Source organism: Lactuca saligna, chromosome 2 (genome assembly GCF_052625555.1).
Source record: "Lactuca saligna cultivar CGN05327 chromosome 2, ASM5262555v1, whole genome shotgun sequence".
Taxonomy (NCBI): domain Eukaryota; kingdom Viridiplantae; phylum Streptophyta; class Magnoliopsida; order Asterales; family Asteraceae; genus Lactuca; species Lactuca saligna.
Genome location: NC_136418.1, coordinates 47,540,407 through 47,612,495, shown reverse-complemented (window position 1 = coordinate 47,612,495; position 72,089 = coordinate 47,540,407).

Here is a 72,089-nt window from a genome sequence, read left to right as displayed (position 1 = left end):
CTAGGCATGATTTTAGCTAAGTTGGCTCATGTTTATAATCTCTAAACTTCTGGGTGTTCTTGTTTCCTACTAAAAGTTAACACAAATAAATCACATATTATTTTAAAACAAAATGATGGATCTTGGAAAGAGATATTTGTGTGTGAAACGTGAATCCATCACCGAATAACCTGCAAAAAAAGTGGGTTAGAAAGGCTAGGATTATATTTTATTTCATTGAGGATCTAAAATTCACACTTCCTTGTTTTATTTGTTTTAATGCAACTTTCTGGTTCGAGGATCCTGTCCTCCTGCTGAAGACATCGAACAGAAGATTGGTAGTTTCCTTTCTTTGCCCAAGACTGAAAGATCCTTCGTTTTTCAATAACCCAACTTTCAGGAGAGTTTATCCACTACTGCTCCTTGTCGATAGATAGAGATCTTTTGTCTATCGATTTTTTGTATTTCATGAAGGATCCTGAACTTATGTAATTCCTTTTTTATGTTCAGGATCAAAGGTTACACACTCTAGTGCTTGGTTAACCCTTGTTGAAATCAACTCCGCCATGTCTAGTGGTTAGCTTGTGATCAAGAAGGAGAATACCTGATCTTCTCTTCCTCAAAAGAGAACCTCGATAGATCTGACCGTCAGAACTCTAGAATCCTAGAAGAGGAAGTGAGCTGAGACCTTGGATTTGGAGAACCTTAGAGTGGAGGCGGTGTTGACGAAGCTGATCCCATTCTTGCAATCTGTAAGTATCTTTGTGCCTTTTCCGGTTTGACTTCAATTTACTTATCATAGTCTTTATAGGTTGTTGATCACGTTTCTTGATCCACCGAAGATCTGAAGGTTAGGCTTCGTCGGGTGGAACATGTGTGGGATAAACAGGGAACTTTTACATAGGGTTTAGAAACTGAGCAAGGAGAAAGTTGAGAAAGAAGATGAGCATGGTTGGAGAATGATGAGGTGATTACGGATGTGAAGAGCAATGCTTTTGAGGCCATTTTGGAGGCAAAGATTGCAAATGTTGGAACATGGCAAGTCTGCATGAAACCCTAGCTAAGCTGACAGGAAAGCTTGCAAATGTTGGTCAGTATCCTGCAGAGTAGAAGAAACGAAACAAACATAGTATATCCCAACTAGAGGTGATCAAAAATTGAATCAAGTTTGATAAAAATTAAATTTTTTTTGATTTTTAGTTGTGTAAAACAATATTTTTCTTTTTTGTTAGGTAGGAGGGTAACGTCTCTTAATATTAATACTTTGGTTTATCAATTTTCTTCCGTGGTTGATTTGGTTCTAGAAATAGGGTTAAAACAAGTTTTTCTAAGGGTTCTCAAATGATCAATGTCCTAATGATTTAGAATTTACAAAGACTTTTTAGGATCCTTAAATTTGGGATAAAAAGTTACTTGATTAAGATCTTGAAATAGTCAGGAGTCTGAGGTTTTAGAAGAGATAAGTTTTGGTTTGAAAAGTAGGGAAACCTTTAGAGGAAAAGTATATATATATATATATATATATATATATATATATATATATATATATATATATATATATATATATATAGATTGATAGATTTCCATTAGACTTTTAATTGTCTCTTTGAACTTCTCTTTACGACTCCGATCTTATCATCTTGAAGATATTTGTTCTAAATATGCTCTTGGGAGATGATCCTAACTTTAGAATTTATTGGGAAAAGTGGCAATTCAAGTAATATTGAGAAATATCCCACGTAGGAATTCAATGGGAATGTCCCAATTTATAGTTTTACGAGGAAGAGTCCCTACTTCAGAGATCTTGGAGAACATCCCAACTGAAGAAAAATTGGGGAAGATCCCAAGTTAAGAAATACTGGAGAAGATCCCAACTTAAGAAATAGTGGAGATTATTCGACTTTAGATAATAACTAGGCAAAATCGTAACTTTAGATAATAACTGGGGAAAATCCCAACTTCAAATAATAACTCTGAAAAATCCCAACTTCAGATAATAAATGGGGAAAACCCCAGCTTCTAATAATAACTGGGGAAAATCTAAACTTTATATAATAACTAGGTAAAATCCCATTCGTAAGATAATATGATAATGTTATAAACCTTATAAATTCACTAGGGAGGATCCCAACTTAGGATAACATGATAAAGTTATAAACCGTAAAAATTTACTTTAGGATCTGAACATATGTTTAGAAACGTGAGGTTTTCCAATTCACTAAAGCATGAAATTATCCCCTTATTCACATGCGATAGTTAGATATTGTTAGTGCTAGGATCCTTAAATATCCAAGATCCTCGGCTAGCTCAGAATTCTGGCTAATTACTGTTATTATTTTTATTAATATTTATACCAGTCATATTTTTCTATAACTAAGACGCGCGTAGAAGTAGGTATGGGAAAACCAATTCTCAACGAAGAATCATCTCGCATATGCTAAAGACCTGAAATACTTGGTCCAATAACATTCATAAAGTTGGGTATAGAGGATCCCAGAAATAACAGACATCTTGTTGGCTAGTTTAGACTATAAAATAACACTTGTATTTTGCACACAACACACTATTCTCTAGTCTAAGGTTACTCTACGAAATTGTTCACTTATTCTTACTAATAATTCATTGAAATCATCATTCTATATCAATAAAATAATAAAGGAAGGTGACCACTATCACCTCTCAAGGATTTATGCCGGAGATCCTAGCAAGGATCAAGGCTTTCCTTGTAAACCATTATGTCACTTTCATTTGTCATTAGCCAATACACTAATCTGGAAATCACAACCTCTCATTCAAATTGGTTGATTAATACTTGTGTAGTTTTTGAAAACAAAAACAATATCGAGCCCACAGTGGGGCCGTGGTGTTCAAAACCCTCGAAAAAATCATGTCTACACAACCTATGATTTCTTCATCCTCTACTCCTTCCATTCCAACTAAAACCCTACCAACTCCTCCGAGTGGGCCCCATACTAAATGGAAAAAACTTGACGCTTACAAGAAAACACCCCTGTGATCACTAATCAAGGATGTTTAGGATCCTTAGGACTCCAAGATCCGACTAACTCGGTTACCACTGTACAAATCTTCGCCATGATGACGAAAATGACGTAACAGGTGACCCAATAGAAGGAGGAGAATAGAGTGCTACCCAAAGAATTGGAGAGGATGAAGTTGGAATTCCAGAAATCCCACAGAACTACGACCATAGTTATACAAGCAAGGATCCTGAACTTTGGTGATGTTTGATCCTCAAAAAATCATCAAAAGAACACAGTTCCTGCCACTGTGGGGTCACCCTGGGGGAAAACTATGGATAACCAAGCATCTATGACCAACAATCTCAATGAACCTTTCAATACACCTAAAACCTCGATTCTAGTAACTTCTTAAACATCAATACTATTAATACTAAATATACTAACATTGATGCATGAATAAATCCAAACATGGTCAAGGAACTTCAACAACTAAGGATATACGAAAAGCGTCTCCAACAAGTCACATGATCTCGAGATTTCCTTTGGTGATAGTCGATACCGACGTTCCTAAGCACTTCCAAACTCCCAACGTGAAGCTATACGATGGAACTACAGATCCTGAAGAGCATATAGCCCAATACAGAGAAAGGATGTTGATCATTCCCATCCCAGGAAACTTGAAGGAATCTTGCCTATGCAAAGGTTTTGTTTTGACCCTTACAGGATCATCCATCAAATGGCTGCTAAATGTTCCCCCTATACTCTATTACTTTATTTGCACACTTTTTCAATATCTTCATCAACCAGTTTTCTTGCAGCACAACCTTCGAGAAGATCACTAGTGATCTATAGCGGGTGGTTCAAGATCCAAAGGAAAAACCTTGGGACTTTATTAACAGGTTTAGTGGAAAGTTTTGACCATCCCCAACATCGACATGGCCACCATTGTAGAGGCCTTCAAAATGGGACTAAGAAAGGAGTCACCCTTCTATGAAGACCTTTTAATGGCCCCTTGCAAAAGATTGATGAAGTTAGTTTCCGAGCGTTGAGGTTCATAAGGCTCGAAGAGGATAGAGAAATCCCGAAGAGAAGAAACTCTTTGATTTAATATGAGAATCTCAATAGATAGGCCAAATCCTCAACATGAAGATCCTACAAGTCAAAGCCCTATTCTAAACTAGATCATCAGAGGGTTAATTCCTTCGAGGATGAGGGAGAAGAAGAAGAACTTCCTAAGATTATTGACTATTTTTTTCTGTGGACGTTTCAGGTGTAATTCATGCTATGCAAGATCTCGGAGACAAAACAAGATAGCCAAAGAGAGGCAATAAGTCCACCACTTGGAAAGATAAGTCTAAATGGTGTGCTTACCATGAAGAGGTTGGCCACAAAATGGAGGACTGCATAGCCCTAAGAAAAGAAATCGACTACCTCCTTAGTAAGGGATACCTCATATAGATTCTCGGCATGAAAAGAGAAAAAACTAGGGGGGACGACCAGGATCGTCATTGGATCCCAGAGAAACCAGGATCTCCACCCTCTGATGGTAAGATAATTAACATTATCTCAGGTAGATCTAACATCTATGCTACCTCATATTCTCATGCTAAAAGACATGCCAAGGTCTCTAAAACAGAAAAGGAACATAGACCATAGAAGAATACCATGGTTAGCAGTGAGAAGGAGATCACGTTTGACGAGACGAACATAGAAGGAATTCATGATACACACCATGAGGGGCGCCTGATAACATTGTACATGGCCAACCGTTTCATAAAAAGGATCCTTTTTGATGGAGGATCCTTGGTCAACATTGTACTCCTAGATGCACTAAAAAGGATGAATCCAGAAGTTGAAATAATCAAGAGATTCTCGTTCCTCATAGGATTTAGCGGGGAAATGAAAGACATGATTGGAGAAATAAAGCTACTAATATACGTAGATGGGATAGACTATATACAATTTTTTTTGTTATTGACACCTTATCTTCTTATAATGTGATACTAGGTAGATTGTGGATCCACAAGATGAAAGCAGTCCTGTCATCCTATCATCTATGTGTAAAATTGCATACTCCATGAGGAACACTAAAGATCATAGGAGATCATAAAGAATCGAAAGAATGTTATAAGACCTCCATCAAATCTACGACCAAACCTCAACAAGTATAACAATTAAGCCAAGAGGCACAACACGTCCTGTTAACGAAGGAACAAGATGTGAAGAAAGTGCCCCTAGGCATCAAGGATCATCAAGCTAAAGTCCTCATAGGATCCTCAATGCCTGAACCGCTCGAGTTAGATCTATTGAATTACCTAAGAACCAGAAGCAAGACATTCGCATGGAAACACGAATATATGACAGGTATAGATAAGAGTATTATCACTCACTAACTTAATATTAATCCTTCTTTTAGACCAATACATCAAAAGACAAGGAACGTTTGCACGCAAAAGGAATCAGATTAACCATGAAAAAGAAGAGAAGCTCCTGAAGACAGGAATGATGAAGGAAGTAGAGTTCCAAAGATGGCGAGCTAACATGGTTATCGTCCAAGAGAAAAACCAGAAATGGCGAGTATATGTAGACTAAACGAATCTTAATAACAATTATCCTAAGAATCCTTTCCCTCTAATACACATTAAATATAAGATAGATGCAATAACTGGCCCCAAACTCTTAAGCATCATGGAGGCTTCAACAAAATTTCAACAAATACATATGGAGCCATGCGATCAAGAAGATACAACATTCATAGCACCAACAGGTATATATTGTTACACTGTAATGCATTTCAGTCTTAAAAATGTAGGAGAAAAACAACGAAGACTGGTGAATCGAATGTTTAAAAACAAGATGGGGGACACCATGGAAGTCTACATTGACGACATGGTAGTAAAGTCCATGAAAGCTGAAGATCTGCTCAAGGAACTTAAAGAAGCATTTGACATCCTAGAAAAGTACAACATGAAGTTAAATCCACTCAAATGCCATTTTGGAATGAAGTCGGGAAAATTCCTTGGATATATGGCAACCAAGACAGGAATCGGAGTAGGCCTTGAATAGATCAAAGCAATCATTGAGCTGAAATCTCCATCTTCAACTAAAGACATCCAAAGGCTAACTGGAAGGGTAGTAGCACTCAACCGGTTTGTTTCAAGATCCTCAGAAAGATGTAAACCCTTCTACGCCATCTTGAAGAAAAAAAAGGTTTGAATGGACGGAAGATCACAAAAAGCCTTTTTAGAGCTCAAAAAATACTTTAGTTCCGCGTCTTAATGGTAAAGCAACATCTCCTACTCTACCTCTCAGTATCCTCAAATTCAGTAAGTAATGTCTTGGCCATGAATCTTAACGAAGACCAACATTCTATCTACTATGTAAGTAAGAGTTTACTGGATCCTGAAACCAGGTACTCTCACCTCGAAAAATTAATTATTGTCTTAGTAACTGCCTATACTAAGTAAGAAATTATTTCAAAACACACACTATACATGTAAAAACCAATTATCCTACTAAGAATGTCATGAGAAAACAAGAAATGTCAGGAAAGACGGAAAACTGGTCGGTGAAGTTAAGCACATTTGACATCAGATATGAACCAAGATTCGGCATAAAGTCACATACATTAGAAGACTTTGTGGCTGACTTTAGTGATGATCTACAAAATGAAGTAGACATCGAAGCTAAGGAACTCCTAGAATATGAACGCCTAGGAAAATGGACACTATTCACAGATGGAGCTTCAAATCGAAAAGGAACTAGGCTAGGGATCATAATAAAGTCTCCACAGGGGGACATCCAACCCCAAACATGCAGTTCTGAATTCAACACTATCAACAATGATGCAGAATATGAAGCACTCATCATTGGACTACAATTCACTAAGGATCTTCAAATCAGGAATCTTCAGGAATTTGTTGATTCTTTATTATTAACCAGTCACTTCAATGGATCTTATGCAGTGAAAGGTGAAAGACTAGTATCATATCAAGAGACCCTAAAATAATAGCTTCTGATTTCGAAAACTTTAGCCTAACCCAATTTCCTAGAGAAGAAAACATAATAGAAAAAGTATTAACCAATTTAGGATCCTTACGTAGAATCCCAACAGAAGCAAAGATTCCTATAACCCATATAATAACCCCTTCCGTAGAAACCATCTCCGACAAATCAAACGACCCTAAACATCCGAAAAGCGTAGCAGCTATTGAAGATCCTGATCCTAGGATCCTTCCTCAAGGGGACCCCGACGGACAGGATCCTCGAGGAAGTCCATGATCATGGACCCAACCCATTATGGAGTATCTCCAAAATGGAACGATCCTGATAGAAGAAAAGAGCAAAAGAGCATTCAGGATGAGAGTCTCAAGATTCATGTTAATCCAAGGTAAACTTTATGGTAGGTGTATACCCTAGATGCTTGGAAGATCCTGAAGCCGCATAACTCTTAAAGGATATACATGAAGGAGATTGTGGCAATAACATTGGGGGAAGATCCTTATTCTCCACGATACTAAGAACAAGATACTACTGGCCAACCATGAAGAAATATTCCATTCTACATGCCTAAAACTGAGATAGTTGCCAAAGACAAAACAACATCCTACATCAACCTGCAGAGCCTCTACTTCTTATTATCTCCCCATCGCCATTCATGAAATGGGGGATGTACATAGTAGGAAAATTACCAATGGCCCCAATAGGAAAATTCTTCATGTTCATGATGACTGATTACTTCTCCAAATGGATCGAAGCTGAAGCCTTCATTCCGGTAAGAGACAAAGAGGTAGTATCATTTATTAAATGTAATATCTTGACCAGGTTCTGGATCCCGATTGAAATGATATGTGACAATAGATACCAATTTATACTAAAAGGACAAGAGACTTTTGCATAAGCTGGGGAATCAAAATGATAATGTCAACTCTTGTTCATCCCCAAGCTAATGGTCAAGCACAGTCTAACAGCAAAATCATAGTTAACAATTTGAAGAAATAGCTGGACAAAAAAGAAGGGAACATGGGCGAAAGAGCTTCCTTTCATTTTGTGGCTAGATAGGACCACTTCCAAAATGTCCATAGGTCAGACCCCCTATTATTTGGTGTTTGGGACAGAAGCAGTAATCCCTACTGAAGTAGTGATCCCGACGACAGGATACATACTGCAAGACCAAGAGAATAACGACAGGATCCTAGGACATGATCTTGACACTATTGAAGAACTCATAGATCCTGCCAAAATATGCATGGTTGCGCATCAACAAAGGATCAGCATGGCTTCTAATAAAAACTTAAGAGCGAAAAGGTGTCAAATAAGGGACGTGGTATTGATAAAAACATTCCAAAACACCAACGATCCCAGTGTAGGTAAACTGGCTCCAAAATGCGAAGGACCGTATCTTATAGATGTTGAAGTAGGGAAATGAGCATATTGGCTAGCAACACTCGAAAGAGGCATTCTACCGAGATCCTGGAATTCTATAAACCTCAAAGCATACTACATGTAAGTAGGGTCTACAGATCCACAACAAAGCCAATGTACACATGTTCTCTAACTTAAAATTTTCATTGTTACTTATTTTCTCCTCGAATACATTACTAACTGAAGCATCAGAGGGGCATTAGCCAGACTAACCCCCACCCCTAGTTAATGTTTTCCATGCAGAACAAGACAAACCTAAGGATATATGTAAGCTATGATCCAGAAACATAAATAAAACGACCCAACTTTCACAAAGAAATTTTTCATTTCAATTAATGAAACTAACCTCATAAACCATAGATTCCCAAAACATTTGTTTTCCAAATCACATTTATTACATCATTGTTTTTCCTTTTGAAAACATCATACGGTCCTAAACATAATAAAAAGAGAAATAGAGTCCACGCCACGTCATCATGCCTTTCTCTTGCCATTGGACTCAGAAGTACCTGAAACAAATCAACAACATGTAAGCGAAATGCTTAGTGAGCTTCCCAGAGGATACCGCACACAATGACATACACATATCCTGATAGCAGATAAAGCTATAAACATACCACCGAAACCATGTAATACAATTCAACAACAATGCCATGGGCTACCGCACATGGTCTTTACCTAGGACTACCATGGGCTACCCCACATGGTCTTATATCGAATGTCATGGGCTACCCCACATGGTCTTTACCAAGGAATGCCATGGGCTACCCCACATGGTCTTATATCCAATGCCACAGGATCCCCCTGGGGTCTTTCAATTAATAAAAGAATAGCACACACATAACATGTTCACATAATGGGCTGGCCTTGGTTCCTTAGACCCATTGGTATGGTTAGAAGACTCACCTGACATGAATGTGGAACTGACACTTTGTGACCAAATATGCCCCACGTGGTGCTCCAACTCAACTACCTAAAAGTGTCATACCATAACTAGTCATTACCCCCTCCCTCTCCAAAGTCAACCCTGTTCAACTTTAGTCAGGGTCAAGTCAATAGTCCATGTGGACCCTAACTCAACGAGTACATCTAGTGACTCACCGAGTTTCTCGGGACATAGCCCACTCGCCAAGTCACCGTGGTGGTTCGTCGAGTTCCTAAGGTTTGATCGATCTTCTAAGGCCAACAGTCGGGTTTTCCCCTCTTGCAACTCGACAAGATCACATGCATCAACAGCTGGGGAAAACCTTAACCGACTCGCCGAGTTGTTCCTTCTACTCGTCGTGTCTACAACACTCTTCATCGGACTCGGCGAGTTATTCATCAAACTTGTCGTATCCAGTCCTATCTTCATATGACTCACCTAGTCAACCTTGCGAATCGCCGAGTCCCTATAGTCCTTAAGCCATTCAGATTCTTTTAAGCCATGCAATGGCTCCAAATTATAGATCCAAGCTTCTATGGCCTGCTTTTCACGTAAACTTTCAAACTTTACGTGCAAGCGTGGCTAAAAAGGCTCTAAATGTCAAATCCAAACTCACAATGGGGTTGCACTCTCAAGGAACGCTTCATTCAAGGCGAAGCTTAGAGCTTTATGACTCTAGAACCCAAGGAGGGTCTAGATCTGAAGTTACAACTTCAGATCTAGCTCATATCCCACGTAAACCTCTTAATCAAGCCATAAAAACCCTAAATATCAACCAAAAGTGGTCTAGAAGTAAAAATGAAGTGAGGGTGGTGACTTAATACTTTCAATAATGCTAATATGAGGTAAAGTTCTGATTCCTTGCTCCTATCCTCTTGCCCTCTAAGCTCTTCTCCTCAACGATCCACTCACCAATGCTTAAAACACATAATGAAGACGCACCACACGTATTAGGGTTTTCTTAGACTCTCAAAGGACTGAAAAAAAGCCAAGGGAGGCTTATTATTCCTTAAATAGGGTGCACAACCCTAGCATTTAGGGTTTCATCTGCCAACTCCTACTCGACGAGTCCAGTCTTGGACTCGGTGAGTAGGTCATTAAACTTCACAGACCAACCCACTACTACTCGATGAGTAAGGAGACCAACTCATCGAGTAGATCAAAAACTAAAGGGATTCAATATTATTAATACCTGAGAATCGAGATCATACAATAAAGGACCTTCGGGGTCGAAGATCCTGAAATCCAAGGATCCGCCGGATCATGTAATACAAGGATCCTTGAGGATGAAGATCTTGAAACATAAGGATCTTGACATATGAAGATCTCAGTAACTTAACACTTGGGAAGCCCAGTTATACTAAGAATGTAATCTTTAGACTATCATATACACAAGCTAGACACTGATCATCTCTCCTATGATTAAGGGTACTTAATCCCCTCAAAGGTTTAAAGAGTTGATTAACTGTTTCACACAAACTCAGGTTTATACACCTTACTTGGATGCACGATATCCAAATATGGGAAACAGATAAGGGGATCATTTCACGATTTAGTGGCTTGGCAACCCTCTTTTCTTTGAACATAAGTTGAGATCCTTACAAAAAATCGGGATCCTACGCCAATAATTACTTAAGGTTTATAACATTTTCATGTTATCAAATATTTGGATCTTTCCCTAGAAATTACATAAGATCTATAATGTTTCATGTTATCACACGTTGAAAATTTTCCCTAGAGAATACAATCGAATTGTTACATTCTCATGTTATTATAAGTAAGGATGTCTCCCATGAATTATATCACAAGTTGGGATCCTCCCCAGAATATAACATTAACATTTTATCTATAAAATCTCTATTGTTGCACAAGAATTTGTTCAAGTCCATAACCTGAATAGGTTATCCTAAGGAGAAAGTTTCCACATGTGACCTGGGATCCTCATCTTTAAGGATATCTGAAAATAAGTATCCTTACCCTTAAGGATCCTCATTGACCTTCATTAGTAAATAACCTCATTCTCCACAGTAAACCTAAGTTCTCTCCTAAATTGGAATTTATCCTTAGAAAATTCTAAAACTCAAAGACTTATGAAGCTTAAATAAAAACTTGAAGACAATCAGGTTCGATCTTTCCTTGTTCTTAATTTTGCAATTTACGTAAAATCAAAGATCCTAAACTTTCTAGGATCCTAAATCAATCACTGATTTATGAAGTTTCATCTTTTCAATTGATATCTTTAAAGAAGTTTTATAGATTACGAGATAATCATCAAACTTATAAAGAAACTTTTAAATTACTTAAAAAGTCAGTTCTTATTTCAATCCATATCAAACAGTTGCTTCTTAAAAATTATATGTTGTCTTTAGGATCCTAACTATGCAAAGATCTTAGTATTGTATTATGTAGGAAGCATAGAAAGACAAAAGAAAGATTTTCCATTATATTAAAAATAAAAGGCTTACAGCCCTATAAGAGTCGAATGGTTACATCAAAAAACTACCCTAGTCACCTAAAAATGGCCTAGACCTAAGCCTCATCATCATTGGCCTTCTTGTCTCCTCCCTCTGTAAGCTGCAGTACAGGATCCTGGTTGGTGGTAGCAGGTTGGCCAGTCACCTTCGGCAATGCCCCATGCTAACCGCCTATCTCCCTGGAACCTGCATTTTTAAGATCCTTCGTAAGAAAAATCTTGACTTCCCAAATGGCCACTGCAGCGCTGACCTTCACATCAGAGATCAACTCCTCCATCTGATGTACATGCTCCTCCTCTCTTTTAGCCTTCTCCTTGCTAAGCAGCTCCACCCTCTTTAGAAGATCCTTATTGGTCACCTTCCATATCCTCTCCTATCACTGAAGGGCTTGTTTAGCCTTCTCCGACCGGATCTTTAGATCCGCAGAAACATGATCAGAGACCTATAAGGAAGGTATCATGAGTCAACAAAAAAAATGAAACAAAATGAAAAAGGGAGCAAGAATGAAGTCAATACTTATGGCTTGGGAGAAAGAGACCAACTTCTTGAGTGCTACCTCAACTCTAAGGCTCTCCAAAGATAAACTTGTAGACTCAACACTTTCCTTTTCTGGGATTCTGGAGTCTTCACTATCAAGTACACGGTTGATCTTTTAGGAGGAAGAGAGGATGAACACCTCTCCTTCATGACCACCAACTGATCCGCTGACATAGCCATCTCAAGATCAGCAAGAGCGAAGCAAGCAATGGAGCAAGTGACTTTGGATCTTATACATAGCACAAGATTATTAAGAATGCTCACCACATAAATGAAAAAATTAAGGATCCTTGGCTATTGACATAAGTTCAGTAGAAGAGGAGCTTTCCTGCAGTATGGCTTGATCAAATCGCAAGCATCTATCCGATTCAGACAAGGCCAAGAACTTCTCAATCTTCTCTACAGAATCCTTAGCGACAACAACAAGTTCGTCGAATTTGAAGGCTGCAACGAAACAAAAAAATAAGAATAAGATTCCAGGATCACAAGGAAATGCATTGAAATCCTACCCTTCTTAACCCAATCTATGGGTAAGAGATCCCCATTAGGAAAAGATTCATGTCTGACATCTAGGTATCTGCCTTTTCAAGCTCCATAATTGTGCTTCGTTTTTAAGGCTAGAGAAGATATGAGGGTTCTGACCTTGAGGAGGAAACGACAATTCCTAAAGGTTGTGAAATCATATACGCAAGTCAATTCATAAAGACCTATGTCTAGACCTTTTGATTGATTTATCTGGTCGAACCAATATAGGATCCTCCAGACAATTGGCATGGCCTGGATATACGAAATCCCATTCACCTTGAAAAATTCGCAGACAATCCTGGGGAAAGGGTATCTCAGGATGAATGAGGGGTTCGAAGGGCCTGAAAACAGCTTCGGGAGGAAAAGCTCCATTTAGTTTTAGAGACTTAATGTCATCATCACCAAAAGAACATGTTTCCTCATAAGAGAGGATCCTTTGGTCAGTAAATCATCGTCAGGAAGGGCCAAAATGCTTTTACGAGAGACAACCAATTTTCTACCCATGGTAGAATGAATAAAAGATTGGAAGAAAAAATCACCTTCTAATCGCAAGATAGCACAATAAAAGCAAAGAAGAATGGATATAAGATTATGGAACTGATCACTCATATTTTACTGGACCAATGAATATGATTGGGCTGTAAACGGTGAGTAAACTATCAATTGGATTTCAAATTACCTAGTCGTTAAGGGTTAAATCTAAAAAATTACTATTCACTAACCTTTTATCTATTTACTTTAAGTTATTCCTTTAATATTTACGAATCTAACTCCATTATTTTCATGAACAGCTTGGGGGCAATTGTTAGTGCCAAGATCTTTACAATATTTAGGATCCTCAAATATCCAGGATCTTCAACTACCTCTGGATCCCAGCTAATTACCGTTATTATTTTTATTAATATTTTTAATGATCATATTTTGTCTATAACTAACATGTGTGTAGAAATAGTCAAGGGAATACCAATTTTGAATGAATAGTCATCTTAACTATGCTAAAGACCCAGAATACTTGGTCAAATAACGTTCATGAAGCTGGTCATAGAGGATCCCGAAAATATTGGACATCTTGTTGGCTAGTTTAGACTCTAAATTGACACTTGTATTCTACACACAACACACTGCTCTCTAGTCTAAGCTTACTCTATGAAATTGAATGCATATTATAGAGAAAATGATGAAAATACGATTACAAATGTTTTAGTAGCTTAAGGTGTCTAAGGTTCCAACTTATTATGTGTGTTGTGTGTCATTTACAAGTGTATTTATAGTCTAGGTTATGTAGCTACAAATCCGAGATTTTTTGGGATCCTGGTAAACTGGTATTTGCAACGTGCTTTGCTTAGTATTCCAGGGTTTTAAGCTTGGTTGGACTGATTCTTCATTGTGAATGTGTCTTATGTTGACTATTTATGCTTGTGTGAGAAATAATAAAGAAATATAACCATTAAAATTGTTAGGAAATAATAACGGTGATACTCAGGATCCTGATGTATGTTCCGCATCTAAAGACTCCTTCAAGATTCGGGATCTTGGATAGATTTAAGGATCCTTAGATATCTTTGAGATTCGGGATCCTAGATAGGATTGAGGATCTTGGCCCTAACATTTTCTCCCTAATTATACTTGAGAAAAATTTATTTAATTTTGAATATTTGAAGGTCTCTTCACGATGTCATTTTCAAGCCTTTTGATGCTTAGGCCAAACCTGGCTTCGTCTTTCTTACTTGGGTTTGCTTCCATTGTTTGAATTAATCTACGTACAAGATTAGTTTATTTGTCCCATGTTGATGATCAACAAACTTTTGGGTCTTATCATTTCGTACTCAATGTCAAAAACAAATAAATCATATCTTATTTTAAAATTTAAATAAAACAATGGTTCTTTGAAAGAGAAATATTTCTTTGTAAAATGTGAATCCATCCCTTACGATGATTCATGTTATGGAATTAGGTTAGAAAGGATAGAATTTTATTTTATTTCATTGAGGATCTAAAATTCAAACTTCCTTGTTTTATTTGTTTTGATCCAGCTTCAAGTTCAAGGATCTCGTCCTTACTCATGATGATACGGAGGACAAGATTGATAGTTTCTCAACTTTGTTTAAGACTGAAAGATCCTTTATGTTCAAACAACTTAGCTTTCAAGAGAGTACATCTTCTATTTACCCCATATCGACATGTAAAGATCCTTTGTCTGTCTCTATATTTTTTTTTCATGGAGGATTATGAACTTATTGAGTTCCTTTGTTATGTTTGGTATCCAACTCTATACACTATAGTGCTTGGTTCACCCTTGTTGATATCGACTACTCCATGTCCGTTGGCCAACTTGTGGTCACGAAGAAGAAGACCTCATCTTGTATTCGTTAGAAGAGAACTGTGATAGATCTGACCGTGAAGACTCCAGGATCCCGAAAGAGGAAGGCATATGAGACCTTGGATTTGGAGAGCCTTGTGGTGGATGAGACACTGAGGAAGATGATCCCTTTCTCGCAAGATGTAAGGATCTTTGTTCTTTTTTCTATTTTATTTCAATTCTCCTACCATGGCCCTTCATAGGTTGATGATCATGTTTCTAGATCCACCAATGATCTAACGGTTAAGCTTGACCGGGTGGAGCAATCCGTAAGGAGTCAGAAGAGATGAATGAGGAGTTTCTGAAGAGGGTGGATAAATTGTGTTAAGAGAAAGTTGAGAAAGAGCAGGAGCATGCGTTGGGGATCAAGAAGGTGATTGCAGATGTAAAGAGCCATGTGGTTGAGGCTATCTGGGAGGCAAAGATTAAGCTGATGGAGGATGTCGAGAATGCAGGCTTTTGGAACGTTTCTGTTTGGCATGAAATCTTGGCTAAGTTCACTGGCAAGCTTGTGGATGCTGGTCAAGGTCCTACAGAGAAGAAGAGAAGAAAGAGATGGAATATATCGCAACTGAGGGTGATCAAACATTAAATAAAGTTTGATAAATTTTTAAAAAATTTTAATTTTTTGTTATGTAAAACAATATTTTCTTTTTTGTTGGGTAAGAGGGTAACACCATTTAATACTTATGCTTTGGTTTATCTCTTTTCTTGTGTGGTTCGTTTAGTTGTAGAAATAGGTTTAAAACATGTTTTTCTAAGGGTTCTGAAATGATAAGGATCCTAATGAGTTTATAATTTAGAAAAGAAAAATTAGAATACTAAAGATTCGAGATAAAATGTTACTTGATCAGGATCTTGTAATAGTCAAGATTACGAGATATTATAAGAGGTAAGTATTGGTTTGAAATGTAGGTAAACCTTTAGAAGAAAAGTTTATGGATTTATGAAGTAATTCACAAAGTATAACTTATTTCAGAAAGTATCAATTTAAAACTTAGAAATTCGATAACCAGGAAATATTATTTATCTAGGATCCAGAAGAGTTTGAGATCCTCAAACTTTATTTAGAAAAATTTAGTCTAAATTACACGAATCGTCCCTATGGTTTAGGGTAAATTGCATGTTTGGTCCCTAACTTATTTTCCTAACTCAGAAGGTCCGTACTATTTGTTTTTGTAACACGTTTGGTCCCTGTCTTACATAAGAAGTATATTTTCCGTTGATTTTTTAATTTATTTAAATAAACACACCCTAACCTCACCCCCTCTGCTTACCTTACCAACCCTGCCATTTTTCCCTATTTAAATAATTGTCTTTTTACGTAAGATAGGGACCAAATGCTTAACAAAATCAAACAATAGGGACCAAGCATGTAGCAATAACAAACATTAGGGACCTTCCGAGTTAAAAAAATAAGTTAGGGACCAAACGTGTAAATTACCCCAAACCATAGGGACCATTCATGTTATTTACTCAAAAATTTAAAGATTTCTCAAAAGTTTAGAACAAGGAAAGATAGAATCTGGTTGTTACCCTTTCAATTTTTTAAGCTGCAGGTTTCTTCCTTGTTCTTTTCCTTAAAAAAGATTCTCAAATTTCCTTTTTAGAATTTACTGGGAATCAATCCCAATTTTTAAAAAAAAAAAAAAACTAAAGACAATTTCTTTAGTTTCGTGGTGTCTTCAATAATTTATAATGAGGGGATCCTTACTTTAAAGGTTCATTAGTAACGATCCTCAATTAGCCATAGTTGTTTTAGGAAGAACTTCATTCATGGTAAGCATAGAAGATAAGGATATATACAACCTGGAGAGAGCTTCTTTTTTTGATTTGTATTAAAATTTTTAATTACCTTTTTGAACTTCTCTTTAGGATTTTGATCTTATCATCCTGAAGATAATTCCTATAAGTATGCTCTCGGGAGATGATACGAACGTTAAAATTTACTGGGAATAATCCCAACTCAGGTAATATTGATAAAGATCCCACATAGGAATTCACTAGGAAGGTCCCAGATTACCGTTTTACTGGGGAGAATCCCAACTGAAGTGGAGAAGATCCCAACTTAAAAAATGTTGGGGGAATATCCCAACTTAAGAAATACTATGGAAAATCGCAACTGCAGATATGCCGGGGAAGATCCCAACTAAAGATGTATTGGGGAAGATCCCAACTTTAGATGTACTACGGAAAATCCCAACCGAAGATATATTGGGGAAATCCCTACTTACGTATTACTGGGGAATATCCCAACTTAAGATGTACTGTGGAAAATCCCAACTTTAGATAATAACTTGGGAAAATCCTAACTTTATATAATAATTGCAGAAAATCCCAACTTTAGATAATAACTAGGGAAAATCCAAACTTTAGATAATAACTTGGTAAAATGCAATTTAATAACATAACATGACAATTTTATATACCATAGAAATTTACTTTAGGATCCTAACATATATTTGGAATTAAGAGGATTGCAAAGTCACTAAAGCGTGAAATTATCCCCTTACTCACATCCCGTAGTAAGATATCATGTTTCCAAGCGAGGTGTAGAAATCTAAACTCATGAGAAAGAGGTCATAAACTCCTAAAACCTTTGGATCTTAACATGTGTTCAGAAATAAGAGGCTTACCAAGTCACTAAAGCGTGAAATGATCCCTAACTCACATCCCATAGTAAGATGTCGTGCGTAAGAGCGGGGTGTGGAAACCCAAAGACAGATTAAAGAGGTTATTAACTCTTTAAACCTTAGAGGGGATTACGTAACCTTAATCGAATGATAGATGATCATTCTCTATTCGTAATGGTTGGAATCCTTAAGTTGTTGCATGTCTTAAATGTTAGCTTGGGGTTTTGTGTTGGCTTGGCTAACATCCCTCTGATTCTTGTGTCAGTACTATTCTTAAAATAAAAATACACAACAAAAAGAAATTAGGATAAGGAGTCGTTAGGTACCTTGACTCAGTTTTGATGAAATATTATTAAATTGACTTACGTAAACTACGCTTCAAGGTGTTTAACATTTCACGATCTTGTCAAGATTCTTCATTCTAGGGTAGCCACTAAATATGCCACCATTTTTCTTTTAAATCAATGAGATAGGCATCATACATCCGAGCATGTAGCAAGGCATATTTTTTCATGGTTGGCCAATAGTCTCCTGTTCTTAGCACTTTAGATCACAAGGATTTGTCCTAAGTGTGGTTTCCATAATCCCGTTCATGTATATCTTTTTAGATATTCTACGGCTTCTTAGTCTTAGATATGGAAATGTTATGGATTTCTTGTATAAAAATCAATGGATCATAATAAAGCAAAAGGTCGTCATATTCAATACTTTATTCGTTTTGTCTTGTTTTCGGATTGTACCATTCTTGGGATACTTTATGATAGGTTGTGTCTAGGAACTCAAATGTCTCAGAGGATCCTGTATGTTTGGATCAGAATCTTGGTTAGCGGATCGAGGAATTGGGCCTCCAATTGCTGCTATGTTGGTCATCTGATCATCATCTTCAGGGTCTTCTAGTCTTCTAGAGAGATATTCTATCATCAAGATCATACGTGGGTTATTAGGATCCTCATCTCTAGCAAGGTCCTGAGGGAAGACTACAAGCTGGCTAAAGGATCTGCCTCGGTGTTATCTTCTCTTAGAACTTGATTCAGACAACAAACTTCAAATTCGGGGACTATTTTTTTAAGAATTTGAAGGTATAGTACTAGGCTTTCTCCTTTAACTAAATATAATCAATTAAAATCGTTAGTTATTAATAAAGAATCGATATACTCTTGAAGATCCTTGATCTAAAGATCCTTGGCTAGTTATAGTTCCATGATCTGTGCTTCATACTCTACTTGATTGTTAGTTGCTTTAAATTAACAACTAATTGTCTAGGGTAGTTTTTCCCCCTGTGGTTATTCTAGTATGATCCCAAGGCCTGCTTCATTACATTTTGATGCTCCATCTATAAAGGGTATCCAATCCCTCATGTTTTCTTTTTCTTGAAGTCATTGATTTTATAACTCTACATCAGGTTGTTGATCACCACTAAAATAGGACACAAAAGTTGCTAATGCATGTGAATTTATTGAGGATCTTGGCTCATATGTGATGACCTTCACTGATGAGTCAGCCGTTCTACCTGACATTTCTGGTTTTCTCTTGACATTCTTAATAGGATAGTTAGTTTTCACATGTATAGTATGAGTTTCAAAATAATGTCTTAATTTGGTAGAAGTTGTACCTAGTGCAAGTATTTATTATTAAGGAGAGAGTACCTAGTTTCAGGATCCAAGAAACTTTTACTTACGTAGTAAATAGGTTGTTGCTCGCCATAAAGATCCTTGGCCAGGACTCACTTCTATTCCCATCTTGGTGACCATATAACCAAGGAACTTTCCTTCCTTCATTCGATATTGATATTTGGATGGGTTTAGCTTCATGTTGTATTTATCTAATATATCGTACGCTTATTCAAGATACCTAAGATGATCTTTAGCTCTTGTGGATTTTAACACCATTTCATCAATGTAGACTTCCATTGTGTCCTAGTTTGTCGTGTAGGGGTCATTGAGGTAGTATCCTCTTGATTGGATGGTTTCATTTATATCCATTAGAATCCAGCCTAGGCATCAATGAATGTTAGTAATCAATGGCGTGTCGTGGAATCTATCATGGAGTCGATGTGTGGTAAAGGGAAAGGATCCTTAGAGCAAGCCTTATTAAGATTCGTGTAGTCCACACATACTTGACAATTTCCGTTATTCTTTAGAAATACCACCATGTTGGCTACACATCTTGGGAACTTGACTTCTGTAACCATTCATATTTTAAGAAGTTTTTCAACTTCCTCTTGGACAATTTGATCCCTTTTGGGTGCGAAATTTCTTCTATTTTGATGTATGGGTATAAAAGAAGGATCAATGTTATGTTTATGAGTTATAATTTTCTAATCTACACCTGTCATATCCTCATGCTTCCACGCGAAGGGCTTGCTTCAGTCTTTTAAGAACATTATTATTTTATTCTTGATTTGTTCTGGTATTTAGTACCCTATGAGGACATTGGCTTTAGGATCCTTATGATTTAGGACATTTTCCTTCATATCATTTAGTCTTGTTTCTAGTACACCTTGTGCCCCCTGCCTTAACTGCTTTTCTTTTCTTGGTACCGACGAAGGATTTGTTAAGGTTTTGTAGCATTATTCGGATTCTAGTTGATCACCTATGATACTCACTGTCCCTGAAGGGTTAGGCGTCTTGACGCATTGATGGTATGTTGATGGAACCTATTTTGTGTTTTGGACTCATGACCTACCTCTTCAATGTAGATATGTAGTTTGATCTTTCCAATTATACGCTTTGTTTGATCGCTAAATCCTATTAGTATTGAGGATCTCTTGATTATCTCAGATTCTGGTATGTTCATCCTAGTCAAAGGTTTTAAGAGTATGATGTTCACTAACAATCCTCTATCCACCAGGATCCTCCTTACAAATCAATGTAAAAAGTTATCACCAATATATCATGATGAGGATCCCGGGTGTTTTTTCTATCCTTTTACTCAAAGATTTTCTCCTTATTTTTTGTTATCGACATGTTCTCTTTGGGTCTTTCTTCCCTTTCTATCTTCGCTGCTTTGGCGTGCCTTATAGCTGCATTATAAGAAGTTCCACAGATGTCAGATCCTCCAGAAATAAAATTGATTACTTTAGCATCATGAGGTGAGGATCCTTGTTTTTCCAAAATCCTGGCAGGATCCTACTGCTCTTCATTCATTTTTTTTGTCTTCCTAGGATATCTTTAAGGTGTCGATTGTTTAAGAGATAGCTAATCTCTTTTCTGAGGGCTACGCAATCCCTGGTGATGTGGCCAAAATCATCATGGTATGCACACCATTTAGACTTGTATTTCTAGCCACTCGATTTGTCTCCTTTACTTGCCCACTTTGGTTTTTCGCCAACATCCTACATGGCAATGACTAAACCTGAAACATTCACATAAAAAACAATAGTCAATGATTCTTTAGAATTCATTATCCTCTCTTTCATCTTCAAGGGAATTAACCCTATAATGATTAGGTTTGGAACATGGTTTTGATTTATAGGATCTGAGGGTCGAGGACTGAACCTTCCTATTGGTATTATCATATGAACTTGATGAGCTGCTCCTCCTTTGGATCTCCTTATATTCTTCCATCCTGATGAACCTTAGTACTCTGCTTCTGAGTCCATCCATTCTTTTGCATGGAGTTATTATAAGGTCTTCGTATAAAGGATGTTCTTTCTTTAGGCCCATTTTGAAGGCTTACATAATAGTTGCCATATCAACGTTGGGATAGTCAAAGCTTTTGTGAGAAACAATGACTAAGATTGGTAGATTCTATAGTGAATAGCATGAAATAATTAACAATAAAAATGATCAAAATAGTGCCAAATTCATAGATTATAAATAACCCTAAAAGAGTTGAATGAGAATTTTCCTGTAAGAACTTTTTGGTGCGACTAAAATCGTTAACCCTAATAATACATGCATGCAATATTTATAGGCTAGATGATAAGCACAAACATGAGAACGGATAGGCCCATCTGGGTAAACGTAAACCTATACATGACATATTTGACAAAACATTAATAAGCCCAACAATCTCCCCTTTTGTGTCAAATACCGAAGGAGATTCATAACTGTTGTTTCTTTTTTACCTTGAACAATCTTGGAATGAAATTCAAAAGAGTGTTCCGAATAGCAAGATACCACCGAATCTTAACAGAATAACATTTCTGATCAGCAATGTTGTTGGCTTTGCAGGCTTCAATCTATCCGAGGATAGAATTCAAAGCAGCAATTTTATATAAGTGCTTGTCTCAGAAGAAAAACATGTTGTTCTAAACTATCTGATTTTCCTTCATTTGGGACTCCACGCGCCAATTGTCTTTTCAAATTTTTCCCCACTTGAACTTATGAAGATACTCCAGTTCTAGCTCGAGCTTCAGAATTTCAATTTTCTTCAACACAGATGCTATTTTTACATCCACTTTGGCAATCTCATGAATGTAGCAAATCAACATCCTCCTCAGGTGTGCAACGATCAGTTCAAAACTCTTTTTATCTTTTTACACAATTAAGGATAATGAAAACGAGTCATATGGATTCATGCAAGGTAGGTCATCCAGGGTGAGCTGATCTTCAATTCGACTTGCTCCTCTGAATCCTTTAAACTTAACGTTTATGAAGTCTTCAGCCGGAACAGGAGCATAGACCTTCACCGAAACAATCTTCTAGGAAATCAATGTTTGGGACTGAGGTTTAGCAAATTTAAGGTCGAAAGAGAAGTGGTTATGATTGAAACCATAATTCGAGAGTGGTGTCTTCTCAATCTTCTCAAAACAACTAAACAGAAATGCCCTCAGTGCTATAAGGAAATCAAGTTGAGATTCCGGAAATTTATCCAGATCAAAGGAAACTGAAGGCTCCAACCAATATATATTCGAATCATCGATGGCCTCCTTCTAAATTTGATCCATTGTCCACGGAGGAAAGAGCAACTTATGAGTCTCAAGAGTTGCATTTTCAACTTCAACTTTCTTTTCCTTATCTTCTAACTCTTTACGAAGATGCAACAAATTGTCAAGCTCCTTGTCACACTTCTTTCTGACCAACTTTTCACCTTCTGAAAGCTCTTCTTCGTTTTTGTAATCGTAAATCCTTTCTTTACATTTACAAGATGCAAAATCTTCAATACCCATATTCTCATTAGGCTTCGGTTTTGCATCATGTTGTTCACCAGTTGTTTTCATCGGCTGAGGTTCTTCCCACTTTACCTTTTCTCCCCATTGTTTCATAAGAGCACTACAATCTAAAACAACATCAATACCCTTCTGCTCATTAGGCTTCGGTTTTGCTTCATGTTGTTCACCATTTGTTTTCGTCAGCTAAGGTTCTTCCCAGTTTACTTTTTCTCCCCTCTGTTTCATAAAAGTACTACAATCTAAAACACCCTCAAGTTGATTGAGCATCCCAAAAACTAGCTGAAGCTTTTCTGTAAGATGGTTGCAAAGTGAGATTGTAAGAATGGAGTCACGAGTCTCCACAAGCCTATGCAAGAATTCATTAATCTCATAAACACAACTTTTGACAACTATTTTCTCTGAGTCAAGATAATCAAGATGTGTGTTCGTGTACAACAACTTTATTGAGAGAACCTTGATTTTCGCATTCTTCTCAGCCAATTTATCCATAAGGTTGTTCTCTACTGCAAATTCTTTATGAAGTTTCTCAATCTTAGACACAATAAACACTTTGAGTTCGGAATTATCAACCTTTATTTCAGATTGAACACGAGAAGATGCTTCCTTCTGAATGTGTTGACTGGAACCAAGACTTTTAATGACTTCATTAACAGCTTTAGTATTTTCATCTGAATGGTGTCTAAAGTCAGCCATGAATTTGGTTATATCATCAATTAGTTTTTCGGACTTTGAAGTCGTTTCGAAAATGTTTTTCTCAGAAGCTTGAATTACCTTGGTCGTTTGACCAAAATTCAGATGATAATTGTGAATCTTGTTTGCTTGGGAAAATGACAAAGCCACCCTTCACTAGTACTTGAGCTAGGGGTGAGGGTTTGCTGTACCTCATACACACTGATGTGTGTGGATCCTTCAGAACCGCCACAAGAGATGCTAACCGCTTCTATGTGACGTTTACTAATGATTTTAGAAGATATGGATATGTCTACTTAATCAAGCAAAAGTGAGAGACCTTTGAAAGATTCAAAGAGTTCAAGCAGGAAGTAGAGAATCAGTTGGGCAAGAATATTAAAATGCTTCAATCAGATCGAGGTGGTAAGTATCTTAGTACATATTTCCTTGACTATCTTAAGGAATGTGGGATAATCTCAAAATTGACACCTCCCAGCACACCACAGCTTAATGGTGTGGTTGAGAGGCACAATCGAACCTTGTTGGATATGGTTCATTCCATTATGAGTGAAGCTTCACTGTCAATCTCATTTTGGGGGTATGCCTTATAGACTGTCGCCCAAATCCTTAATCTAGTTCCTACAAAGAAGGTTGCCAAAACACCTCATTAGATGTGGACTGGAAAAGTTCCCAATCTGGACAACATCAATATTTTGGGATTCCGAAGCTTTTGTGAGGTGCAAGTCCCACAATAAGCTCAAACCTCGAAGTGAGAGGTGTATTTTCATCGGCTACCCATAAAGATCCTTTGGTTACCTCCTCTACAAACCTAGTGATAATGTGGTCTTTGTAGTAAGGAGAAGAGTCTTTCACAAGAGAGAATTGATGAGCCAAGGAAACAGTGGGAGGCAAATTGACCTTGAAGAAATTAAAGAGCCAAGTGGTGAAGGAACCTCATGTTGAGTTATGAGCATTCTAACACTCCTAGGTGTACATGCAACCCTAAATACCTTGGATATGTTTTCTCTATTATGCATGCAAATATGAACATCCAAGGTATTATCCTAATCTAGGATACAAAACTATCAATATAACAAGATAGAATACATACCTCTTTGATTTAGAATGTTTTCATGAAGCTTGAGTGCCTAGTGCCCCAAGTGTGACACATCAAATGATTCACACAACACCAAATACACTTGGAATAACTTGAGAGAATTCTACACTTCTTGAAAATCGGCTAGCCCTCTCTAGAAAAATACTAGTGTCGATTTTGTCAAGAATAAGATCTTTATATGGTGTTACAATTAGGGTAAACCCTAATTGTCATGAATTTCCATTTCCTTGGATCCATGGGTTCAAATACACCATGGAGCATCCATGGACCATCATATGGGTTTTGGCCCAACTAGATAATCCATGGAGCATTAGCCCACTATACAAGTATGTATGATTTACACAATCAATCTATATATTTAATTAGTCTTCTTTTGATCACTTAATTAATCCTAGATTAATTCTTGATCAATACTAATTAAATAGTCTTATTTCTCTCATTATAGTCTATCCAAGTGCATGATGCCATGCAACCCAAATGGACCATGCCGGGTCGGGTCAAGTCTTACCAATTATAGTTATGGACTTAGACATTAATTCGACAGTCTCCCACTTGGATAAGTCTAAAACTATTATTACGTATGACTTCAGGAACCAACTGGCAATCGTAGCTCTCAAAAGCTTCTGTCGAACTCTGACCTTGTCGATAAACGCTGACCTTCATCAATGACTTGTGCATTAGATAAGGGATCATATATTCCTCCATTCTAGATATCAAATGGACTGAGACATGGATTATAATCATTCTCTCTGTCCATTTGTTGTTTCCTAATTTCCGATTTATGATGTCTGACTAATTGAACAAATCAAATCAGTCCTGGCCCGGCCGAGCACTTCCATTTGTCATCATCAAATCATCGAGGGGCCCACAGATATCGCTTTTATCCCGAAGGTAAAAGGAATGGATAAACTTCAACTCATATGGCTTGTTCTACTACTTGTTGAATCATACACAAAGACACGTTTTATACCACCGAGTTACCAAATGCGGTTCCATGCAATCAATGTACTATCAACTCATAGTAACAACTCATATCTCTAGGTTTGAAGAATATAAGATATTATCGTCTCATGATCACTCGTTATAAAATCCATGAAGTGATTCCAATGAGTGCGGGTTGAATCCAATACTCAGAACTTATGAGCACTCATGAGTGTTGTAGCCCTTTGTCCAACACCTTAAACATCTACAAGCCAACCCATGACAGTCTTAATTCATATCTACTTCCAACATATGACTATGGATGGTTTTGAATAACTTAGTCATTCCGGAAGAATAACCTAGTTTATTCGGGAAGTCAAAACATGAAAAGTGAAACACAAGAATAATTGAATCCAATATTGTATCAAAACCTATGAACATAAATAAAACACCTTTTATTTATCATCATATGATTACACATTATTCATTGTATACTGTTTCAACTATCAACTTTATTCTTGAATTTAAAACAATAGTTGTCCCATGCTCCAAGCATGTACACTATGTTTTTTTTTCCTTTTTTTTCTAAACACTAGTCATGCCACACACCAAGTATGCATACTATGTTTGTCTATGATCTTTACTTTGTGAACTAGATCAATTGAACATAACTTCAATGATTCTCTTTTCCCAAATCCTTACTGCAAATGCAAGAATTCCAAATTCATGCCATTTACTGAAATCTGTTAGATTCTAACCTTATATGCATTAATCCTCTTGTAATGATTATGCACAAAGTCATAAAGACTTGACAAAAAAACATTACAGAGCATTCCAAAGGAGATCAACTCCTTCGAAACATCCTTCTTGCATTAAGTTTCCTTAATCTTACACAGATTGAAAATTCTAACTTTGAATCATTTCCAGATTCCATTTTGACTATCACTTCTGAACAAGAGTTGCCTCCTTACAGATTATGTCAATATGGTCCTTCCAGAATTATCACTATACTTCCAACTGTCCTTGAGCAACCAATCTTTGGTAAACCTTAGATTGTCCTCGACAATTGTTTAATCCTTTTAGTCATATCCAGTTCTAAACCTTTTCCCTTCTTAATGCCCCAGGCATTTGGAAAATTTTAGAAAGGATGGATATAGCACATATAATCGATCCTATATCCGAAGCATATGGGACACGATTCATGATGTCTCACATAAAGACTAAACCAGTCTTTTGCTATAACATTTCCATTTCTATTTGCCAAGTTCTCATAATTCAGATTATGAAAAGGGATGTCGTAATCATAATCGAATATATATATAGAATTTCCTTATGTTGAGCCATTCCAACATGAAATTCATATATATTTCCTTGACTAAATGATTAAAACCTCACGATCTAAGCTTATAGATTTGAGATGAAGTATAATTTCCTCTCCCTTAATTATAGCAAAACAACTTTTTCCTAATTGAAACCTTTTGTTTTCTATAATTAACATTCCTAACTTGCAATCTTTATCATAATTATAATGCTCCCACTAACATGATGATTATTAGCATAACACTTATGCTCCCACTAGCTTTGACATGTACTCAGAAATCAGCTGGACTTCTAGAAATCAATACTTTATTGACTTTCTTACCAAAGTTCAGATTTCTGATAATGGATTGTTTTGACAGAACTTTATCAAAATCATACACCTTCCCTTATATAGCACACTTGTGTGTCTAAACAATTATGAAGAGGGATGTCGTAATCATAATGCGGTTAGACCTTTTTGCCACTTCTCACAAGTCCAGGTTAGTGTGCCGGTAAACCACACACGCTCCACTAACGACTTTGAGAATGAAAATATCAAAACTGCTATCTAACTAAAATCTACTTAGTGAAAGTGTTTCCTCACCATCATTTTCATGAATCGGAGAGAAACCTTATGACACTTATGTGTTCTTATCCATCTGCATTGTCAAAACCATAGTCACAAGACAAGGATAATGACAAATCCAAACTCATATGGACTGAACTCAATCTTAACTTCTTGCCACCTGGCAGCTCAAGGTCCTGCCATTGCTTCCAAGTTTTTGTGCAACCAATTGAGAACTCTAAGAGCTCAAATTTAACTGGAATGGGCACAGACTATGTCAACACGATAGGTTATAAACCTCAAGTCGTATGCTAGTGAAGAACTTTAGGTTTTATTCTTGTGTAGCTCTTGAGACTTTCAAGACCTTTAAGACTCCCACAGCCCACTTGACCAATAAGACTACCTTGTCAAACATCCAAGAGATAGTGTGGATTCTAACCAAGACAAACACTTCACATAGTTGGCCTAAGTTGGTCTTTGTTTTATCCAAAACATCAAAACTTACCAACTTCAAATGAACAAGTGTAGGACACTTTTACTCTTACATTTGACACGTGTTTTAAACCTTCTTAAAGACATGTCACTCAAATTACAATCTTGGAGTATGCACTAAGACTTCCTTAGAGAACTAATTTTGATATGGTTTCTTAATTATTAAGATGATCACAAAACTGATACTAAAGTACTCTCCCATCTTTTCAGATTTGAGGAACTTTTATCCTTCTGCCTAATTTGATTCTTCTTATTCACTCTGCCATGCATTGGAACGTTTTCCAATGTCTCAGAGTTAAACTTAAGCTTGTAAGTATAATCATATTTACTGAGCTTTAGTAAACTATGACGAATAGCCTTATATCTTTTGTGGTGGACTTAATCAGTGCACATGACTATGTACTCGATCCCTTAGTCCATTACTTGACTCATACATCTATGTGAACAAGTAATTAGTCTTAATTTTTTCAATACTTGAAAGTTCTCATTCATCATGCTATACAACTTGCATGATTCCAAGTCCCGGTCCAATTGAGACTTTGGATGATGAGAATCTTTCCTTATTTGGTAAATATAGACATTACCACAAATGAAGGAATCAATTTCATATTTCCACTCTTGCTATTAATGGAATCATATAAGCAACAATTTTTCCTCAAATGCCATTGTAAGGATATTTTAAAATAAATAAAATCAAAAATTTTCTTTTATTTTAAAACTATATGGAAAAACTTATCGTTACAATCCATATGAAAACTTGTTGTTATCTATTCCTAAGCAATACGTCATAACTCCTAAGAAGTAGCTCAAGAATCTGATCTTCAAACTATGCGATAGAAATCCATCTATGCGATCAGATTCAGCGTATTCTTTCTTTAAGTTCCTTCACTTTTCTTTGATTCTTAAAACATCAACATGTGACCCAGTCACATCATGTAATAAGAATCTCATAATAGAAACTTACCAGAGTTAGATAGTGGACTTTACCTAAGGTAGAGTCAAACTTATTAACTTTAACATCCTTAGGTAAAGTTGGCAGCTTCGCAACTAATGACCCTTTCTTTGGCAATATAAACATATGGACCCTTTGATAATGGTACATGGGACTATCACAGACTTAGCTTTTCTCTTTACCATTTGTTCAACCGTGTTGACTATGGCCGATCCCTTTCCATTGGGAAGAGAATGTTTTTATAGATTTCCTGTGTCACTATTGTCAGTGTCCATCAAGTTTTGAGGAAGTTGATCTTAACAAATAGATAAGATCATTAAGGGTCTTGTCATAGTCTGTTTCATAGGTGTTCCAAAAGAACTCACTATGTGACTTAGAAAGTGATTGAACCACCAACTTTCTCAAGACTTTGACACCCAACTCTCCCGGCTTGTCAATATGTGACTACATCTCCAAGATGTGACCACAGCTAGACCTTGCCTTGCCAATAGGGCATGAGTGATCTTAAACTTTTCAAGAAATTGTGGGTTAGGGAGAATAATTGGAGGAGGTGAATGAAGTATAATTTCCCAGGGACATCATCTTCATTAGGAAAGCTTGTTTCAAGAGATTTGGGAAGATCATAAATGTCTAAACTAGACATCTTTTGGGAGATATTCAAGATAGTTGATTTAAAGTCCTTAATATGACACCCAATATGAAATATTAAGGCTAGGACCCAAAAAACTATTTTATAACTTAGAAGATGTATTCCGTAATCCAAGCTATAAAACAATTTGAAGGTAGGTGAATGACGATTCACCAATTTCCACCAAGATAAACGAAATGTATTATTAGGTTTTAATTGTTTTTGAAACTCCTAGATCTTTTGAGATTCATTGAACTATTCAATGGCATGTTTCAATCTCGAGTGTGCCCTTTAGGTTTTGTGACTGGGATGCCGAGGATCACAAAACAAGGTGTGAAGTAACCATGCAAATTACTTGGTACCCTTAAGTATTTACCCCTCAATCGATGTGCCGGCTAACCACACACGCTCCATCGATACTATGATAAACATTAAGTTACCCTTTGCATACCTTGTTAAATACGAGTTAGTGTGCCGGTTAACCACACACGCTCCACTAACCGACTTAAACAAAGTGCAAAGTGTAATTTCATGGATTAGCACCTTATTCACATTTTCCTAAGTAACTAAAATTGGGTATTATTAAGAGTTTAGTTACTTAGTATTTATCATTAATACTTTTAATGACGGGGGAATTATAGTCCTGTCAAACCCATTCGGCTAACGACCCTCCACCGGTCAAGCAAGCGGTGGGTGAAAGTGGACACCCATTAAGTTGCCATTTTATAGGCAACAACCTTATACCCACCTTATAGACCGGCTTCGTGAATGAGGCGTACTAGCGGTAACACTGACTTTACTCTTATACATACATATTATTAACTTATAATATTATAAAGTATAAGGGTTGAATTTTAACTCTTAAAATTCTAAGGGCTAGCTTGGAATTAAAGTGTCACACCCCCGAACAAGATGGCAGAAACGTCCGGGGGCTGTTGTGACTCAATTGAATACCATTACAATGAATATACATGAAACATAACATCATACATCACCAAGCATTGGAATATTACAAGTGGTAGCGTTTACATTTAGTACATTGTTCCCTAACATTACATGCCCAAAAAGTAGATTGTTCGGTGCTAATTAAGCAAGCAGCAAAACATCACTGAGTACACTTATCCCTTCAATTTATCTGTTACCTGAGAATACAAGTATTTTGAAAAAGGTCGACGTATGAAATGTTGGTGAGTTCATAAGTAATGTTTGAAATCCAATGTTTGTATTGTTTCGAAAACCACCAGAAAATCCGCTATTTTCTGAAAATAGTATAACGTAAAAAAAAGTGTGAATATCCGTGAGTATGCTTGTTTGTTTTCTATTGATGTAAGTGTACGAGTTCTAAAATTCGGCATGTAATTCGTAAGTGTATTAGTTGAAAACCCTAGGAAAACCCGACGTTTTCCTATCACTTTTCTTTAATTTGTTTATGTATTGTTATTTCATTACGATAGAGGTATTAGTTGAGCTCCGGAGGCGTTGGATTAACAGTGGGTTGTGATTGTTGTAACGTACGTTAATGAAAACGACCAGTTGACAACTGTACAAATGATCCCTTATGCGTCACTCGCACTTATTCACATAACCCAACCCTCCCGGACTTGTGTAGCCCCACGACCGAAGGGAAAAAGAAGGTGAGAAACCCACGGTATTTCCCTACGTCGTTCAAGACCATAGAGAATGCGAAGGACCTGAAGCCCAACTCGCAATCGTGAGTTCTCGACTTTACTAGCAGTACCGAAGGACCCTTGGGGACCAGCAGCACGTTTGCCATTAAAAGTCATTTCACACGAGGTTAAGTCGTATTAGACTCAACTACATGTAAGTAAGTATCCTTTTGGGCCTAAAGATCATGTCATCGGGCTAGCTAGGCCCAACAAGCATGATTTGAAATGTTTGGGCCTAAGGACGGTACGTCGACGTATAGAGTATTTCCACGAGAGTATAGAGTTCCGAGAGTTCCATGTGTGTATTGAGTGTCGTAGTGTTAGTAGTTTCGGATTTGTTATTGATTCGAGAGCGACTCAATTCGTTTGATAACGATTGTTGGTGATATTGTGTATTGTAATTCATCGAGAGTCGCAGTGTCAGTCATTATTCACAACAAATGTATTGAATTAACATTGAAAACTTTCAGTCTACAACCCCTCATTGTTTTATAAATTTACCTTTTCACCACTTTAGTAAATTAATTTCCGGTTTAGTCCTTAAACCCTTTTTCTTGATATTTTAACACCAAAACTTATTGAAATTGTTATTTTTCAGCACCTCTTTAATTCAAAACAGTTTTAGACCCTGAAAATACAATTTTCTCGGTTTTAACCCCTCATTCCGCAATTTTTACACTTTTGGCCCAAATTGGAAAATTTTTGCAACTTTGGTCCTTTTTAACTATGGAAAGCATTTTTGACCTTTGAAAAGTACTTAGAACACCAATAACCCACTGTTTTACAGAAAAACAGGGTTCAGCCCCTCAAGTTTGGGAAATTTCGCACAATAGGCCCTATTGGGCCGGAAATGTCATTTTTAGCCTATTAAGCTTGAAATTTATGTTTTTAATCCTCCAAAAGAGTATATTTTCAGAAAATACATTAAGGAAACTGTTTTGACTCATCTCACCCATCAGAATTCGAAATATTTCATTTTGGGCACTTCAACTTTGTATTTTTAACATTTTATGTCCAAAAAAATGAGTTCTTAGCCCAAAGTATATGTTGTTAAGCCACTTAGCTATTTTTCTTGGTATACTTTGTATGTAGTAGTATAATTTATGCTAGTATCATTTAACATAAAGTATATCTTAGTTTTTAGTGGCTTATGACTAGATCCAACATCATAATCATACAAAACACACATATAAGCATAGGAATCATACAAGGCATACAAAACACATATAGATCTACACTTTCACTTGTATCCCCCCCTAACTTATAAAACCGAAAGATAGGGAGTATGAAGCTCACCTTGGGGTTTGGTTTGGTTTTGGTGAGAAGTGTTGGGTTATGAGCATTCTAACACTCCTAAGTGTACATGCAACCCTAAATACCTTGGATCTATGTTTTCTCTATTATACATGCAAATATGAATATCCAAGGTATTATCCTAAACTAGCATACAAAACTATCAATATAACAAGATAGAATACATACCTCTTTGATGGTGCTTGTCTTCATGAAGCTTGAGTGACTAGTGCCCCAAGTGTGAAACCTCAAATGGTTCACAATCATCAAAACACTTAGAATAACTTAGAGAGAATTCTACACTTCATGAAAATCGGCTAGCCCTTTCTTACTCTCACTAGTGGCTGATTTTTCCTCAAGAATAAGATGCTTATATAGTTATAAAATTAGGGTAAACCCTAATTTTCATGACTTTCCATTTCCTTGGATCCATGGGTTCAAATACACCATGGAGCATCATATGGGTTTTGGCCCAACTAGATAATCCATGGAGCATTTGCCCACTATACAAGTATGGATGATTTACACAATCAACCCATATATTTAATTAGTCTTCTTTTGATCAGTCAATTAATGCTAGATTAATTCTTGATCAATACTAATTAAATAATCTCATTATTCTTATTATTAATATACTAGAACTTATAATATATTAATAACCATAAGTGTTTTATTTCTCTCATTTAGTCTATCCAAGTGCATGATGGTATGCAACCCAAATGGACCATGTCAGGTTGGGTCAAGTCTTACCAATTATAGTTATGGACTTAGACATTAATCCAAAAGTCTCCCACTTGGATAAGTCTAAAACAATTATTGCGTATGACTTCAGGAACCAACTGGCAATCGTAGCTCTCAAAAGCTTCTGTCGAACTCTGACCTTGTAGATGAACTCTGATCTTGTCAATGACTTCTCCATTAGATAAGGGATCATATATTCCTCCATTCTAGATATCATATGGACTGAGACATGGATTATAATCATTCTCTCTATCCATTAGTTGTTTCCCGATTTCCGATTTATGACGACTGACTAATTGAACAAATCAAATTAGTCCTAGCCCGGCCGAGCACTTCCATTTGTCATCATCAGATCATCGAGGGGCCCACATATATCGCTTTTATCCCGAAGGTAAAAGGAATGGATAAACTTCGGCTCATATGGCTTGTTCTACTACTTGTTGAATCATACACAAAGGCACGTTTTATAGCAACGAGTTACCAAATGCAGTTTCGTGCAATCAATGCACAACCAACTCATAGTAACAACTCATATCTCTAGGTTTGAAGAATATAAGATATTATCGTCTCATGATCACTCGTGATAAAATCCATGAAGTGATTCCAATGAGCGCGGGTTGAGTCCAATACTCAGAACTTATGAGCACTCATGAGTGTTGTAGCCATTTGTCCAACACCTTAGACCTCTACAAGCCAACCCATGACAGTCTTAATTCATATCTACTTCCAACATATGACCGACTGTGGATGGTTTCAATAACTTAGTCATTCCGGAAGAATAACCTAGTTTATTCGGGAAGTCAAAACATGCAAAGTGCAACACAATAATAATTGAATCCAATATGGTCTCAGAACTTATGAATATAAATAAATCACCTTTTATTTATCACTATATGATTACCAAGTATGCATACTATGTTTGTCTATGATCTTTACTTTGTGAACTAGATCAATTGAACATAACTTCAATGATTCTTTTCCCACACTCCAAAATCCTTACTGCAAATGTAAGAATTCCAAATTCATGTCATTTACTGAAATATGCTAGATTCTAAACTTATATGCATTCATCCTCTTGTAATGATTATGCACAAAGTCAGAAAGACTTGGCAACAATCATTACAGAGTATTCCAAAGGAGATCATCTCCTTAGAAACATCCTTGTTGCATTAAGTTTCCTAATCTTAAACAGATTGGAAAAATTCTAACTTTTAAACATTTCCAGATTCCATTTTTACTATCACTTCTGAACAAGAGTTTCCTCCTTACAGATTATGTCAATATGGTCCTTCCAGAATTATCACTATACTTCCAGTTGTCCTTGAGCAACCAATCTTTGGTAAACCATAGATTTTCCTCGACAATTGTTTAATCCTTTTAGTCATATCCAGTTCTAAACCTTTTCCCTTCTTAATGCGCCAGGCATTTGGAAAAAATTTAGAAAGGATGAATATTGCACATGTAATCGATCCTATATCCGAAGCATATGGGACACACATTCAGGATGTCTCACATAAAGACTAAACCAGTCTTTTGCTATAACATTTCCATTTCTATTTGCCAAGTTCTCATAATTCAGATTATGAAAAGGGATGCCGTAATCATAATCGAATTTTAGAACGCAAATAATGGACCCATATACAGAATTTCCTTATGTTGAGCCATTCCAACATGAAATTCATATATATTTCCTTGACTAAATGATTAAAACCTCACGATCTAAGCTTATAGATTTGAGATGAAGTATAATTTCCTCTCCCTTAATTATAGAAAAACAACTTTTTCCCAATTGAAACCTTTTGTTTTCTATAATTAACATTGCTAACTTGCAATACTTATCATAATTATCATGCTCCCACTAACATGATGATTATTAGCATAACACTTATGCTCCCACTTGCTTTGATGTGTACTCAGAATTCAGCAGGACTTCTAGAAATCAATACTTTATTGACATTCTTACCAAAGTTCAGATTTCTGATACTGGATTGTTTTGATAGAACTTTATCAAAATCATACACCTTCCCTTAGATAGCACACTTGTGTGTCTAAACAATTATGAAGAGGGATGTTGTAATCATAATGGTTAGACCTTTTTGCCACTTCTCACAAGTCCAGGTTAGTGCGCCGATAAACCACACACGCTCCACTAACGACTTTGAGAATGCAAATATCACAATTGCTATCTAACTAAAATCTACTTAGTGAAAGTGTTTCCTCACCATCATTTTCATGAATCGGAGAGAAACCTTATGACACTTAGATTTATTGGTGTATGTGTTCTTATCCATGTGAATTGTCAAAACCATAGTCACAAGAAAAGGATAATGACAAATCCAAACTCATATGGACTGAACTCAATCTTAATTTCTTGCCACCTGGCAGCTCAAGCGCCTACCATTGCTTCCAAGTTGTTGTGCAACCAATTGAGAACTCTAAGAACTCATATGCAAAGCCAACTTTGATTGGAATGGGCACAGAATATGTCAACACGATAGGCTATAAACCTTAAGTCGTGTGCTAGTGAAGAACTTCAGTTTTTATTCCCTATTAGTTAAGACTTTCAAGACCTTTAAGACTCCCACTGTCCTCTTGACCTATAAGACTCCCTTGTCAAACATCCAAGAGATAGTGCGGATTCTAATCAAGACAAACACTTCACACAATTGGCCTAAGTTGGTCTTTGTTTTATCCAAAACATCACAACTTACCAATTTCAAATGTACAAGAGTAGAAAACTTTTACTCTTACATTTGACAAGTGTCTTCAACCTTCTTTGAGACATGTCACTCAAGTTACAATCTTGGAGTATGACTCTAAGACTTGTATTGGAACGAAGTATGACTCATCTTCTTGATTTAACCATTTCAACAATTCAAGATCCCTTCTTCTTAGTCATAGGAATACACTAAGACTTCCTTAGAGAACTAATTTTGATATGGTTTTTTATCATTAAGATGATCACAAAACTGATACTAAAGTACTCTCCCATCTTTTCAGATTTGAGGAACTTCTATCCTTCTGCCTAATTTGATTCTTCTTATTCGCTCTGCTATGCATTGAAACCTTTTCCAATGTCTCAGAGTTACACTTAAGCTTGTAAGTATAATCATATTTACTGAGCTTTAGTAAACTATGATGAATAGCCTTACATCTTTTGTGGTGGACTTAATCAGTGCACATGACTATGTACTCGATCCCTTAGTCCATTACTTGACTCACACATCCATGTGAACAAGTAATTAGTCTTAATTTTTCCAATACTTTAAAGTTCTCATTCATCATGCTATAGAACTTGTATGATTCCAAGTCCTGATCCAATTAAGACTTTCGATGATGAGAATCTATCCTTATTTGGTAAATTTAGACATTATCACAAATGAAGGAATCAACTTCATATTTCCACTCTTGCTATTAATGGAATCATATAAGAAACAATTTTTTCCTCAAATGCCATTGTAAGGATATTTTAAAATAAATAAAATCAAAATTTTCTTTTATTTTTAAAACTATGCGGAAAAACTTATCCTTACAATCCATATGAAAACTTGTTGCTATCTATTCCTTAGCATTATCTCATAACTCCTAAGAAGTAGCTCAAGAATCCGATTTTCAAACTACGCGATAGAAATCCATCTATGCAATCAGAATCAGCATATTGTTTCCTTATGTTCCTTCACTTTTTCTTTGATTCTTAAAACATCAACATGTGACCCAGTCACATCATGTAATAAGAATCTCAGAATAGAAACTTAGCAGAGTTAGATAGTGGACTTTACCTGAAGTAGAGTCAAACTTATTGACTTTAACATCCTTAGGTAAATTTGGCAGCTTCGCAACTAATGACCCTTCCTTTGGAAATATAAACATATGGACCCTTTGATAATGGTACACAAGACTATCACAGACTTAGCTTTCCTCTTTACCATTTGGTCAACCGAGTTGACTATGGCCGATCCCTTTCCATTGGGAAGAGAATGCTTTTCTGGATTTCCTGTGTCACTATTGTCAATGTCCATCAAGTTTTAAGGAAGTTGATCTTAACAAATATATAAGATCATTAAGGGTCTTGTCATAGTCTGTTTCATAGATGTTCCAAAAGAACTCACTATGTGACTTAGAAATTAGTTGAACCACCAACTTTCTCAAGACTTTGACACCCAACTCTCCCGGCTTGTCAATATGTGACTACATCTCCAAGATGTGATCACACCTAGACCTTGCCTTGCCAATAGGGCTTGAGTGACCTTAAACTTTTCAAGAACTTGTGGGTTAGGGAGAATAATTGGAGGAGGACAAAGAAGTATGATATCCATGGGACATCATCTTCATTAGGAAAGCTTGTTTCAAGAGATTTGGGAAGATCATAAATGTCTAAACCAGACATGTTTTGGGAGATATTCAAGATAGTTGATCTTAAACTCCTTGATATGACACCCAATATGAAATGTTAAGGCTAGGACCCAACAAAATATTTTATAACTTAGAAGAGGTATGCCATAATCCAAGCTATAAAACAATTTTAAGGTAGGTGAATGACGATTCACCAATTTCCACCAAGATAAACGAAATGTATTATTAGATTTTAATTGGTTTTGAAACTCCTAGATCTTTAGAGATTCATTGAACTGTTCAATGGCATGTTTCAATCTCGAGTGTGCCCTTCAGGTTTTGTGACTGGGATGTCGAGGAGCACAAAAAAAGGTGTGAAGTAACCATGCAAATTACTTGGTACCCTTAAGTGTTTACCCCTCAATCGATGTGTCGGTTAACCACACACGCTCCATCGATACTATGATAAACATTAAGTCACCCTTTGCCTACCTTGTTAAATACGAGTTAGTGTGCCGGTTAACCACACACGCTCCACTAACCGAGTTAAACAAAGTGCAAAGTGTAATTTCATGGATTAGCACTTTATTCACATTTTCCTAAGTAACTAAGATTGGGTATTATTAAGAGTTTAGTTACTTAGTATTTATCATTAATACTTTTAATGAAGGGAGAATTATAGTCCTATCAAACCCGTTCGGCTAACGACCCTCCACCAGTCAAGCAAGCGGTGGGTGAGAGTGGACACCCATTAAGTTGCCATTTTATAGGCAACAACCTTATACCCACCTTATAGACCGGCTTCGTGAATGAGGCGTACTAGCGGTAAGACTGACTTTACTCTTATATATATATATATATATATATATATATATATATATATATATATATATTATTAACTTATAATATTATAAAGTATCAGGGTTGAATTTTAACTTTTAAAATTCTAAGGGCTAACTTGGAATTAAAGTATTCATATGTATTTAAAGTAGTTTTAATCCAAAAACTCTTCAAGTTCCATAACTTGAGGACAAATTATGGAAGACTTTAAACTAATAAAGAATTAACTTTTCTTTATTTTATAACTTATGGAATTAATTAAGGTTACATTTTCTTTTATTATTATTTTGTTTTATTTAATGAAGAGACTCTTGGTCCTCCATAACTTGAGGACAAATTATGGAGTCATAACTCCAATTAATTAGAACTAGACTCTTCATTTTTGTAACCTTTGCCAACTTTTATGAGTTTTATGAAACTTAAATGTGACTTTTCATATACCTTGAGGACAAGTTACAAAAACACATTTTAGAATCAACTCTTAGATTAATTTGGATTGAAAACAACTTTTTCATTCAACTTTTCTATTAATCTAAGCAACTCATAAGAACAAGATAATTCAAATCAAACTTTTTCATGTAATTAGTCTAACCTTTAAACTAATACAAAACATGAATGTATTGACAATTATCTTTGAAAATGGATTAGCATGAACATTACCACATCAAAAAACAAGTTTATATGTTCAAAAACAACTTAGGGTAATGTTCCTAGTCCATTTCTAGCCAAAAACCTCGAAAATATGCTGTCTGGGGTCCAACTCGTCGACTGCATGAACAAAACTCGGCGAGTTGGATGCATTTTGCCTTGGACTCGTCGAGTCCCTTCATGGACTCGGCGAGTCTGCTGGGCTGACAGCATCAAAACTCGATTTTTCAGGTCCATTTGCATGTATAACAAGAAAACAAGCCTAGGCTCTGATACCACTATTGGGTTATGAGCATTCTAACACTCCTAAGTGTACATGCAACCCTAAATACCTTGGATCTATGTTTTCTCTATTATACATGCAAATATGAATATCCAAGGTATTATCCTAAACTAGCATACAAAACTATCAATATAACAAGATAGAATACATACCTCTTTGATGGTGTTTGTCTTCATGAAGCTTGAGTGCCTAGTGCCCCAAGTGTGACACCTCAAATGGTTCACAATCATCAAAACACTTAGAATAACATAGAGAGCATTCTACACTTCATGAAAATCGGCTAGCCCTTTCTTACTCTCACTAGTGGCCGATTTTTCCTCAAGAATAAGATGCTTATATAGTTAGACAATTAGGGTAAACCCTAATTTTCATGACTTTCCATTTCCTTGGATCCATGGGTTCAAATACACCATGGAGCATCCATGGAGCATCATATGGGTTTTGGCCCAACTAGATAATCCATGGAGCATTAGACCACTATACAAGTATGGATGATTTACACAATCAACCCATATATTTAATTAGTCTTCTTTTGATCACTCAATTAATGCTAGATTAATTCTTGATCAATACTAATTAAATAATCTCATTATTCTTATTATTAATATACTAGAACTTATAATATATTAATAACCATAAGTGTTTTATTTCTCTCATTTAGTCTATCCAAGTGCATGATGGTATGCAACCCAAATGGACCATGTCGGGTCGGGTCAAGTCTTACCAATTATAGTTATGGACTTAGACATTAATCCAACAAGAAGATGGAAGGAGAATTCAGCATAGCTTGCTTTTTGAGAGGAGTTTTCGAATTCAAGATGGATCTAAGAGTCATGATCCATGAAAATGCATGAGTTAAGAGAATATTTTTGAAGTAATCAAGAGGCTAGACCATGGATCTAAGCATAAACTTACCAAGGATGATGATTTTGGTGAAGAATCCTCTTGAAAACACCCTAGATCTTCGAAATTTTGGATGGAAGGAAAGGAGGGTCTTCTTGATGGTTGAGAGAGTTTTCTCGAAATATTTTTGAGAGAATAAGGTGGTGAGAAGATGTGTTGGCCGAAAATAAGAAGAGAGGGGGAGAGAGGATGTGATGGTAACCTAGATGTATGAGGTTTGGATATTACTTAATGGTTAATTTGCATTGAAGTCCACCATGCAAATGTGATGTGTCCATTGCTCATTAATTCCCTTCTTTCTGTTGGATAAGGTGTCTATGTCTATAACTTATTTGGTATATACTTGACCCGACCCGACATGGTCCATTTGGGTTGCATCTCATCCAAACTATTTGTGGATAATTTTATGAGAGTTATACACATATGATTATTAATATATTATAAGTTATAATATATTAATATGAAGTCATGTTATTTAATTAGTCTTAGTCTTAAATTAATTATGAATTAATTTAGAGATTAAAAGGAAGACTAATTAAATTATGGGCTATTGGTTTTATATAGTGTGGGCTAATGCTCTTTTGTTAATGGGCTAGGCTTATATGGAAGTCCATGGATGATCCATGGAGTTTTAACCCATGGATCCTTGGAAAGGAAAGGTCATGGGTTATTAGGGTTTCACCCTAACCATGCACACTATATAAGCATGCTTATGGGGCATGAAATGGTGCCTTAGTGTAACTAGTGAACTAGTGTGTGTGTGCTTGTGTGTGGCCGAAAATACAAGTGTGTATTCTCTCTCAAAGTTTTCCAAGAGTTTGTGGTGTTTTGTGATTCCATTTGAGGCATTCACACTATTGGTGCTTGGCCCTCAAACTCCTTAGAACCAAACTCATCAAAAAGGTATGTAATCTCTTCTAACTCCTTATGTTGAAATGTTCCCCATGCCATGTTAGATAGGTTATGAACCTTGGAAAATTATTATTTTGCATCTATTTAGACAAACATAGATCCATGGTTTATTAGGGTTGCATGCACACTTAAAAAGTGTTAGATTGCTCAAAACCCAACAGTCGTATCAGAGCCTAGGCTTGCTTGTTTGATACTTGATACAAAATAGTGAAAGAAGTCGAAATCGTTGCTGTCTGCATGATGGACTCGCCGAGTCCATGGGGGGGACTCGACGAGTACAAGGCAAACTTCAACCTACTCGTCGAGTAGGTTCATGCACTCGACGAGTAGGATCGAGAGAGTGCATATGTTCGACTTTTGCTACCAGAAATGGACTAGAAACATTACCCTAAACTGTTTTGGTGGTATAAAACTTATTTTAGTTGGTGTAATGGTTGTTGTAATCCATTTACAATAGCATATATCAAAATTCCATGATTTTATGTGTTCATATAATTCTTGAAATTTTTATGATCATGTTCATGTTCTTATGAATTTAGAAAATGATAGGAATTATTTGCTGAATTGTTTAGAATTAGTTCTTGATCATTTATGTGTTTTAATGGAGTCCATAATTTGTCCTCAAGTTATGGATATCCAAAGGTCACTTTTATTTTAACACACACTTAAAACACATAAGTTACATGAAAATGAAGAGTCTTCATTTTTATGAACCTTTAATTCATAAGTTATGAAATGAAAAGTCTTGGATGGTTACAAAAGATGAAGAGTCTTGTCCTTAAGTTATGGAGGTTCAAGAGTTACTTCATTAATAAATATATAAATAAAGTGTAACCTTAATTAATTCCATAAGTTATAAAATAAAGAAAAGTAATTCTTTTATTAGTTTAAAGTCTTCCATAACTTGTCCTCAAGTTATGGAACTTGAAGAGTTCTTGGATTAAAACTACTTTAAACATATAAATCATGGAATTAATTAGTTTTTAATAGTTTCAAAATTTTTCCTCAAGTTTTGGAATTTGTAAAGTTTCACACACTTTAATAAACTTTAATTCCAACACTTAGAATTTTAAAAAGTTAAAATTCAACACTTATACTATTTATAACGTTAATTGTTAATTATTATATATATGTATAAGAAAAAGTCGTTTTACCGTTAGTAGGCCTCATTCACGAAGCCGGTCTATAAGGTGGGTATATGGTTGTTGCCTATAAAATGGCGACTTAATGGGTGTCCACTCTCACCCACTGCTTGCTTGATCGGTGGAGGGTCGTTAGCCGAACGGGTAGGACAATGACTTTAAATTTTCTTTAAAAGTATAATGAATATTATAAAGTAACTAAATATTTTTTATTCAATTCCCAATCTTAGTTACTTTAGGAAAAATGTGAATTTGGTGCTAGCCCATGGAATTCACACTTTGTACCTTACCAAGTCGTTGGTGGAGCGTGTGTGGTTAACCGACACACTAACTTGGACTAGTAAGGACCACGGAGGGTGACTTAATGTTTGTCATAGATCAATGGAGCGTGTATGGGTAACCGGCACATTGATTAGGTGATAATATTAAGGGTACCAAGTGAATTGGTGTGGTTATTCACACCTTGTTTTGTGATCCTCGGCATCCCAGTCACAAAATTTGAGAGGGCACACTCGAGATTGAAACATGCCATTGAAAAGTTCAATGAATCTCAAAAGATCTAGGAGTTTCAAATCCAATTAAAACCTAATAAATTATTTCGTTTTTCATGGTGGAAATTGGTGAATCGTCATTCGCCTACCTTCAGATATTTTATAGCTTGGAGTACGGCATCCCTCTTCCAAGTTATAAAATATTGTGTTGGGTCCTAGCCTTAATATTTCATATTGGGTGTTGTATTAAGTATTTTGAATCAACTAACTTGATTTTCTCCCATTATAGATGTCTGGTTCAGACAACTATGATCTTCCCAAATCTCTTGAAGATGGTGTCCCTCAACATCATGCTTCACTTCCTCCACCTCCTCCAATTATTCTCCCTCACCCACAAGTTCTTGAAAAAATTTAAAGTCACTCAATCCCTATTGGCAAGCATAGTCTATGTGTGCTCACATCTTGGAAGTCACATATTGACAAGCCGGGAGAGTTGAGTGTCAAAGTCTCGTGAAATTTGGATGTTCAATCACTTTCTTAGTAACATAGTGAGTCTCTTTGGGACTACTATGAGACAGACTATGACACGAGTCTTAATGATCTTATCTATTTACTTGGTGTTGTGGAATCAGAAATGATTTGGAACACCAGTAAATCAAATTTGATTAAAATATCAACTTCCCAAATCTTAAATGGACATTGACAATGGTAGCATTGGATATCTAGAAAAGCATTTCTCTTCCCAATGAAAAAGGATCGGCCATAGTCAACTCGGTTGACCAAATGGTAAAGAGAAAGGCTAAGTCTGAGATAATCTCATGTGCCATTACCAAAGGGTCCATGTGTTTTGTTGCCAAAGGAAGGGACTTCAGTTACCTGAAAGATCATAAGATTGATCAAGTCAAAAAAGTTTGACTCTACTTCAGTTAAAGTCCACTGTCTAACTCTATTAAGTTCCTATTTGGAGATTCTTATTACATAATGTGAATGGGTCACATGCTGATGTTTTAAGAATCAAAGAAAATATAGGAAGCTTAAAGTAAGTATATGTTGATTCTGATTGCGAAGGTGGGTTTCGATCGCATGGTTCGGTAATCAGAATTTTGAGCTGTTTCTTAAGAGTTATAATATGAGTAGATAACAACAAGGTTTTCATGTGGATTGTAAGGATAAGTTTTTCCGCAAAGTTTTAAAAGAAAAGAAAAAAAGGGCTTTAATTTTATTTATTTTAAAATATCCTTACAATGGCATCTGTGGGAAATTGTTGCTTATATGTTTCCAGTAATAGCAATATAGGAAAGTGGATTTGACTCTTTCATTTGGGGTAGTGTATGAATTTACCAAATGAAGAAAGTTTTTCATCACCCAAGTTTCAATTGGACAGAAACTTGGAATCATACGAGTAGTATTGTATGATGAATGTGAATTTTCATCTTTGAAAAATTAAGACTAAATGTTTGATCACATGTATATGTGAGTCAATTGAAGGACTAAGGAATTAGGTACACTGGGTGTGCCCTGGTCAAGGTCCACCACAAAGATTGATTTGTCATGATTTACTAACGATTAGTAAATATAATTATACTTATGAGGTTAAGTATAATTCTGTAACATTGGAAAGGTTACAATGTATGACAAAACAAATGAGAAGAATCAAATTAGGCAGAAAGATAAAAGTTTCTCAAATCTGAAAGGATGGGAGAGTACTTTAGTATCGTATTTCATGATCATCTTAATGATTATGAAACCATATCACAAATTCATACTCTAAGGATGTCTTAGTGCATTGTTATGGCTAAGAAGAGAGGTCATGAATTGTTGGATTGGTTAAAATCAAGAAGATGAGTCATACGTTAAAATCAAGAAGATGAGTCATACTTCGTTCCAAAACAATTCTTAGAGTCATACTCCAAGATTGTAACCTTGAGTGACATAAAGCAATATTTATTAACACTAGTCAAATGTAAGAGTAAAATGTTTTCTACTCTTGTACATTTGAGATTGGTAAGTTGTGATGTCCTGGATGAGACTAAGACCAACTAAGACCAATTGCGTAGAGTGTTAGTCTTGATAAGAATCCGAACTATCCCTTGAATATTTGTATTGTCAAGGAATGGTTCTTGACTGGGGACACTTATACGTCAAGGGGACAGTGGGAGCCTTAAAGATCCTGAAAGAGTTTCAAGATTTAATCAAGAGTAAAACCTGTATTTAATTACTAGCACACGACTTAACGTTTGCAACCTATCGTGTTGACATAATTCTTATTTCTGTACCTACTTCAAATAAGTTGAATTTGCATGTGAGTTATCAGAGTTCAACTTGGAAGCATTGGTGGGCCTTTTGCTACTAAGGTGACAAGAAACTAAGATTGAACAAGTTTAATCCATGTAAGGCTGAATTTGCCACTAACCTTATCTTGTGATTATGGTTTTGACAAATTCACATGGATAGGAACTCATACACTATAAAATCTAAGTGTCATAAGGTTTCTCTCCGATTCATGAAAATGATGGTGAGGAAACGCTTTCACTAAGTAGATTTTAATTTGTAGCAATTGTGTCATTTGCAATTTCAAAAGTCGTTAGTGGAGCGCGTGTGGTTAACCGGCACACTAACATGGACTTGTGAGAAATGGCAAATGCCTAAGAAATTGAGACTATGATTACGGCATCCCTTTTCATAGTTCTGAAAATTGTTTAGACACACATGTGAGCTATCTAAGAAAGGGTGTATGAATCTAAATTTCAGAAGTCCAGCAGATTTCTGGAAATATGTCAGAGCTAGTGGGAGCATAAGTGTTATGCTAATAATCATCATGTTAGTGGGAGCATGATAATTATGATTAGTATTGCAAGCTAGCAATGTTAATTAAGGGAGAGAAAATTATACTTCATTTCAATTCTAGAAGCTTGGATTGACATTTTAATCATCTTTAGTCAAGGACATATATATGAATTTTATGTATGAATGGTTCGATTTAAGGAAATTCTATATATATTGCGCTCTCAAAATTCAATTATGACTAAGGCATCCCTCTTCATAGTTAAATCTTGAAAACATGGCAAATAAAAAAAAAATATTGTAGCAAAAGACTGGTCTAGTATCATGTCTTTATGTGAGACATAATGAATCGTGTCCCATATGCTTCGGATATAGGATCGGTTCATGTGCTATAATATTCATCCTTTCTAAATTTTCCAAATGCTTAAGGCATTGAGAAGGGAAAAGTCTAGAACTGGATATGACTAAAGTGATTAAGCAATTGTCGAGGACAAATCTGAGGTTAAAGATTGGTTGCTCAGGGAAAGTTGGAAGTATAATGTAAGTTGTCGGAAAGGACCGTATTGACATGTTCTGAAAAGAGGTAACTCTTGTTCAGAACTGATAGTCAAAATGGGACTATGGAAATGTCTCCATAGGAGGAAGTTATTTAATCTGTGTAAGATTAGAAAACCTTAATGCAAGAAGGATATTCAAAGCACTGTACTTTGAATATGCGACTTCTGTTCCATAAAGGTTGACCTTCTTTGGAATACTTTGTGATGACTGGTGACAAGGTTTTGGTGACTTTGTGCATAATCATTACAAGAGGAACATTGCATAAAAGTTTAAAATCTAACAGATTTTTTTTGGTAAATGATAGGAATCGGGGATTCTCACATTTAAAATAAGGATTTGGGATTGTGAAATGAGTATCAATGGAATCATGTTCAATTGATCTACATCACAATGTAAGGATCATAGACAAACATAGTGTGCATACTTGGGGTATGGCATAACTATTGTTTAGAAAACAAAGTGTACATGCTAGGAGCATGGGACGACTGTTGTTTTTATTCAAGTCTTAAGTTGATTATTTGAAACATCGAATAATGTGTAATCAATATGGTGATAAATAAAATGTGGGTTTATTTATATTCAAAAGGGTTCTGAGACCATATTGGATTCGATTATTATTGTGTTTCACTTTGCATGTTTTGACTTCCAAAATAGCTAGGTTATTCTTTTCGAATGACTAAGTTATTTAAACACTCCACAGTCGTTCATATGTTGGAAGTAGGTATGAGTCAAGACTATCATGAATCGGGTTTGTAGATGGCTAAATGTGTAACAACCCGAAACTTTGCTTCCTCGTCGTAACCATTCCGTCAAAACCCGTCTTAAACGAATTGTTCCGAATTCGTCCTGAATTAGGTTAATTAAGTCAAAGCCTTTATTTTGACTTGGTAAGTATCAAAACATGTTGGAAAAATGTGAAAACGTCCCGAACTAGTAATTTGAAAAATTATAGTTTCGACCATATCGCGTAACAACAACTTAATCGGGTGCGACCAAAAGCCCCGTTTAAGGTCAGTATCGGGTAGAATTCCTCCGTGTCCAAGTTTTTGGACCTATATAAATGTGTTTAAGCACCCATTTGAAGCTTTTTCTTCCTCTCTCTACTCTCTCTCTAACCTCTCTCCTAAATCCAAAGTTAAGGGTCCAAATTATCAAATTAAGGCTCCAAATCTTTGAGGTACCTTCCATAACTTGTTGTACAACCTATCTAGCTTTAGAATTCGAGTTTGAACATTTAATTAGGACTATTATTATGAGTTTACGGCCCTAGAACAGTACTAGGCCGTAAACTCAAGAAAATGGGGTTTTATAGCAACAAAACCCTTGCAAACCTCAAATGGACCTTAGACATGGCTAAATGACTTTGTGGAATGGACTTAGAATGCCTTAAACTATAACTTGAAGCATTGTATATGAGTTTACGGCCATTGAAGGTGCCTAGGCTGTAAACTCACATTTAAAGGGGTTTTAAGCCCTTAAACCCTCCCTAAACTCAATCAAGCCCTAGTTATGATTTTTAGAAATTATGTAATGGACTTGGAACTCACTAAACATCAATTTTGAGAGGTTTATACGAGTTTACGGCCAAGGCATATGCTTGGGCCGTAAACTCCTCAAACATGGGTATAAAATCACTTCTAAGGTGTTAGAATGCCATCCAACACCACCAAAAGCCTTGGAATAAATTAGGGAACCAACCAAAAATATTTTAGAAGCCTTAAACACATCATAAACCCTCTAATTGAGAGTTTACGGCCAGAGCATATGCTCCTGGGCCGTAAACTCATAGATGTATGTCATTTGAAGCCCTAAACTCACCCTAAGCCTTGTAAAAATTAGTTGAATCACATGTGATTAATCCTTGGGCTTCAAATTAATTTAGATGGATGTGGGTAAGAGTTTACAGCCGTAAACTCTTCTATTAATCCATATAATGATTTAATCCCTTTCAAATGTCCAAAAGCCAAACCTAGCAACACCCATTATTTGATTTAAGGCCATTTTCCTCATAAAAACACTTACCATGAGTTTACGGCCGTAAACTCATGAGGATGTGGTGTTTAGGCCGTAAACACTCCCTAAGAGTTTACCTTTGAAGAATAAACTCTAAGTTCTAGCCATTCATGTCCTAAAACGCCACCCGGGTCACTTCAAACGACCATTTTGGAGTGTTTTCGCGTCTTAGATTGTTCAAGTGTATCTAATTAGTTATTTAAATCTAATTAAATATATATTGTGTATTATTTAATATTATATAGGAACCTCGCTCGTATTCAAGCCTCGGTTCGATGGTTAGCATCCCATTCGACACTTTCCATGTCCGGTGAGTTCATACCCCTACCCTTTTTCAACTGTTTTCACTGTTTTCAAGGGGGGAATACAAGCAAAAGTACAAGGAAATCTTGTACTCAAACTCATTGTTTTCTGTGACAACCGTCAAATTCCGGTCAATTCAAAGTCAAATCAAGTCAACAAGTCAAACCGGTCAGCTCAACTGACCCTTGTGTACTTGGACTTACGCTCAGTATCTACTAAACAAGTCGCTACTCTAATAAGAAAACATGAATCGAAAAGTACGTACAACTAGATCTCTTTAACCTAAAAACTGTACTACGTGGCGAGCCAAACTGATAAAACAATGATGCATACTCATCGGGAGTGTGTAAGATCCTTAATCAAGGCTTAACAGGGTTTACGAACCATGCATTGCGATGCCGGACACTCACATTTGTCACACATGGATCCCCTCTCAATCGTTTTCACTCTATCTCTGACTATGTCAAATCTCTCCCAAATCCCTCTAAGTATGTGAAATCTCTCTCAAATATCTCTTTGTTTGAGAAATCTCTCCAAGAATGTCAAATCTCTCCCAAATCTCTCCACGTATGTGAAATCTCTCCCAAATATCCCTCTGTATGAGAAATCTCTCCAAGAATGTCAAATCTCTCCCTAATCGCTCCAAGTGTGTGAAATCTCTCCCAAATATCTCTCTGTATGATAAATCTCTCCAAGAATGTCAAATCTCTCTCAAATCCCTCTAAGTATGTGAAATCTCTCTCAAATATCTCTTTGTATGAGAAATCTCTCCAAGAATGTCAAATCTCTCCCAAATCTCTCCAAGTGTGAGAAATCTCTCCCAAATCTCTCTCAAAAGTTTCCCGTAACTTTTTGGAATCATTCGGGTCATTCCGGCCCTTAACCGGGTCAAAAACGGCTTAAAACGGGGCGAAAACGAGAAAAATAGGCTTTAGGAACCGAAACCGGAATGAGAGGCTTCTTAGGACCAGAGACCGAGCCTCTGGTGGCCAAGAGACCAGAGACCGAGCCTCTAGTGGCCAAGAGAACCGAAACCGAGAGCAAGAAGCAAGTACCCGAAACCGAAAGTAGAGCCGAACCCTCCTGATGCTGAACCGAACCGAGACCGAGCCCAAGAAGCAAGAACCGGAACCGAGAGTACTGTTCACAACCGAGTGGTCGGTCCCTCTCGGTGCCTCTCGGTCCGTCCCACTCTCTGTCCGCTATTCTGCCTCTCGGTCCGTCCCACTCTCTGTCCGCTATTCTGCCTCTCGGTCCGCCTCCGCGTCTCTGTTCGCTAACTCGCTCTCTGTTCGCGCGCCTCTCTGTCCCCTTCCACCTCTCGGTTCCTACCCTCTCCCTTCTCCCCTCTCGGCTTCTTCCCTCCTTCTCTTCTTCTCTCGGTTTCTGCCTCCCTCTCTCTCGGTTCAGCACCAGAAGGCCGAGACTCGGCCAGATTTCGCATAATTGCCACTTTTAGCCCATTTTTGATATTTTTGACATTTTAAGCCCGTTTTTCATGATTTTAAAGCTGGATTTTCTCCAGAAATTATATTTTAACACTATAAACTCTAAATATTCATAATTTATACATATTTTGATGAAAATCATTATTTAAATAAAAAAAAATCAAATGGATGAATTATTAAAGGTGGAGTGTTGACTTTGCCTTATCCAAAGTCACAAGCAACCACCCCACACCCACTCTTTGACTAACCACACCTCTCCACCTTACCTAGGTCACATCAATGTCTTTTCCACTCAATTATCCCTCTTCCCACGTTTTTGAGGGCTGATTATTCATCCTCTCTCCTCACTTCTCTCATTTGCTCTCATTTCACAAGAAGATCAAACTCTTTCCTCTCTCACTTTCTCTCTCTAGAAATTCGAAATTCAAGGGCTGATCTTGAGTTTTTCCTCCACATTTGGTAAGCATAATCCATTCTCTTTATGATTATCTCATTTATTTCCAATCAAATCATGGATATCTTAGACAAACTCTCTCATAATTGTGTTAGATCTTCGAATCTTCAAGTGATTCTTCAAGTGTTCTTGGGTTGAACACTTTCCTTCTTCAACACTTACCTACTGGAATCACTTAAGGTGAGTTCATACCCCTACATTTTCATGTTTTCTCAAGTTTTCAAGGGGGGAATACAAGTTAAAACACTAAGAACATATCTAAAATTTTCTAACAGCCTTCATTAGAAAAGTTCAACTTCATTCACGGACTGTGTTGGGCATCTTAAACATTTTTGTTTTCAAAACTGTACAAGGTGCAAATAGTTCAAGTTTTTAGCTTTAAAATGGCTACTTGCACATCTCCATACGATTTTTCTACAATTTATGGTGATTTTTACAAAACTGCCTATCATTTCAAACAACAATCCGGACCAGTCTGTGATTATGGACTTTTTCACCCAAGTTAGAGGTCATTACAAATTGTGATAAAAATTATGAGCAAACTAGACACATTTTTTGTACTCTCAGAATTTACGGATCGAGTTTTCGACTTCGTATGATTTTTCTATGATTTTTCCAAAACAGGGCAGAATTGCTAAATTTTGCCAACAGCATGTAAATATCATAACACTTTGTATTATGTTGAGCAAAGTGTATAATCATAAGTTCTAATATTTGAATGTGTTTCCTTGTTAGTTTATCATTATGAACTGAAACTAAGACATTCATATTAAATATTATTCATTCATTTTGGAACACGTACTATTCAACTATAAAAAGTATAGTTTGATAAATTCAAAACACTAATACATTTCCATAAAAGAGTTCATACATATTACATACATTTTTAGATAAACTATAATAGGTATAGTTTATGATACATCACTCTACGCACTCGTACAAGAAGGGTACATTCATACAAGAAATATTTATATTCACACACATTTCACGTAAACTTGTTATCCTATATTGTGAGTTTCTCTATTTTTCTCTCTCTCTCTCTCTCCCCGTACGTCCGAGTGCGGGATATAATTCCTGGTAGTTATAATCAGAATCTCCTTGAGGGAGAACGTGATACTTGTATATAGATCTATATTGGGATTGACACCCCACACCTTGCTGCTAGCTACAGTTGGACCTGCAGGTCTACGGGTGACAAATGTCATTTCATTTTTCGCGACACTGAGAACGTCGTGGCAGGTTCACATAGTCATAGTATGATTATAACGGCTCATATAGGGAACAATCCATAAGTTTACGAGATTTTATTTTTAAAACCTAAATGAGTTTTATGTCGATTTAAAATCACCTTTTATCTCTATGGGTACAAATACAAAGTACCGGGTCTCTATACAAAAAGGGGTACAAATACAAAGTACCGGGTCTCTATACAAAAAGGGGTACAAATACAAAGTACCGGGTCTCTGTACAAAAAGGGGTACAAATACAAAGTGCCGGGTCTCTATACAAAGCTTTTATGATATTAAAACTACACTTCCTCTAAAATTGTTAGACTTCAACTATAGTCGCTGAGCGTATATGTTGAGTCATATAAGAATTTAGTCTTGATTGGCCTAGAATTGGTGGTGCCCGCCTCATCTCCTGTTCCTCGTTGGGTTGTGGACCTAGGGCAGACCCACTATATTCAACGTTTTATCTAAGTTAAGCCTTATATAACTTTATATGTTGGACGATTATAGAGGAACTCTACGGATTACTCTAGGGTTCATTACAGCATCATGTAGGATTATTTCTATTCATACTTAACTAAGAAAATATTGGATTTTCTGGAAATCAAACTAAATCGATTTTACAAGGAAAAACGGTTTCTACTTCAAACAAAACTCTTATGAACTCACCAACCTTTGTGTTGACACTCTTTAAAACTACTTGTATTCTCAGGAAATCAGTGAAACAGGAAAACTTCATCGCTTTGAGGATGGGACGCTAAACCGTCAACAAATTATTTTGTCATCATAATGTAATTGCTTTTGAAACATGTAAACATATACTTTGGTGTAACTTTTGCAATTATATATATGGTGGTTGTTTTTACTTTGAGCACTATTATACACGTTGTTGTGATACTGTACATGAAGTCCTCCACCCCCAGACGTTTCTGCCATCCTTGGTTTGGGGGTGTGACAGATTGGTATCAGAGCATTGTTTATAGTGAACTAAGTATATCAAACCACATAAGATATACAAACTATAAATGCATTGGGACTAAGGTCTCTGATTTTAAGATTTCAAAACCACTATACCTTTAAGAATAAATAATTTTTGTTAAAAGTATACATGCATGCATACATACTAAGGTCAGCATCATTTTAGGACAAAACAAAAGTAATGATTGTTGGATATCACAGTTAAGCCTGGGGATGTATGATCAGTCTTGGGAATAGCATAGCCTGATCAACTATGCTGGTCCGAGGAGTGATTAGCATATGCCCAAGAATGGTTGTGATGTGGCAACAAGTCTAAAAACTTACCAACACTACCACAATGAAATACCATAGGGGTATTTTGGCATTATTAAAAATTACATCTGCAAGAACTAAATAGATCTTTATCAATAGGTCAATAGTTGCTTAGTGGATACATTAAAATTTTATGTATCCAGGACGTCATAGACTTAGAATCTGTGGATCTTTGCTCTACTTCCTATTCTCGTTGGATTGGGGATTTAGAGTTAGGGTCGCTTATTCGAAGGTCTATCCTGTCCCGAATACATATAATTAGTATGCACTAAACAATTTGTTGAAGTACCTGATAAAGATCCTCGTATAATTAGCAAATTAGTACGTTTGCTTAATCATTTCTTATATCCCCATTTCTCGCGAAGATATCATGGCTGGATTCCACCCACACGACGACCCGTACTATCCTAACCACTACAATACCAAATGGCTCGGAGAGGAGCCAGAGAATGATTACCCAACCCCTGTAGATGGTCACCAAGCTGAAGGCTATGCTGATGGTTCTGACTCCGACCCTGAAGTGGAGAACTTAACCCCGATGACTCTTGTTCCGAATCCCAACCCTTGACCGGCTTTCAAGGCCCGACGCCTCCTTGGGTAGAGTGCTTGCAAAAACTGGAGCAAGAACTATGGAATCTCCGAATGGCAGGCTCCGACCTTACAACTTACACCAACCGATTTTGTGATCTAGCACTCCTTTGTCCCGCTATGGTCACCCCGGAAGACAAAAAGTTGGAGCGTTACCTCTGGGGATTGTCCCCCGAAATTCAAGATAGCGTGCTCGCCTCAAGACCAACTACCTTCGACAGCGCCAAGGAGTTAGCACAACAACTCATTGACCATCATGCCCACCATGACACTATGGCAACCACCCTTACCCAAGCAAGAGGAGGGAACAACGAAAGAAATTTTTGGGACAACAAGAAAGACCAATCAACCCAAGGCCTCGCTAAGAAGCAACAGATCCTTGCTGTTCATGCTGCCACAACCCTCACCACACCAACTCCCATGAAACCATACGCAGGAACACTTCCAAAATGCAACAAGTGTAACTTCCATCACACTGGGGCTTGCCGAAAGTTGCATTGCAAAAACTGCGACAGAGAGGGGCACACTGCTCGTTTCTGTAAGGCACCAGCACGACCCATCGACCAGGTACCCGGCTCTGGAGCAAGCCCAACCTGTTACGAGTGTGGAGAAACGGGACACTTTAAAAGGGAATGCCCAAGGATAAGAGATGCTGGTGGTGGCAGGAGGGTGTTTGCAATCACCGAGGGAGAAACCACTCCGGAACTGCCCGCAAATATCAGTACGTGTTTCTAACATCGACATTTAAATCCCGAATTTCTTTATATGATAAATCTAGCATCGATTAAAGCATGCATAGTAGTAATCATGTGACATCGGGCGAGTTATTCCTCGCCATAATTAAATTCTTGTACTACGAAAAGTCATCCCCATCTTTCCTCTAAATTCCTGGATCCCCATTCGAAGTGCAAATTTCGGGACGAAATTCCCTTTAACGGGGGGATGATGTGACAACCGTCAAATTCCGGTCAATTCAAAGTCAAATCAAGTCAACAAGTCAAACTGGTCAGCTCAACTGACCCTTGTGTACTTGGACTTACGCTCAGTATCTACTAAACAAGTCGCTACTCTAATAAGAAAACATGAATCGAAAAGTACGTACAACTAGATCTCTTTAACCTAAAAACTGTACTACGTGGCGAGCCAAACTGATAAAACAATGATGCATACTCATCGGGAGTGTGTAAGATCCTTAATCAAGGCTTAACAGGGTTTACGAACCATGCATTGCGATGCCGGACACTCACATTTGTCACACATGGATCCCCTCTCAATCGTTTTCACTCTATCTCTGACTATGTCAAATCTCTCCCAAATCCCTCTAAGTATGTGAAATATCTCTCAAATATCTCTTTGTATGAGAAATCTCTCCAAGAATGTCAAATCTCTCCCAAATCTCTCCACGTATGTGAAATCTCTCCCAAATATCTCTCTGTATGAGAAATCTCTCCAAGAATGTCAAATCTCTCCCTAATCGCTCCAAGTGTGTGAAATCTCTCCCAAATATCTCTCTGTATGATAAATCTCTCCAAGAATGTCAAATCTCTCTCAAATCCCTCTAAGTATGTGAAATCTCTCTCAAATATCTCTTTGTATGAGAAATCTCTCCAAGAATGTCAAATCTCTCCCAAATCTCTCCAAGTGTGAGAAATCTCTCCCAAATCTCTCTCAAAAGTTTCCCGTAACTTTTTGGAATCATTCGGGTCATTCCGGCCCTTAACCGGGTCAAAAACGGCTTAAAACGGGGCGAAAACGAGAAAAATAGGCTTTAGGAACCGAAACCGGAATGAGAGGCTTCTTAGGACCAGAGACCGAGCCTCTGGTGGCCAAGAGACCAGAGACCGAGCCTCTGGTGGCCAAGAGAACCGAAACCGAGAGCAAGAAGCAAGTACCCGAAACCGAAAGTAGAGCCGAACCCTCCTGATGCTGAACCGAACCGAGACCGAGCCCAAGAAGCAAGAACCGGAACCGAGAGTACTGTTCACAACCGAGCGGTCGGTCCCTCTCGGTGCCTCTCGGTCCGTCCCACTCTCTGTCCGCTATTCTGCCTCTCGGTCCGTCCCACTCTCTGTCCGCTATTCTGCCTCTCGGTCCGCCTCCGCCTCTCTGTTCGCTAACTCGCTCTCTGTTCGCGCGCCTCTCTGTCCCCTTCCACCTCTCGGTTCCTACCCTCTCCCTTCTCCCCTCTCGGCTTCTTCCCTCCTTCTCTTCTTCTCTCGGTTTCTGCCTCCCTCTCTCTCGGTTCAGCACCAGAAGGCCGAGACTCGGCCAGATTTCGCATAATTGCCACTTTTAGCCCATTTTTGATATTTTTGACATTTTAAGCCCGTTTTTCATGATTTTAAAGCGGGATTTTCTCCAGAAATTATATTTTAACACTATAAACTCTAAATATTCATAATTTAAACATATTTTGATGAAAATCATTATTTAAATAAAAAAAAATCAAATGGATGAATTATTAAAGGTGGAGTGTTGACTTTGCCTTATCCAAAGTCACAAGCAACCACCCCACACCCACTTTTTGACTAACCACACCTCTCCACCTTACCTAGGTCACATCAATGTCTTTTCCACTCAATTATCCCTCTTCCCACATTTTTGAGGGCTGATTATTCATCCTCTCTCCTCACTTCTCTCATTTGCTCTCATTTCACAAGAAGATCAAACTCTTTCCTCTCTCACTTTCTCTCTCTAGAAATTCGAGATTCAAGGGCTGATCTTGAGTTTTTCCTCCACATTTGGTAAGCATAATCCATTCTCTTTATGATTATCTCATTTATTTCCACTCAAATCATGGATATCTTAGACAAACTCTCTCATAATTGTGTTAGATCTTCGAATCTTCAAGTGATTCTTCAAGTGTTCTTGGGTTGAACACTTTCCTTCTTCAACACTTACCTACTGGAATCACTTAAGGTGAGTTCATACCCCTACATTTTCATGTTTTCTCAAGTTTTCAGGGGGGGAATACAAGTTAAAACACTAAGAACATATCTAAATTTTTCTAACAGCCTTCATCAGAAAAGTTCAACTTCATTCACGGACTGTTTTGGGCATCTTAAACATTTTTGTTTTCAAAACTGTACAAGGTGCAAATAGTTCAAGTTTTTAGCTTTAAAATGGCTACTTGCACATCTCCATACGATTTTTCTACAATTTATGGTGATTTTTACAAAACTGCCTATCATTTCAAACAACAATCCGGACCAGTCTGTGATTATGGACTTTTTCACCCAAGTTAGAGGTCATTACAAATTGTGATAAAAATTATGAACAAACTAGACACATTTTGTGTACTCTCAGAATTTACGGATCGAGTTTTCGACTTCGTATGATTTTTCTATGATTTTTCCAAAACAGGGCAGAATTGCTAAATTTTGCCAACAGCATGTAAATATCATAACACTTTGTATTATGTTGAGCAAAGTGTATAATCATAAGTTCTAATATTTGAATGTGTTTCCTTGTTAGTTTATCATTATGAACTGAAACTAAGACATTCATATTAAATATTATTCATTCATTTTGGAACACGTACTATTCAACTATAAAAAGTATAGTTTGATAAATTCAAAACACTAATACATTTCCATAAAAGAGTTCATACATATTACATACATTTTTAGATAAACTATAATAGGTATAGTTTATGATACATCACTCTACGCACTCGTACAAGAAGGGTACATTCATACAAGAAATATTTATATTCACACACATTTCACGTAAACTTGTTATCCTATATTGTGAGTTTCTCTATTTTTCTCTCTCTCTCTCTCTCTCCCCGTACGTCCGAGTGCGGGATATAATTCCTGGTAGTTATAATCAGAATCTCCTTGAGGGAGAACGTGATACTTGTATATAGATCTATATTGGGATTGACACCCCACACCTTGCTGCTAGCTACAGTTGGACCTGCAGGTCTACGGGTGACAAATGTCATTTCATTTTTCGCGACACTGAGAACGTCGTGGCAGGTTCACATAGTCATAGTATGATTATAACGGCTCACATAGGGAACAATCCATAAGTTTACGGGATTTTATTTTTAAAACCTAAATGAGTTTTATGTCGATTTAAAATCACCTTTTATCTCTATGGGTACAAATACAAAGTACCGGGTCTCTATACAAAAAGGGGTACAAATACAAAGTATCGGGTCTCTATACAAAAAGGGGTACAAATACAAAGTATCGGGTCTCTATACAAAAAGGGGTACAAATACAAAGTACCGGGTCTCTATACAAAAAGGGGTACAAATACAAAGTGCCGGGTCTCTATACAAAGCTTTTATGATATTAAAACTACACTTCCTCTAAAATTGTTAGACTTCAACTATAGTCGCTGAGCGTATATGTTGAGTCATATAAGAATTTAGTCTTGATTGGCCTAGAATTGGTGGTGCCCGCCTCATCTCCTGTTCCTCGTTGGGTTGTGGACCTAGGGCAGACCCACTATATTCAACGTTTTATCTAAGTTAAGCCTTATATAACTTTATATGTTGGACGATTATAGAGGAACTCTACGGATTACTCTAGGGTTCATTACAGCATCATGTAGGATTATTTCTATTCATACTTAACTAAGAAAATATTGGATTTTCTGGAAATCAAACTAAATCGATTTTACAAGGAAAAACGGTTTCTACTTCAAACAAAACTCTTATGAACTCACCAACCTTTGTGTTGACACTCTTTAAAACTACTTGTATTCTCAGGAAATCAGTGAAACAGGAAAACTTCATCGCTTTGAGGATGGGACGCTAAACCGTCAACAAATTATTTTGTCATCATAATGTAATTGCTTTTGAAACATGTAAACATATACTTTGGTGTAACTTTTGCAATTATATATATGGTGGTTGTTTTTACTTTGAGCACTATTATACACGTTGTTGTGATACTGTACATGAAGTCCTCCACCCCCAGACGTTTCCGCCATCCTTGGTTTGGGGGTGTGACATTTTCAGTTTAATTGTTTTCATTCTGTATGTTCTAATATCAATAACTGTGTTTATCAAATAGTTCGAATTACGAATTTAGCTTTCAAACTATCATAAAATGGTCTAATCTAAACTATGTTTCATAATCTAAGAATAACTTATACTAATTTCCATTTATAACTAATTACGAATACAAATACGAATACGAAGCTATAACTAGGATTAGAACAAATACGAAACTATAATTAGGAACAGAACGAATATGAATACGACTGCGAATACGAATAAGAATACGAATAGTATTAGGTGTAGGATTAGGGATAGGAATGCGACGACGAATATGACTGCGAATACGAATACGACTGCGAATACGAATACGAATACAAATAGTATTAGGAGTAGGATGAGGGATAGGAATGCGACTACGAATACGACTGCGAATACGAATACGAATACGAATAGTATTAGGAATAGGAATAAGGAAACGAATACAGTAACGAACGCAAATACGAACACGAATAAGTACAAGAATATGTGTAAGAATAAGAACACGAATATGAAGATATGTATGTAGTATACTCCAAGATAATACCATTAGACTTTCAGAATACCTAGTTAATACGATAGGTACGAAAAGAAATAAATCAGTATATCGAAGTTCAGTAACTAACATTTACTTTAGGAAAGTACGGGACTTTCCTGGGGAAAACATAACATTACTTAATCACATGTACATCTTTTACATCTTTAACATCGTTCACAGTAGAAACCATCATGCAGGAAAGCATGGGGCTTTCCTGGGTAACACTTATGTAACTAGAAATAGTAAGAAACTGAATAACATTACATCTTTTACAATTGGTAATATACAATAAGGAAAGTATGGGACTTTCCTGAAATCATAGATAAACAACCAGAACCGTGTAACCTAGCAATCGATCAAACTTCTCTTTTAAGAAAATATAGGATTTCCTTGGATAATAACTTTTCGGTAAACTAAAGGAAACTCGTACATTTTCACAAAGTAAACATCTTATGAACTCACCAGCTTTATGCTGATTTTCAAACTGCTTGTATTCTCAAGTCCGCTTTAGACAGGTACCCGATGATCTCTTCTGGCGTAGACGGAATGCATAGAAGATTCGTCTCTCTTTTGTTGAAACTATGTATCAATGAAAACTTGTACTACTTTACTTTTCAATTGATGTAATGAAATCTATGTAATATTTATGTTTGTGTTTTACTTCGCTTACTATGTACATTGGTTATGATTCTCATGAAGTCACCTCCGCCCCGAGATGTTTCCGCCTTCGGTTTCGGGGTGTGACAGATTGATATCAGAGCCCTTGTTTATAGTGAACTGAGTATACCAAACCTTACATGGTATAAGACTATAAACATTAAGGGGCCTAAGTGCTCTGAACTAAAAGTATACTTCAAAATATAAGTATTTTCAAAAAGTATACAAGTATCCTAGTCGTCGAGAATCATATCTATAAGTAGAATAGAACATAAGTAATTGGGTGTTGTATGATGCAGTTAAACCTAGGCAATTATGTAGTCATGTCTAGGATCAATATAGCCTGATCAACTATATTCATTCGAGACACGGCCAACATGTGTTCGGGAGTGACTGTGGAATGCAGCATACCTAAAACTTACCTAAATACCACAAACAACGAGTCGTCGTTGCAGTGAATCGTGAAATACTATGGGAGTATTTCTAGATCCAACTTTGTAGTAGAAATTCCTTATTCAAACGTTGCCCTCGATCATTTCTTTAACGATAATTTATCAGTCCTGTTAATTTAATCATGTTTTATCGCTTAATAAAATTGTATGTTAGTCTTAAAGAGATATCCCTTATTTCATATCTCTTGATTTAATGTAGAGGACATACCATCCTCTTTTTCCTAATCACTTTATATCGAAATGTCTTCGAAGGAAGAATCCATCTCAAGAAACAACAGCCCTCCGTCGCAACCCTCATCTCGCTTCGACCCTGTGATGTTCCAGCTGGCTGTTTCTGCTGCAGTGATGGCTGTAATGACGATCTTGAACCCTAACAAGTCTATTGGTTCAGGATATAACCCCTATCCCCAAAACCATGAAAATGTTCAGGAGCATAAAAATGAAAATGATAAGAGTAAAAAGCGGAAAGGTCAGAGTTCCCATGGACTCTCCAAGAAGCTCAAAAATGTGGCAGTCCAAGTTGCTACCAATCCTACCACTGTTCCTATAGTTCCAACTATACCACTACTCCTGTTATTTCGTCTAAGGCTCAAGCACCTGTCACTGGGTATGCTGGTAATCTCCCTTGGTGCAACAGGTGTAGTTATGATCATTATATTCCTGGCCCATGTCGCAAGATGATTTGCAAACGCTGTGGCAAGAAAGGTCATCTTGCTAGAAGCTGCAGGACACTAGTCCAACACCTCGAACAAACTTATGAATCAAGTATCAAGCAAGTTTGTTATAAGTGTGGAGAAATTGGGCATTTTAAGCGAAACTGCCCAAAAGCAACAACCCCCAACAATGTCAACAACGCTGGGATGGTCTTAACTTTGAAGCAGGAGGAGACAGCCACTGATCCCTCTAACGTCGCGGGTATATTTCTTTTCGACAATCCTTGTCCTCGCATCCTTTTCGAATTCGGTGTTAAGAAAATTTTATTAACCATTCATTCATTTATTTTGTTAGACATAGTCCTCATCTAATAACCAAATCAATGATCGTCAAGATAATTATCGGTGAGAACGAGTGCATAAACAACATATCTCTACATTGTGTCCTTACCTTGAGTAATCATTCATTTCTTCATTAACCTAATGTCAATTTCAGTGAGAGCTTTGATGTTATCTTCATTTATGTATCGATTAATCCCGACTGTGTTGACACATCTTGTTATAGAAAACCGTTTGTCTCAATCTTCCTTCTGATCAGACCCTCATGATTCAAGGTGACGAATTTAGCCCAAACATTCGCTTCGTTCAATGTGTCAAAATGCGAAAGTTCATGCGAAAGAAGTGTCAAGTATTCCTAGTCCATATGATCAGCGAGAAACAAGGAGTTAAAGACACCGATAGTAAACTTGATAAGACATGGAAAACTTAGTATGTGGTACATTAGACCCTTTTAGATTCCCTTTCAGCTTGATTCCTTAGCCTTCAGCTGTGAAATACCTTCAGTAATTAGCAGCGTTCATCCCATACCTTGCACCTCTGTCCTTAATGAATACTTGCCTGATAAAACCACAAAAATCCATTCTAGTGTGACCAAGAAACTTAATATACCCAAACTCCCTGGACGAGCAAACCAAGATCATAGACCAAGTAATCAAGCGTTTCAAACCGAGCCACCACTCGTTAGTGAAGGTTTCAAGCGAGAACCTGAATTCACATGGGAACGCGAAGATCCCATACAGCAGACACATCCACACCCCCCCCCCCCCCGCCTTTTGTCCATAATTTTGTATCTAAATTCTTGAATTTCGGGATAAAAGTCCCTCTAACGGGGGGATAATGTAACAACCCGAAACTTTGCTTCCTCGCCGTAACCATTCCGTCAAAACCCGTCTTAAACAAATTGTTCCGAATTCGTCTTGAAATAGGTTAATTAAGTCAAAGCCTTTATTTTGACTTGGTAAGTATCAAAACATGTTGGAAAAATGTGAAAACGTCCCGAATTAGTAATTTGAAAAATTATAGTTTCGACCATATCGCGTAACGACAACTTAATCGGGTGCGACCAAAAGCCCCGTTTAAGGTCAGTATCGGGTAGATTTCCTCCGTGTCCAAGTTTTTGGACCTATATAAACGTGTTTAAGCACCCATTTGAAGCTTTTTCTTCCTCTCTCTACTCTCTCTCTAACCTCTCTCCTAAATCCAAAGTTAAGGGTCCAAATTATCAAATTAAGGCTCCAAATCTTTGAGGTACCTTCCATAACTTGTTGTACAACCTCTCTAGCTTTAGAATTCGAGTTTGAACATTTAGTTAGGACCATTATTATGAGTTTACGGCCCTAGAACAGTACTAGGCCGTAAACTCAAGAAAATGGGGGTTTTAGAGCAACAAAACCCTTGCAAACCTCAAATGGACCTTAGACATGGCTAAATGACTTTGTGGAATGGACTTAGAATGCCTTAAACTAGGCCGTAAACTCACATTTAAAGGGGTTTTAAGCCCTTAAACCCTCCCTAAACTCAATCAAGCCCTAGTTATGATTTTTAGAAATTATGTAATGGACTTGGAACTTATTAAACATCAATTTTGAGAGGTTTATATGAGTTTACGGCCAAGGCATATGCTTGGGCCGTAAACTCCTCAAACATGGGTATAAAATCACTTCTAAGGTGTTAGAATGCCATCCAACAACACCAAAAGCCTTGGAATAAATTAGGGAACCAACCAAAAATAGTTTAGAAGCCTTAAACACATCATAAACCCTCTAATTGAGAGTTTACGGCCAGAGCATATGCTCCTGGGCCGTAAACTCATAGATGTATGTCATTTGAAGCCCTAAACTCACCCTAAGCCTTGTAAAAATTAGTTGAATCATATGTGATTATTCCTTGGCCTTCAAATTAATTTAGATGGATGTGGGTAAGAGTTTATGGCCGTAAACTCTTAGTTTACAGCCATAAACTCTTCTATTAATCCATATAATGATTTAATCCCTTTCAAATGTCCAAAAGCCAAACCTAGCAACACCCATTATTTGATTTAAGGCCATTTTCCTCATAAAAACACCTACCATGAGTTTACAGCCGTAAACTCATGGGGATGTAGTGTTTAGGCCGTAAACACCCCCTAAGAGTTTACCTTTGAAGAATAAACTCTAAGTTCTAGCCATTCATGTCCTAAAACGCCACCCGGGTCACTTCAAACGACCATTTTGGAGTGTTTTCGCGTCTTAGATTGTTCAAGTGTATCTAATTAGTTATTTAAATCTAATTAGATATATATTGTGTATTATTTAATATTACATAGGAACCTCGATCGTATTCAAGCCTCGGTTCGACGTTTAGCATCCCATTCGACACTTTCCGCGTCCGGTGAGTTCATACCCCTACCCTTTATCAATTGTTTTCACTGTTTTCAGGGGGGGGGGGAATACAAGAAAAAGTACAAGGAAATATTGTACTCAATCTCATTGTTTTCAGTTTAATCGTTTTCATTCTATATGTTCTAATATCAATAACTGTGTTTATCAAATAGTTCGAATTATGAATTTAGCTTTCAAACTATCATAAAATGCTCTAATCTAAACTATGTTTCATAATGTAAGAATAACTTATACTAATTTCCATTTATAACTAATTATGAATACGAATACGAATACGAAGCTATAACTAGGATTAGAACCAATACGAAACTATAATTAGGAACAAAATGAATACGAATACGACTGCGAATACGAATACGAATACGAATAGTATTAGGTGTAGGATTAGGGATAGGAATGCGACTACGAATACGACTGCGAATACGAATACGACTGCGAATACGAATACGAATAGTATTAGGAGTAGGATTAGGGATAGGAATGCGACTACGAATACGACTGCGAATACAAATACGAATACGAATAGTAATAGGAATAGGAATAAGGAAACGAATACAGTAACGAACGCAAATACGAACACGAATAAGTACAAGAATATGTGTAAGAATAAGAACACAAATATGAAGATATGTATCTAGTATACTCCAAGATAATACCATTAGACTTTCAGAATACCTAGTTAATACAATAGGTACGAAAAGAAATAAATCAGTATATCGAAGTTCAATAACTAACATTTACTTTAGGAATGTACGGGACTTTCCTGGGGAGAACATAACATTACTTAATCACATGTACATCTTTTACATATTTAACATCGTTCACATTAGAAACCATCATGCAGGAAAGCATGGGGCTTTCCTGGGTAACACTTATATAACTAGAAATAGTAAGAAACTGAATAACATTACATCTTTTACAATTGGTAATATACAATAAGGAAAGTATGGGACTTTCCTGAAATCATAGATAAACAACCAGAACCGTGTAACCTAGCAATCGATCAAACTTCTCTTTTAAGAAAATATAGGATTTTCTTGGATAATAACTTTTCGGTAAACTAAAGGAAACTCGTACGTTTTCACAAAGTAAACATCTGATGAACTCACCAGCTTTATGCTGATTTTCAAACTGCTTGTATTCTCAGGTCTGATTTAGACTGGTACCCGATGATCTCTTTTGGCGAAGACGGAATGCATAGAAGATTCGTCTCTCTTTTGTTGAAACTATTTATCTATGAAAACTTGTACTACTTTACTTTTCAATTGATGTAATGAAATCTATGTAATATTTATGTTTGTGTTTTACTTCGCTTACTATGTACATTGGTTATGATTCTCATGAAGTCACCTCCGCCCCGAGACGTTTCCGCCTTCGGTTTCGGGGTGTGACACAATGGGTTTAGTCATAGCAATGGTTGCTACAACATTCATGAGTGCTCATAAGTTATGAGTATTGGAATAAACCCACGCTCACTTGTATCACTTCATGGAATTTATCTCGAGTGATCGTGAGACGGTAATATCATATAAATCTTCAAACCTAGATATATGAGTTGTTACCTATGAGTTGTTGTGCATTGATTGCACGTAAACGCATCAGTAACTTGATGTTATAAAACGTGCCTTTGTGTACAATTCAACAAGTAGTAGAACAAGTATATAAGTCGAAGTTTATCTGTTCCTTCTAGAAATAGAAGCGATATCTGGGCCCCTCGATGATTTTGTTGTGACCTATGTACCGGCCGGTCAGAACTAAATTGATGTGTTCGATTAAGTTCTTTGTCAAACAAATCGGAAATCGGGAAACAAATTGCTGGACAATAAGTACGACATTGTTCCATGTATTTGTCTGGCTGATATCATGAGGACAGAGGATTATATGATCACTTATCTAAAATGGCGCTTCATAGTTCAACAGAGTCTTCATAGTTCAACGGAGTTTTCGAGAGCTACGATTGCTGGTTGGTTCCTGAAGTAACATACGCAAATATAGTTATTAGACTTATCCAAGTGGGAGTCTGTTGGACAAGGTGTCTAAGTCCATAACTTATTTGGTATATACTTCGCCAACATCCTATATGGCAATGACTAAACCTGAAACATTCACATAAAAAACAATAGTCAATGATTATGTAGAATTCATTATCCTCTCTTTCATCTTCAAAGGAATTAACCCTATAATGATTAGGTTTGGAACATGGTTTTGATTTATAGGATCTGAGGGTCGAGGACTGAACCTTCCTATTGGTATTATCATATGAACTTGATGAGCTGCTCCTCCTTTGGATCTCCTTATATTCTTCCATCCTGATGAACCTTAGTACTCTGCTTCTGCGTCCATCCATTCTTTTGCATGGAGTTATTATAAGGTCTTCGTATAAAGGATGTTCTTTCTTTAGGCCCATTTTGAAGGCTTACATAATAGTTGCCATATCAACGTTGGGATAGTCAAAGCTTTTGTGAGAAACAATAACTAAGATTGGTAGATTCTATAGTGAATAGCATGAAATAATTAACAAGAAAAATGATCAAAATAGTGCCAAATTCATAGATTATAAATAACCCTAAAAGAGTTGAATGAGAATTTTCCTGTAAGAACTTTTTGGTGCGACTAAAATCGTTAACCCTAATAATACATGCATGCAATATTTATAGGCTAGATGATAAGCACAAACATGAGAACGGATAGGCCCATCTGGGTAAACGTAAACCTATACATGACATATTTGACAAAACATTAATAAGCCCAACAATCTCCCCTTTTGTGTCAAATACCGAAGGAGATTGTTGGCTTTGCAGGCTTCAATCTTGGAATGAAATTCAGAAGAGTGTTCTGAATAGCAAGATACCACCGAATCTTAACAGAATAACATTTCTGATCAGCAGTGTTGTTGGCTTTGCAGGCTTCAATCTATCCGAGGATAGAATTCAAAGTAGCAGTTTTATATAAGTGCTTGTCTCAGAAGAAAAACATGTTGTTCTAAACTATCTGATTTTCCTTCATTTGGGACTCCACGTGCCAATTGTCTTTTGAGATTTTTCCCCACTTGAACTTATGAAGATCCTCCAGTTCTAGCTCGGGCTTCAGAATTTGAATTTTCTTCAACACAGATGCTATTTTTACATCCACTTTGGCAATCTCATGAATGTAGCAAATTAGCATCCTCCTCAGGTGTGCAACGATCAGTTCAAAACTCTTTTTATATTTTTACACAATTAAGGATAATGAAAACGAGTCATATGGATTCATGCAAGGTAGTTCATCCAGGGTGAGCTCATCTTCAATTCGACTTGCTCCTCTGAATCCTTTAAACTTAACGTTTATGAAGTCTTCAGCCGGAACAAGAGCATAGACCTTCACCGAAACAATCTTCTAGCAAATCAATGTTTGGGACTGAGGTTTAGCAAATTTAAGGTCGAAAGAGAAGTGGTTATGATTGAAACCATAATTCGAGAGTGGTGTCTTCTCAATCTTCTCAAAACAACTAAATAGAAATGCCCTCAGTGCTATAAGGAAATCAAGTTGAGATTCCGGAAATTTATCCAGATCAAAGGAAACTGAAGGCTCCAACCAATATATATTCGAATCATCGATGGCCTCCTTCTAAATTTGATCCATTGTCCACGGAGGAAAGAGAAACTTATGAGTCTCAAGAGTTACATTTTCAACTTCAACTTTCTTTTCCTTATCTTCTAACTCTTTACGAAGATGCAGCAAATTGTCAAGCTCCTTGTCACACTTCTTTCTGACCAACTTTTCGCCTTCTGAAAGCTCTTCTTCGTTTTTGTAATCATAAATCCTTTCTTTACATTTACAAGATGCAGAATCTTCAATACCCATATTCTCATTAGGCTTCGGTTTTGCATCATGTTGTTCACCAGTTGTTTTCATCGGCTGAGGTTCTTCCCACTTTACCTTTTCTCCCCATTGTTTCATAAGAGCACTACAATCTAAAACAACATCAATACCCTTCTGCTCATTAGGCTTCGGTTTTGCTTCATGTTGTTCACCAGTTGTTTTCGTCAGCTAAGGTTCTTCCCAGTTTACTTTTTCTCCCCCCTATTTCATAAAAGTACTACAATCTAAAACACCCTCAAGTTGATTGAGCATCCCAAAAACTAGCTGAAGCTTTTCTGTAAGATGGTTGCAAAGTGAGATTGTAAGAATGGAGTCACGAGTCTCCACAAGCCTATGCAAGAATTCATTAATCTCATAAACGCAGCTTTTGACAACTATTTTCTCTGAGTCAAGATAATCAAGATGTGTGTTCGTGTACAACAACTTTATTGAGAGAACCTTGATTTTCGCATTCTTCTCAGCCAATTTATCCATAAGGTTGTTCTCTACTGCAAATTCTTTATGAAGTTTCTCAATCTTAGACACAATAAACACTTTGAGTTCGGAATTATCAACCTTTATTTCAGATTGAACACGAGAAGATGCTTCCTTCTGAATGTGTTGACTGGAACCAAGACTTTTAATGACTTCATTGACAGCTTCAGTATTTTCATCTGAATGGCGTCTAAAGTCAGCCATGAATTTGGTTATATCATCAATTAGTTTTTCGGACTTTGAAGTCGTTTCAAAAATGTTTTTCTCAGAAGCTTGAATTACCTTGGTCATTTGACCAAAATTCAGATGATAAGTGTGAATCTTGTTTGCTTGGGAAAATGACAAAGCCACCCTTCACTAGTACTTTAGCTAGGGGTGAGGGTTTGCTGTACCTCATACACACTAATGTGTGTGGATCCTTCAGAACCGCCACAAGATATGCTAACCGCTTCTATGTGACGTTTACTAATGATTTTAGAAGATATGGATATGTCTACTTAATCAAGCAAAAGTGAGAGACCTTTGAAAAATTCAAAGAGTTCAAGCAGGAAGTAGAGAATCAGTTGGGCAAGAATATTAAAATGCTTCAATCAGATCGAGGTGGTAAGTATCTTAGTACATAGTTCCTTGACTATCTTAGGGAATGTGGGATAATCTCACAATTGACACCTCCCAGCACACCACAGCTTAATGGTGTGGTTGAGAGGCACAATCGAACCTTGTTGGATATGGTTCATTCCATTATGAGTCAAGCTTCGCTGTCAATCTCATTTTGGGGGTATGCCTTAGAGACTTTCGCCCAAATCCTTAATCTAGTTCCTACAAAGAAGGTTGCCAAAACACCTCATTAGATGTGGACTGGAAAAGTTCCCAATCTGGACAACATCAATATTTTGGGATTCCGAAGCTTTTGTGAGGTGCAAGTCCCACAATAAGCTCAAACCTCAAAGTGAGAGGTGTATTTTCATCGGCTACCCATAAAGATCCTTTGGTTACCTCCTCTACAAACCTAGTGATAATGTGGTCTTTGTAGTAAGGAGAAGAGTCTTTCACAAGAGAGAATTCATGAGCCAAGGAAACAGTGGGAGGCAAATTGACCTTGAAGAAATTAAAGAGCCAAGTGGTGAAGGAACCTCATGTTGGGTTATGAGCATTCTAACACTCCTAGGTGTACATGCAACCCTAAATACCTTGGATATGTTTTCTCTATTATACATGCAAATATGAACATCCAAGGTATTATCCTAATCTAGCATACAAAACTATCAATATAACAACATAGAATACATACCTCTTTGATTTAGAATGTCTTCATGAAGCTTGAGTGCCTAGTGCCCCAAGTGTGACACATCAAATGATTCACACAACACCAAATACACTTGGAATAACTTGAGAGAATTCTACACTTCATGAAAATCGGCTAGCCCTCTCTAGAATAATACTAGTGTCGATTTTGTCAAGAATAAGATCTTTATATAGTGTTACAATTAGGGTAAACCCTAATTGTCATGACTTTCCATTTCCTTGGATCCATGGGTTCAAATACACCAAGGAGCATCCATGGACCATCATATGGGTTTTGGCCCAACTAGATAATCCATGGAGCATTAGCCCACTATACAAGTATGTATGATTTACACAATCAACCTATATATTTAATTAGTCTTCTTTTGATCACTTAATTAATCCTAGATTAATTCTTGATCAATACTAATTAAATAATCTTATTATTCTTATTATTAATATACTAGAACTTATAATATATTAATAACCATAAGTGTCTTATTTCTCTCATTATAGTCTATCCAAGTGCATGATGCCATGCAACCCAAATGGACCATGCCGGGTCGGGTCAAGTCTTACCAATTATAGTTATGGACTTAGACATTAATTCGACAGTCTCCCACTTGGATAAGTCTAAAACTATTATTACGTATGACTTCAGGAACCAACTGGCAATCGTAGCTCTCAAAAGCTTCTGTCGAACTCTGACCTTGTCGATAAATGCTGACCTTCGTCAATGACTTGTGCATTAGATAAGGGATCATATATTCCTCCATTCTAGATATCAAATGGACTGAGACATGGATTATAATCATTCTCTCTGTCCATTTGTTGTTTCCGGATTTCCGATTTATGATGTCTGACTAATTGAACAAATCAAATCAGTCCTGGCCCGGCCGAGCACTTCCATTTGTCATCATCAAATCATCGAGGGGCCCACAGATATCGCTTTTATCCCGAATGTAAAAGGAATGGATAAACTTCAACTCATATGGCTTGTTCTACTACTTGTTGAATCATACACAAAGACACGTTTTATACCACCGAGTTACCAAATGCGTTTCCGTGCAATCAATGTACTATCAACTCATAGCAACAACTCATATCTCTAGGTTTGAAGAATATAAGATATTATCGTCTCATGATCACTTGTTATAAAATCCATGAAGTGATTCCAATGAGTGTGGGTTGAATCCAATACTCAGAACTTATGAGCACTCATGAGTGTTGTATCCCTTTGTCCAACACCTTAAACCTCTACAAGCCAACCCATGACAGTCTTAATTCATATCTACTTCCAACATATGACTATGGATGGTTTTGAATAACTTAGTCATTCCGGAAGAATAACCTAGTTTATTCGGGAAGTCAAAACATGAAAAGTGAAACACAAGAATAATTGAATCCAATATTGTATCAAAACCTATGAACATAAATAAAACACCTTTTATTTATCATCATATGATTACACATTATTCATTGTATACTGTTTCAGCTATCAACTTTATTCTTGAATTTAAAACAATAGTTGTCCCATGCTCCAAGCATGTACACTATGTTTTTTTTTCCTTTTTTTTTTCTAAACACTAGTCATGCCACACACCAAGTATGCATACTATGTTTGTCTATGATCTTTACTTTGTGAACTAGATCAATTGAACATAACTTCAATGATTCTCTTTTCACACTCTCAAATCCTTACTGCAAATGCAAGAATTCCAAATTCATGCCATTTACTGAAATCTGTTAGATTCTAAACTTATATGCATTAATCCTCTTGTAATGATTATGCACAAAGTCATAAAGACTTGACAAAAAAACATTACAGAGCATTCCAAAGGAGATCAACTCCTTCGAAACATCCTTCTTGCATTAAGTTTCAGCTATCAACATTATTCTTGAATTTAAAACAATAGTTGTCCCATGCTCCAAGCATGTACACTATGTTTTTCTAAACACTAGTCATGCCATACACCAAGTATGCATACTATGTTTGTCTATGATCTTTACTTTGTGAACTAGATCAATTGAACATAACTTCAATGATTCTTTTCCCACACTCCCAAATCCTTACTGCAAATGTAAGAATTCCAAATTCATGTCATTTATTGAAATATGCTAGATTCTAAACTTATATGCATTGATCCTCTTGTAATGATTATGCACAAAGTCAGAAAGACTTGGCAACAATCATTACAGAGTATTCCAAAGGAGATCATCTCCTTAGAAACATCCTTGTTGCATTAAGTTTCCTAATCTTAAACAGATTGGAAAAATTCTAACTTTGAAACATTTCCAGATTCCATTTTGACTATCACTTCTGAACAAGAGTTGCCTCCTTACAGATTATGTCAATATGGTCCTTCCAGAATTATCACTATACTTCCAATTGTCCTTGAGCAACCAATCTTTGGTAAACCATAGATTTTCCTCGACAATTGTTTAATCCTTTTAGTCATATCCAGTTCTAAACCTTTTCCCTTCTTAATGCCCCAGGCATTTGGAAAATTTTAAAAAGGATGGATATAGCACATATAATCGATCCTATATCCGAAGCATATAGGACACGATTCATGATGTCTCACATAAAGACTAAACCAGTCTTTTGCTATAACATTTCCATTTCTATTTGCCAAGTTCTCATAATTCAGATTATGTAAAGGGATGTCGTAGTCATAATCGAATATATATACAGAATTTCCTTATGTTGAGCCATTCCAACATGAAATTCGTATATATTTCCTTGACTAAATGATTAAAACCTCACGATCTAAGCTTATAGATTTGAGATGAAGTATAATTTCCTCTCCCTTAATTATAGCAAAACAACTTTTTCCCAATTGAAACCTTTTGTTTTCTATAATTAACATTCCTAACTTGCAATCTTTATCATAATTATAATGCTCCCACTAACATGATGATTATTAGCATAACACTTATGATCC